The sequence below is a fragment of the Eretmochelys imbricata genome, chromosome 14 (genome assembly GCF_965152235.1).
Source record: "Eretmochelys imbricata isolate rEreImb1 chromosome 14, rEreImb1.hap1, whole genome shotgun sequence".
Classification (NCBI taxonomy): domain Eukaryota; kingdom Metazoa; phylum Chordata; order Testudines; family Cheloniidae; genus Eretmochelys; species Eretmochelys imbricata.
The window spans coordinates 49,800,593-49,870,980 of NC_135585.1; the positions used below are offsets into that span (position 1 = coordinate 49,800,593).

Genomic DNA, 70,388 nt, shown 5'->3' on the forward strand with positions numbered 1-70,388 from the left:
CAATCTAATATTTATTATGATTACATTTCATAGAATCACAGAAGATTAGGAAGAGACCTCAGGAGGGTCATCCAGTCCAATCCCCTGCTCAAAGCAGGACCAACACCAGCTTCATGATTTTGAGGAGCCTGACTTGTGCTTTGTAAATGCCGGGGGTTGGCAATACTGCGCCACACAGGTGCTGACTTCTCGTTTCCCCTGGAGGTGCTCCACTCCTTTGCCCCCCAGGGCACATCACTTAGGGCAGGCCAGGGGGTGGGAGCTGAAGGAGAGGAGGAGGAGCAGGGGTGGGGCCACTGAGATGGATCGGGATTCACTGCCGGTCGGGGGCTAAGGCCACTTCAACTCCCCCACCAGGAAGAAGCTGGCTCTGCTGGCAGGGGCTGCACTTCACATCGAGGGAGCTGATCACCTTCTCAGCTCCCCGACCAGGAAGCGCAGCCCCTGTTGGTGCCATTCCACGTCTGCCCAAGGCTTTCAGTTTGGGGGGTTCACCTGGCCCCTTGCCGCTCAAACCAATGCCCACGTTAAAAAGGGGGGGAGCGTGGCCCCTTGGCCCCAACTGCTTCTGGTGCTCCGGTGGACACTGCATAGCTTCCATCCACTGTTACTGGCTCCCAGGAGCCATTCCATGCTGCCCCACACTCACAGTCCAATCAATACAAGCGCCCCTGGTGAGGACACGCCCCGCCAACACAAGAAGCAAAGTGCAGACAGCACAAGTGATGCAGTTACCATGGCAGCTGCAGGCCGACATAAGTTAGGTTGACTTAATATTTTAGTGTAGACATGCCCTGAGTGATATTCTACTGGGTCTTATTGAAACAGATCTTTAACCACCCACCGCTGGGGAGAATGTTTACCAGAACCAGTGAAAAGTCGGATCCAGTATGGTGAATGCACAGGAGTTTATTTGAGAATGAATCACACAAGCGGTATAAGGTTATCTAATGCACGTCTCCCTAGTGAGCCTCAATTCCCCAAGCACAAACCCTCAGTAGCTATGCTGGCCTTACACTTTCATATTGTTCCTTTTTGACTCACCATTTTTTCTAGCACTCACTTGCAATCCCTGTTTATTTCTGTGTCTCTTCCAGTCTCCTTGGATCACTGTTACAGATCATTCCCCTCATGGTCTCCATTCTTTCCCCTCTCACTGCTTCTGGCTGTTTCACCTCTTCAGAGTGCTTTCCTTTCATTGTTTTCAGATCTAGTTTTCACCCTTCTCCAGGACTCTCTGTTGATTTTGTTTTGCTTTGACATATTTTCCTTCTGTTTCTTCTGTTCCCACCCTGTCCAGTGTTGCCAACCCCAAAAGTTAAAAATCGTGAGACAGAATCAAAAAGCAGGGTTTGACCCCACCCCGCAGAGTTCACGTGGGCGCAGCTTGTGCATGCGGGCACCAGTGGGGGCCCATTGACTGTTCTGCCCTGGGGCCCGGAATTGCTGTTGGCGGGACTGGGCTCATGTCCTGCTTGGGGCCCACAGCCCGGCTCCCTGTGCGTTCCCATAGCTTGCCCTCTCTGTCCATTTCCCTTTCTGTTCACTCTGCTGTGTTAGATCAACGATGACACCCATTTAGGGGGCTTCCCTTGGGTAACTGATAGAGATTTATGGTCTGAATTCTCAGTGGCACAGCACAGCCAACCCCAGTCAGGCAAGCCCCCCCCCAAAAAAAATGAGATTTAATCATAATAAATAATAAATAGAAGCATTCTTTTGTTTGCCTTTTGGTGTCTCAGAGCTTTAGACTGCACTGGGGTGACATTTTTAAGTTTTGCTCTGCACCAAAAGAACGAGTTACTTCCTTTCTTTAGAAGACAAAAGCGGAGAGTCACCTCCTCACCTGCAGGCTGGAATGTTCCCCGTGGGCTGCTCCCCGTCCAGCAGCAGCCAAGTCAGCGCCAGGAAGGGAAACACCCGGTTCCTGCTGCAGGAGCGGCCCAGGCAGAGCCCGGCCTCGCTCGGCTTCTCTCCTGCAGTTCATGTGGCCGGTTCCTTCCCGGGAGGAGCCTGGCACGTGACCTGGGGCGGGCCCCTGGGGGCGGGGCTTCTGCCTTGTTTGGTGGGTTGGGTTTTAATTTCCCTCCCGAGAGCGCGATTGGCTCCCGGTTCCCCAATCGGCTTTAAAAAAAGCTGCAAAGGCTTGTTACTGCGCCTGTGCGATGTTTGGTTTCGGTTTCGGGATCCCCCGGGTGCTGCTGGCCCCGCCCCTCGCTCCTCCTGCAGCGCCACGTGGCTGCGGGCGCCGGGCTCGGGTGCAGGGGTCTTGACTTGTTCGCTTGGTTGGGGGTATGTGGGTGCGGGGGGCTGCCTGCCAGCCCTACTCCGCCTCCCACCACCGAGTGGCTGCTCCTGGCTCGCTGCAGGGGGGTTGTTGGTTTTGGTGGGGGTTGTTGTTGTTTGGGGGGGGAACAGTAGCTGGAGTGGGGCAGCCTCGATTTACCTGCCCTTGCCCTGCTCCCCTGGCAGTTGCAGTGCACCAGTGGGGGGGAGGAGCGGGGGGCGGGAATACACAGGCTGTGTGGGAGCGGGGGCAGCAGAGCTGGGGAAGGCTGCAGCACCGTTTGGGGTGGGGGCGGTTTTCAGAAGTAGCCTGGGGAATGAGAGGGGGCAGCTCCACCGGGCTGGTGGGGGTGTGTGTGGAGTGTCACCCACCATCCTGTGCTAATTATTGGGCATTTGAGGTGCCCAGCTGGGGCGGGGGGGAGTCTATTGGGGGTCAGCTCCAGGCTGCACCTCGGGTTGGCCGGCGCTGCTTGCGTTTTCTTTTTCTTTTTCTTCTTATTTTTTTTTTTAAATAAAAGCTCAGTGCTGTGTGTGTTGGTTTGTCTTGTGTCAAAGTTTGACTCAGACTCACAATTTATCAGACCACTCTGTTTTATTAGCAAAGCTGCTCTGCTAATACATTTAGAAGTGAGCCCCCCGAGTGGGGCCTGTGTCTCTTAATTTATACAGTTTTTTGGAGAACAAGTTACAGAGAAGTTACAGACAAAAGAAGAAAAAGATTTTAGTCACCACCCTTCGAGATCCCTGAGACCAGTCACATATCTTCAATTACCTGCCACCCTTAACAATCTCCTTTAACAGCTTCCAGTTAACTTAACTAATTGCCCTTCACACCTTCCATTCTGATGCCTGCTTCTTAGACGTGCTGGCTCTATCTTAATTGCTTCTCCATTCAAAAGCTAACTGTCCCTACGTGTGCTCCCTCAGATACTTTGTAACATGTTTTGGCATGCCCTCTCATATACAATGTATTCAGCATGTCCCCTTATACAAGGTTATACTTATACAATGTTATACTTCCACACTTGGTTTTGGAGGAAGGGCTGGGAGGAGGATGGGAGGGGCAGGGGGGCATTGAGAGATATTGCCTGAGGGGGACCCCAGAATGTGCGGGGGAAGGAGTTTGAATGCAGAATGAGGAGGGGGCCCTGGCATTGGCAGTGTGGGGGGTGGATGGTGGAGGCCCTGGCATTGGCCCTTAGGGAGTGCACGGGGCCCTGGCTGGGGCCGTGTGGGGTGGAGGCATAGGGGTCTGGCTGCGGCAGTGTGGGGGCAAGGCTTTTGTTTTGGTTTTTATTTGGATTTTTTTTCACCATCAGTGCTGGTACATCATCCTCACCCCCAGCCTGCCCCGACATTCCTGACCTCAGGAAAGGGAAACTACCCCTGTCCCACTGCCCAGAGGGAGCCATGGCTGCAGCGAGCCCCGGGGAAAGTCTCCAGGAGGAAGCGACATGTCCCGTCTGTCTGGAGTATTTCACAGACCCTGTCACTCTGGAGTGTGGGCACAATCTCTGCCGAGCCTGCAGCGCCCAGTGCTGGGAGGGACCCGACACAGCCGCCTCCTGCCCTCAGTGCAGAGAAACTGTGCAACAGAGAAACCTCAGGCCCAACAGGCAGCTGGCAAACATGGTAGTTCCCCCCACTAGCCCTTCTGAGCCCCAGTCTGTGACCCCCCAGCAGCACCATGTGCCCCGCTCTGTCCTAGCCTGGCTCCCTGCTGCTGGATGTTCTGGCACCGCAGTGGCCTCTGGTGGGTGAACGGTGGAACTACATCACATCTCTGGCAGAATGTGGTTTCTGTGGGGAAAAAATTCTGCAGCCGGAAATGAATTCTGTGTTTCCGCAGTAGCTCAGAATTCCCCTGGGAGTATATATTGCAATGATGAATGTCACTGCATCTAAATTTTAGCTGCCGAGAAATTTACTGGAATGACACTATGAGCCACAAGGATAGGTTCTTGGGTTAGTGGTTCTGTTGTATGGTGTGTGGTTGCTGGTGAGTATTTGCTTCAGGTTGGGGGGCTGTCTGTAGGCAAGGACTGGCCTGTCTCCCAAGATTTGTGAGAGACACCATCACAGGGCCTAATAACATCAGCCACACTATCAGAGGCTCGTTCACCTGCACATCCACCAATGTGATATATGCCATCATGTGCCATAGTCAGTGGCAAGTCAGTGCCATAAATCACTGGACTGGGTGCAGGAATCAGTAGGCGACGTTCTCTGGCCTGGGTTATGCCAGGGCTCAGACTCAATTATTGTTCCCAAAACTTTTAAAAGCTGAGCCCCCTCCTCAAGGCAAAGAAACCAATCGTGTCCCTCACCCGTCAGCAATGTGTTAGCGACCCCACCCCCCATTTTCATGGATACATCTTCAAACCCCACCCTTCCCACCACGGCTAGCCCTTCCCCACGCTTCAGGAGACACTGGAGTAGATAATCCTAACCGTCCCCTCTAACCTTAAGAGCTGAGGGACCCCATCCTGGAGCATCTTAAAAATCACAGTTCCCAGACTCTGGAACAGGGGCTGCTTTGCCGGGCTCACCTTTCTCCCTCCATCAGGTTGGTCGATGGGGATAATGAGCCTGGAGATCTCATTCCCGCTGCTCTGAATGCTGCCCATGTGCACACGACCCAACTCAGCTCTTCCTGTATCCCAGGAACGTCTTCATCTTCTGGGATCCTCATGGCAGCAGTGGGATGATATAACTGAGTCCCTTAGTCATGGGGCCTTTCTCTCTCTTTTGTTTCAGAGCCAGCGTCCTGGAATCGTCTCCTGGTGCGTGGAGTGGTGGCAGTGGTGGGGGAGCTAGTCTTACTATACCGATGTGGGTTTTGGAAAGGTAGAGGGAAAGTGTTTGCCTACTCGCGACTCGTCTTCAGGAAGCTGCTGACTCATCCCTCCCAGCAGCCTGGAAGTCGGCAGGATTCCCAGGAATCTGAGCTCCCTGCAGTGTGTGACAGGGACGGGGCCCAGGCCCAGGGAACCAGAAACAGGAATCGAAACCCAGCCCTGGAGAATGGTGAAGGAGACCTGCTCATGGAGGACAGACGCTTCACCCAGGAACCCAGAGGAAGGGATCCATTAGGTGGGGACACGGGTGTGGCCCAGGAAACTGGAGTAGCATTGCCAATCCTCCAGGATGACCGGGAGTCTGCAGGAATTAAAGATTAATTTTTAATTAAAGATTATGGCATGTGATAAAATCTTCAAGAATCCATCCAATTAAAATTGGCAACCCTAAACCGGAGTGTGGGGAGGGACCCATTAAATGGAGACAGACTTGGGCTGGGGAACCAGCTAGAAGAGCTGATCCCTCTTACGGTGCCCCTCAATGGTGGGGACTAGGCTGGGCGAAACTTTTCATCTAAACCAATTTTAGGTGAAAAATGCAGATTCAGCAGTTTGTGAATTCGTATCCGGTCTGCTAAATTTTCACGTCCAGACCCTCCCCCCAGTTCTTAAAAAGTTGAAGCACTTCATTTAGACACTTTCCAAACAAACCATTTTGATTTTTCATCTTGAAACAATTTTTTGTTTAAAAATGTCCTTCAGTTTTATTTTAAAAATTCAAAAAGTTACAACCCTTGAAATGTTCCTGGGTCTTTTTGTTTGTTTTTTTTTAAAGCTTTTTGGTTCATCAAAAATTTGGAAAAATTTTAGTTTTGTTCAACCTGAAACCAGTTTTTTTCCATCTCTTTATTGGAATTGCCAGCAACCAAAAAATTCTGTTTGCCCAGCTCCAGGGGCGGGTGAGGATTTTAGCGGTTATATTGTGGGTCTCTGAGTCTCCTTGTTGCTCAAAGTTTTCTTATTGTAACAAATTAATTTGGGATGAGGGCAGGATGGGCAAAAGCTTCCTAAAAGTGGGAGGCTGCTGGCAGCCAAACTGTGGCCCAACCCCTGTGCCACCCTTTCTCCTCGAGGTCCTGCCCCCTCAAACCGCCCCTTTCCCTGGGGCCCCCCTTCACGCCGCCTTTCTCTCTGAGCTCCCACTTCACGCCGCCCCTTGCCCCCAAAACATGCCTCCCCCCCGCCCCCGCTCCCTTCTCTCCCGCCTCATCTAGACGCTCACGCTTATGGCCAGTAAAAAGTGGTGGGCCCTGGTCTCCCCTGTTCCGGCACCCCTGGATGAGAGTGGGAGAGGATGAAGAACTCCTTTCAAATATAACTCCCCCCCACCTCAAAAAAGCACAATTCACCAGCAACAGCAAAACATGCACCTAACCAACCCGGGCCAGTCACGCTGTGTGGTGTGTGACATTCCCATCCTGGAGCGGTTTGTGTCTTTGAGAATGTGAACCCTGCAGGCCTGGGTGTTTCTCTGCGTAATGTGACCTCAGTGCTCCTGATGAGAGCCATTGTTTGTAAACATTTCAGGAGCAGACATATTTATTGTTCATGGACAGACAGACATTTCTTCATAATTAGAACTGGTCAAAAATAGCGGGGGTGGGGTGGGTCATGAAAATCGAAGAAGAAACCACTTCCCCTCCCCCCCCATATTCTTCAAACTTATTTGCAAATGTTTTTAATGATCAAATTTTTGTTTCGTTTTGGTGGGAAAAACTCCACGTTCTCTCTCAAGTGGGCAGAGAAATCCAAAATGTTTTTTTTAGAAAGGGAACTTTTTTCAAATGATCAATGTAATCCAAAGTGGCATTTTTAGTTAAAAGTTTGCATTGTGAGTGTAAAATCATTTTGAACCAGCTCTATTACTGTATAACAAGATGAGTTTATTTTTCATGCTGCATTGTTTGGGCCAAGTTCCAGTGGTATTTCAGTTTTTGCACAGCTCTTCTCTTCTTGCGTCTGCGCCTCTCATAAGCTGTGGCCTTAATCTTGGCCCTGGAAACACTTGCATGCTGTCATAAATATAAAGGGAAGGGTAAACATCTTTAAAATCCCTCCTGGCCAGAGGAAAAATCCTTTCATCTGTAAAGGGTTAAGTAGCTAGGACAACCTCGCTGGCACCTGACCAAAATGACCAATGAGGAGACAAGATACTTTCAAAAGCTGGGAAGAGGGAGAACATCAAAGGGTCTGTGTCTGCCTGGGGGATGCTTCTGCCAGGGACAGAACAGGAATGGAGTCTTAGAACTTAGTAAGTAATCGAGCTAGATATGTGTTAGATTCTGATTTCTTTAAATGGCTGAGAAAAGAAGTTGTGCTGAATAGAATGAATATTCCTGTCTGTGTGTCTTTTTTGTAACCTAAGGTTTTGCCTAGAGGGATTCTCTATGTTTTGAATCTAATTACCCTGTAAGGAAGTTATTTACCATCCTGATCTTACAGAGGTGATTCTTTTCTTTTTACTGTTTCTTCTATTAAAATGTTTCTTTTCAAGAACTGAATGCTTTTTCATTGTTCTAAGATCCAAGGGTTTGGGTCTGTGGTCACCTATGCAAATTGGTGAGGATTTTTACCAAACCTTCCCCAGGAAGCGGGGTGCAAGGGTTGGGAGGGTTTTTTGGGGGAAAGACGTTTCCAAACAACGTTTTCTCAGGAACCCAGAGAAATGTTTGGTGGTGGCAGTGGAAAACCAAGGGCACGGGGTAAAATAGTTTGTACTTTGGGGAAGTTTTAACCTAAGCTGGTAAAAGTAAGCTTAGGAGGTTTTCATGCAGGTCCCCTCATTTGTACCCTAGAGTTCAAAGTGGGGAAGGAACCTTGACACATGCATGTTTAACTTTAATGACTGCTGTGAATAATTCCATTTCAATGGGACAACTCTGAGGTCGGGTTTATGCTACAGCCCTATATCAGTGTAACTACTTCATTTATTTAATTTTCTTTCTTTTATATGTGAAAATTATTGAGAGCTTAAAGCAGGTAAAATACATGAACAGGTTCAGACAGTCCAAGTTTGTCAGTGCAAAGTGACAGCAGAGATGTGGTATCTGCTAGTTTTCAATAAGTCTCTCAGGGTTACCCAGGATAACTTTGGAGATCTCAGTCTTGCATCTGGAATGTTCCCTGAAAGTGTCCAAACAGCTCAGAGATTCAGAACCATTCCCTGGATCCATTCTTATAGATGTCTTCCCCGGAAAGCAGTTTGGCAAGTGTTCCTGTCAGCTCTTTGCTAAGTTATCTGCCAAAACACTAGAGTTTTCAGGTGCCTAAGTAGCCCCGGAATCATGGTGAAATTATCCTCCCCCTCACCACCAAAATTGGAAATGGTGCCCCTGAGTGCATGGGACCCTACCGTGCTCCCCCCAGAGGAGCTGCATTAGCAGGCAACTCTGCAAGTTATCTGCATGCCTCTGCAAGTGACCCCCATGCCTCTCCATTTCCTTGGCCACATGTATCCTGTCCCCATGCTGGCGGCTAATCCAGAAAAAGAGGGAAAGAGCTCACCACTGCAACCACCTGAGGGAGGTGTTGGGGTGAGATCAGCTGGTCAAAGCAGGCAATAGTGACAGAATCAGAGACTTGAAGCTCCTCGAGTGACCTCTGACCTTTCCAGACGTGCCCTTCAATCAGACACAGCGATTGTAAAGTTGAATGTGATAGTAACTAGATCCATTTTAAACCCTTCACCACACAAGACAAAGCCCTTAGGATTCATCATGAATGATTTATTTCTCCTCCCCTGGATTCCTGCAGCCACCAGCCACCATGGAGCTTTCCCTCGTCTCTCCCAGGCTGGGCTCGCTTGATTGCAGGAGCTCAGCGGAGGGTCCAGCTTTGCTCTTTCGCTTCCATTCTTCACATCTTTGGATGGCTGCATTTGCAACTGAGCAGCCTGATGGAAACACTGAGTCCTCTGTCTCGGCAGGCAGGCCCAGCCGTGAAAGCAAAAGACTCCCTGAGAACAGGGGGAGGTTCGCCTGAACTCTCCGGAATGGAGGCTTGGCCCATAGGCTAGGGTTACCATATTTGAACTTTCAAAAAAGAGGACACTCTGGGGAGCGGGGGGGGGGGGGGCAGGAGTGGTAGCCCTGCCCCCTATCTACTCCCTCCTACTTCCTGCCCCCTGACTGCCCCCCACAGAACTGTCAACCCATCCAACCCCCCTGCTCCTAGTCCCCTGATCGCTCCCTCCCAGGACCCCACCCTCTATCTAAGCCTTCCTTCTCCCTGTCTCCAACTGCCCCCTCCTTAGACCCCCCCACTCTAACTGCCCCCCTAGAACTTCCCCCCACCTGTCCCCTGACTGCCCCACCCCCTATCTGCACCTCTGCCCCCTGACAGACCCCCGGCTCTCCCACACCCATCCAACCACTCCCTGTCCCCTGACTGCCCCCGCAGAACCCCCAACCCATCTAATCCCCCCCTGCTCCCTGCCCCTGACTTCCCCCCTGAACCTCCGCCCCATCCAAGCCCCCCTGCTCCATCTCCCTTGACTCCCCCGACCCCTCTCCATATGCCCACCCCCTGACAGGCTCTCCCCAGAACCCCTGACCTATCCAACCCCTCCTGCTCCCTGTCCCCTGACTGTCCCTTGGGACCCCATGCCCCTTCATCAGCCCCCCGGCCCCTGTACCCTGCTGCTCAGAGCACTTTCTCTCGGGTGCGGAGCCAGACACAGTGCCGCGCTCCCCCGCAGAGCACGCAGCTCCCCCCCCGGCCCCGCCCCCCGCCCCCAGAGTGCTGCATTGGGAGGGAAATCCCGGACCTTTGGAGAGTTTTACACATTCCTCCTGGAGGGCGATTGAAAACCCCAAAAGCCGGACATGTCCGGGAAAATCTGGACGCATGGTAACCCTACCCCAGGGACTCCAGGATCTGCAGCTGCTGCCACCTCTATGGTGAATCCTCCAACTCATCACCAAACAGCTCTTCCCCATTCTGCCACCTGGCCCCACGGTCTGACCGTGCAGGAGAACAGAAACCCTTTGGGACAGGAGGAGAGTCTCCTCAAAGCCACACTCTTTGCATGGCTTCCCGCGGTCACTGGGAAACACGACTACTCTGCCCCCAGTAGTCTCTCAAGGAGCTGCCAGCGCAGTCACTGGGCACCCACTCGTGATGGTCTCGGGCAGTGGCATTGCAGAGGGAGCTGAGCAGACCGTCCCTTCTGTGACTTCCTGAATCGCTGCCAGGACGGATTCTCCTCTGCACTAGGGAGAGTCCCCGAGGAAAAGCAGCCCTGGTGGGGGAGGGGGCAAGACAAGCTCTCCCCCTGAGCCCTTGAATAGCAGGCAAGCAAGACTCTGAGAGCCAGGGATCGGTGTGTCTTGCTGGGAGAGCAGAGCTGGAGAGCAGAAAAGGGCACTGGAGGAATTGTAGAAAAGTCAGTGTCATGGCCGGGTCATGGGCAGCCAGACCTAGTGGTCAGAGGCTGAGTCCACACTCACAAGGCAGGAGTCCAGAGTCAGCTGGGTCAGGACACTGGAAGAGCAGAAGCAAAAGACCAAATTGTGTTCAGCACCTCAAGTCAGATGAGTCACCCCGAGTCCGCATGCCAGGAAATCAAGCCTGGGGAGCGGGAGCAGGAACAGCCAACACACAGTCCAGAGCCGGGGAGGAGCTCGGGTGTTCAGACAGCTCCTTGTTCCTGCTGCTGGTTTAAGGAGGTCCCGGGGGCCGATTAGCTGCTCTGGGACTCTGCCAATGGGCCTCAGGGATGGAGTCTCAAACTGGGTCTGGACTTCGTCAGTTCTAGCAAAGCAGTTTTTTGTAGGCTTCCAGGTGGCGTGCTGGAGTGTGGCTGCTCCCAGGAACCCTGCAGACCCGGGTTAATGACCCAGGGGTCATGACAGTGAGTGATCTCTCCCTGCTCAAACCTCCTGCACAAAACAGTCTCCGGGGTCCCGGACGCATCCTCTGAGAATAAAAATACACAGTCATGAGGACAAATAGGCTATGGAACAGGAGCCCCCTCTTTCTTGCAACAGCCTCAAGTGCCCAGAAGAGTGGACGGTTCTTACCTCCAGGAGATGCCTGGGATCTTCCATCTAAGCCTCAATGGGACCCATGTTGCTTGGTCTGACAGGATGAGATCATCTGTCCCCACTGCTCCCTGCGCTGGGCTGGCTGCAGCATACATCTGTGTAAGAGGCTGGGCCAGAGAGATGTTACAGTCAGGGTCCAGGCACCCCAGAAGGAGAACAGAGGGTCTGAAACCAGAAGACGAAGCAATCAAATCAGCAGATTCGACAAAGAAGTTTTCTACCCTACAAAGAAGGTCTCTTAGGAAAGCTGAGATGTTAGTCTGGAAACTGCTAAGGCAAAGATTGGGACTTGTTAAGATGCCAGAGAGATGTTACAGTCAGGGTCCAGGCACCCCAGAAGGAGAACAGAGGGTCTGAAACGAGAAGACGAAGCAATCAAATCAGCAGATTCGACAAAGAAGTTTTCTACCCTACAAAGAAGGTCTCTTAGGAAAGCTGAGATGTTAGTCTGGAAACTGCTAAGGCAAAGATTGGGACTTGTTAAGATTCAGTTTTAGTCACTACAAAGTATGTTGTGTTTTGTTTGTTTGAAATTTGTCTCTTTTTCTTCCTTAGTGTCACTTAAATCTCTTCTTTGTTACTGTGCTTCCCAAAGCACCTCAGTGTTGTGTGTTCGAGTGAAGTGTGAGTCTCCAGCCTACCCAACAGGCTGAGCTGTGCCCTGTCTCTTTGAAGGTAGCGAATAATTTCTGAGCGGTGCTGGGTCCAGAGTCCAAGGGCAGTTCACCAGGCATCTCGTATGAAGCCCAAAGAGACCAAAGGAGCAGGAGAGATTCAGGCCCCACTAACCCTTGGGAATTTCCCACAGAAGAGGCTACACAGGGCTCCAGACACAGCCAGCAGGATCCCTCCCACAAGCTGGACCATGTCCTTCCCCTCCCAGCCCCACAGCTTCCTCCCCACCCCAGCCTCAGGAACCCCTCCCACCTCCCTGCTCTCCCCACCCACTCTCCAATACCAGGCTGTTTCCAGAATGGAAGCAGGTGTGTACCAGAGTTCACTCACCGCTAGATGCTGGCCAGACCTCGTGTCACCGCTTTCTCGCTGGGCTATCAAACCCGCTGATACTCACTGTTGCAGTTTGTTGGCTGGGAACTCAGCCCTCTAACCAGGTGACTGTCCTTTACTCCACTCCTTCCTGGGTCGTGCTCCTTGCAAACAAAGTCCAAAAATGTCTTGAACAGAAACAAGGCCTTCCACCCTCGTGGGGAGTTCTTCCTCAGCCTGATTTCGGCTCGGCCTGCCCTTCTTGGGTTTCTGTGGTCTTCTATGTCCCCTTCCATACTGACGGTGAGAGAACCCAGTCCTACCTTGGACTCCACGTTTTGGCACAAGGCCATCTATTGAACAGCTCGGTCTGCTTCTGTACTTTTGCTGCTGTTTTCCCTTCTTTCCTCTCAGGTGGGGCTCACTTGGTCATCAATTTGGCCTAGCCCCAGGCTTGGCAGCCACAGGCCACGCCACCCTCTTAGATTCCCTCCTCCTTCAAATCTGACCCAACCTGGCTGACAGGTTTGTTGAGGGAATGGTGAAACCCCATTGCTGATCAGAAGGAGATCAGAGCTGAAGGTTCGTTTGTCCTGCTGCGGGAAGTGGAGCTGAAGAGCGGAGATGTTATGTGAATGAGACTGCACGATGGAGTTGGATACTGAGGGACGGGAGCCTCCTCCCAGAAACGCTCCCAGGAGAACAGGTTTGAGGAGTTCTCTGGGGAAGCTCTTGCTAGGAAAAATCCAAGGGTGGCACATTGATGGAGATGGCTCTGTGCCAGGGATGGGGGAAGCTCCCAGCCAGGCTATGCAGCAGGGATCCCATTTCTCCCCCAAGAAACCCATATGCCCAAAGAAGTCAATGGCTCTTACCTCCAGGAGGGAGCGGGGTCTTCCCTCTCAGCCTCTTTGAGAACTGCCACTGCTTGGTTTCCTAGGACAAGGGACCTGTCCCCACTGCTCCCTGAGGTGGTTCAGCTTCTGACTGCAGCCATCTGGGAGGCTGTCACACACCCCAGGGCCTAGAAGACACGGGGGGAGGAGGCTCCTCTTTATGTCAGACTCTGAGAGCCCAGAGAAGGGCCAAAGGAAGAATAAAGGGCAGGAGATGAAGCTAGCCCTGAGCCTCTGTCCCATCCTCACCTCCTCAAATGTGGAGCTTCCTGAGCTTCAGTTGGGCAGACAGTCCATAGCCCTGACCCAAAGGTCCTTCTGCGCCATATGGGGCAGGAAGATCTCTGCCTGGGAGCACGGGGAATGGGATGGAGGTGAGATCAAGGAAAGAGGGGAGGGGTATGGGTGTGAGGGAAAGAGCTCCTGCCCCAGATGAAGGAATTTGGGGGGCCGAGGGAAGGACCCGGCTCCACAGAGAGGGGAGAGAATTTCTGTGAGTGCCAGGGGCCTCCATTTCCGCTTCCACTAGCCCCCCATTTACAGTGAGACAGAGCAGTACCTGCAGCAGGGAGCGGGACTTGCTGAACAGGAAGGGAAACCTTGAAGAGCATCAGATGAGTGAGAGCCCTTTCAGCACCTCGGGCATCTGGTGCAAGTGCCGGATGATGTGAAGCTGGCCCATGACCTTGGCTGTGACATCCTCGTGCTGCAGGGGAACAAGAACATGTCAGACTGAGACATTCCCCAGGAATCGGGGAGGATGTCACAGGAATGGGGGGCAGTCAGGGGGAGGCAGCTGGAACTCAGAGGAGCTGATTCTTGCGACAGAGCCACTGGGAGGAAGAGAACGTGTGACCCTCTGCCACTCACAAGGACCCTTCAGAGCAGGTACAAGCAGGGACGTGCGCAGGAATTTAAATCAACCCCTTTTGGAGGGGCACATTCTGTTACCCCCTCAGGAGCTTGCTTCCCCCACAGTCCTAGCCACAGAAGGACCTTCCCCTTTCCCGTGTCCCCGCTTGCTATTCCCTCCCCAACAGGAGCTCACTCTTTCCCCCGCCACACCCAGAGCTCACTCTACCGCAGGGCGGGTGCAACCACTCGGCGAACTAGGCGGTCACCTCAGGCTCCAAGCGGTTGGGGGAGGCGGTGGAGCGGAGGTGAGCTGGGGCAGGGGGGCACGGGGAGGGCCTCCTGCAGCAAGTAACGGGGTGGGGGGGCGGCACACAGGGGAACCGCTCCCCTGCCCAGCTCACCTCTGCTCCACCTCCTCCCCTGAGCACCGCCCCGCTCTGCTTCTGTCCCTCCCAGGCTGGCGCGGCAAACAGCTGATTGGCACTGCAAGCCTGGGAGGCAGGAGAAGCGGTGGCGTGCTCGGGGAGGAGGCGGAGCAGAGGTGAGCTGGGCCGGGGAGCTGCAGCACGTGGCTCCCTGGGCCGAGGGGAGGGGGGGTGGTGGAGGGGAGCTGCCTCAGGGGGGGTGCCTCAGGGCGGAGGGGGGCAGTGGGGAGCTGCCGCAGGGTTCCTGGGCGGGCACAAGGTGGAAGTTTCACCTCGGGCGCGAAACATCCTTGCACCGGCCCTGCTCTAACCTTCCCCCGACCCCACCCCGGCGCTGGCAGAAGATCGCTCTTCCCTGCCTCTGCGACCCCCGGGTTGGAGAAGCTCTGTACCCATGATGATTATTGTGGTGGGGGGAGGGCATGCCTCTACTTTCCCCTCCCTTATGCACACCCCTGGGTACAAGCTGACTGCAGCAGGGAGTGGCTGAAGATGAACCCTGCCCTGGGATCTAGTTGTTCTTAAACTGCTGTCATGAATTCACTTGGCTGGTGCTACATCCCCAGCTTCACAACAGTCTCTAGACTCTTTAGTCTGCCAGACTCCCTCGGCCTCTCGCTCTTCCTCCTGGATAAGCCATGTGGTTTCACCCCCTCCTTAGACTGGAGCTCTCAGCCTGCAGCGCTCCGACTTCACACCGTGAGCTCTGTTCAGTGCGGCCAACTGAGACACTCCTGGTAGAGACTCGCAGATGCTTCAGGGACAAACACACCTGAGCAAACGTTTGCAGAGACACTCAAAGAGCGTTGTCAGAACAGTCGGGTGTAGTAGTCAACTGGACACTGCATAGGAAGTTGTTAGGTTATCCGAGAGAAATGAAGGTTAAAGCACAGATCATTCTGGTCAGCCCAGAGCCCAGGCAAGCAGTAGCGAACCTCCATCTTCGAGCTCTGTCTGTCTCTCCATCTGACCTCCTTGGTCAGACTCCAGGTCAGAGCCCTGACTCCTTCCAGCAGCCAGTTCTCATCCCCCGACCTCACACCTCTCCAATTCTTTACTGAGCTGGGGAATGTTGCTCAAGCTTCCCTATTTAGAAGTGGGGAAAGCCCTCTGAGTTGTTAGTTACTAGATGTCAGTGTCCTGGTTTCTGGATTTGCCGTTATCTTCTTAGATGCTCCATCGATATGGGCAGAGGATTAAAGCCCAGACAGCAAATGGCTCAGTGAAAGAGCAATAGTGTGTTGGACGTGAGCAAAGAGTCTCTCTGTGTGTGAAGTGGCCTGTCTACACTGGCAATTCTCAGCGCAGTAACTGGCTGGCTCAGGGGTGTGATAAATCATGCACACACCCCGAGCGCAGCAAGTTTGAGCGCTGTAAAGAACCAGTGTAGACAGGCTCTCAGCATCGCCCTGGTTTGCCAGGAGAGCTGGGAGATCTCTCTCCCCAGCGCTCGCGGGTGGCCCCACAGGCAACTAGTGTAGACAGAGCCAAATGCTTCACAACCACTGCGCGCCTCCGGAGGGAATTCTGCTGAAACCAGCGGGCTCTCACCTTGGCGCGGAGTTCTGGGAGACGGTGCGTTTAAGCATGCGGGAGTCTGGAGGGTCAGCTCTACACCAGGGGGTTAGGCAGCAGGTTTCACACCTCAGATAGGGGGAGAGTCCCCAAAGAATGTGTCTACGGATCCCAAGACTGGAGCAGTGGATGGGCTCTGTTCCGGTCCCAGAGGCTTGAATTATCTGGGGATCCTGGGACTCAGATACTTGGGTTCCCCTCATTGCAGTCCGGTGCCACCTCACCAGGTCTGGGATACAGACACACACACCAGTAAACAGAAACCCTCTCAGTGCCCAGCATCCAAACCCCCTTAACTCTGACCAGGTGAGTTCTGGAGACATGAATGCAGAGGTCTCCCTCACAGGGCTGCCACATCCCTTTGCCTTGGGCTGAGGGGGGCTCTTTCCTGGATGCTTCTCCCTGTTCCTGGATAAGAGTCTCTCCCTCCAGGGCTGCCACCTCCTGCTCCCTTTGCCTTGGGGTGGGAAGGTTTCTATTAATGGTTCTCCCTGGGCTGGGGAGAGGTTGTCTCCTGTTCCATGTCTTCCACCATTCTCTGTGGCCAGGATAGAGCAGCTGGTGGCTTTAACCAGAGACACCTGTGGCCAGGAGCTGCCCCGACTCTGCTGCTGGGAATGTGGCAGCCCCGGCAGGGGGAGCGGGGAGATGCAGCAGGGGAGGAGGCAGAAAAGGAGCAAGATAGACCGGAGAACCCAAGGGGACTGTCTGTGACTCCATGTTCAGGCTGCTATGGTGCTTGAGAGTTTCACATTTGATACCTAGCGTGGGGTTTGTACCCTGGTTTGTAACTATTTGCCCTAAGGTTGGTACTCACATTGGTGAGCTACTCTAGACAGTGGAGTCGAACCTGGGTCTCCCACGTGCCAGCGGAGGGCTCTCACCATGGGCGTAAAAGTTATCAGGCAGGTGACATCACAAAACCCACCTCCACCTTCTCCCCACCCCCACACTCACATTTTGTGTGGAGCGAGGCAGGTGCCTGACTCATTCCAGCAAGAAACACCTCAGGTGCCTGAGCCACCGGACGTCAGGTGCTGGGTTCCCATCTGTGGGCGGTTGAGCAGAGACCGACGCCCCCCTGCAGCCCCAATTTAGGCACCTGTCGGTGAGAGGGGGCAGGGCTTAGGCCACTCCTCCCCCTTTGTCAGCATATCCCCTTGTCTAGCTTAGATGGCTCCCCGCCTAGTGAGCTGGCTTTTGTGAATCGCACTGTAAGGTGCCTCTGATGCCCACGCATTGTCTAGGGGGTTCAGGCACCTGACTCAGCTTTGCAGAATGTGATTTTCTGGTTGCCTACAAACTAGGCCCTGTAACGCTCAGCATTGCAACACCAAGTCCCTTCATGGATTGTCCCCTGTGCAACCAGTCACCTCTCCGCAGAGCACAGCTGAGCAATTCCTCATTGACATGGATGTGCACAGGACAGAGACAGAGCACAGGCTGGTTCATGACACATCACCGTAAACCTCAAACTCTCCTCCTAGAAGCGCGATATTCCCTGTGGGGGCTGGGGAGACACAACCAAGTCAGGCAGCAAATCCCACGGCTCTGCCCCCGACAACTGCAGCTGGGACAGTAAAGTGGAACAAACAAGAAGAATTGTTTGTAATGTTTTATTTTACAGTAAATAACTAAAGGTGGTAAGTAAAGGGAGCTGAGAAGGAGCGTTAATAACCACAGCATAGCAAGGAGATCCCCAGCTACTGAGTACAGTTTTCTTAATGGCACTAAAATAGCACCAGTGGCCAGGAATTAATAGAGGGAATTAATGAGTTACACTCTCACTTTCAGTAACATGTCATAAATCTCTCTGTTCCCTTTCCTTTCATACTCTCCTTTTCTGTTCATTTTTGTAACCCTCCCTTCTGATCCTGTTTATTTTCCTGTGTTTCTCCCACTCTCCTCCCCTCCCTGTTACAGATCAGCCCCCATGGCTGCTCCATTCCTCCCCCCCACCCCCAATTTTATCCCTTCCCCTCTTGCTGCCCCTGGCTGGTTCCCCTGTCAGGGATAGTTTCCTGTCACTCTTCTCATTTATATTTTCCACCATTTCTCCTGGACTCTCCCTTTATTCTTGTTTTATTTTCATTCACATTTTCCTTCTTGCTTCTTCTAATTCCCTCTGGTTAAACCTGCCCTGTCCCTGCCTCCCCCAGTGCTGCCAACCTCAGGAGTTTAAAAAAATTGTAAGACTGACAGAATGATTTTTTTTAAGGTTATATAATAGTTTTTCCTGATTGATTCATGCTGGGTCCCTGCCCAGCCCCCACCTCTGCCCCTCAGGCCCCACTGCCCCTCCTGCAGCCCCAGGGCTTCCTCCCCCTCCTCCTTCCATGCCTGGGGCTGCAGAGAGGAAGGGAGAGGAGCTTCCAGGGGTCATAGAGATGAGGCACCAGGGGCTGGGTAGATGGGAGTCTTCCAAGCTCATAGAGACGGGGGGTCCGTGAGGCTAGAGAGGCTGATTTCCGGTCCCCCCCCCTCCTCTATGTGTGTCAGGGACGCAGGCGGAGCCGGGATCCCGGCCACATCCAGAGCCAGGGGCGGATTCTCTCCCCAGGGACGGAGCCCGGCGGGAAAGTGAAGATCGGGGCCTCGTCACCAGCATCGATAAATGTCACCTGCCCCCGGTCACAGTCCAGACAAACCCGGATCCTGCTGGGGGCCCGGCTCAGGGGCAGGGGGGTCGCAGGGGAGCTGAGAGCCCGGAGCCAACCCTCCCGCCGCTCCACAGCCCAGATCCCCCCCTCAGGGCTACGGCTAATCCGTCCCTTCCTCCCCACAGACTCCCTGGCCACCCCCACGGCCCAGTATCGCCCACCCCCCACCTCCACCTCCCAGCAATGTCTCCCCGCGGTGAATCCCTCACAGCCCAGCACACAGGGCGCAGTGTCAAATCTCTCAGGGGTGTCGGGCAGTCGCTGCCGCGTGTCTCCACATCTCACACTTTTCCGATCCTCAGACAGGACGAGGATGGGATGAGCCGTGTCTGGATCCAGAGTCACATTCGCTGGGGAGAGAGAATTAGAGCGTTAGGGGCAGAGCTCGGCCCTGGGGGAGGCTGGGGCCATTTCTCACTCTCCCCAGCAGCCCTGTTCTGGCTGGGACAGGCCTGGATCCCAGGGAGCTGCCTCTGTCCTGGGCACCTGAGACCGAGGAGGGATGTCACTGCACTTCCTCAGTCTCTGTAAGGAGACCCACTTCATTAATTTCCCATTTGCTTGCATAAGCTTCAGCTCCCACCTACCCCTGTTGATTCTGCTCCATTCCCAGCAGGAGAGACACACCAAGAAAGGTTTTAGTGGGGAGGGAGCCGAGGAAGCAGGTCCAGTTTTGAAGCCCAGAGGAAATCTCCCTCCTCTAATGCAGTCTCCACTCCCAGGGCTGGGAACACAGAGGAAGATGCAGCATTGGGGAAGAGCGATTAACACCAGAGAGAAGGAGGTGGCATTGGGTGAGCTAGCCCCATCCCCAGGCCAGAGAGAAGGGAGGAGCTGGCAGCATCAGAGGGAGAGGATCTCCCCAATCCAGGAAGCAGCTCCAATGGGAGAGCCCAGCCCTGCACAGAGGAAAGGCAGGATGTTGGAGAAGAGCAATGGGGAGACCCCCTGCACCAGGGTAAAGCAGAGGGATGTGTCAGTCCTCAGGGCAGAGAGCTCTGTTCGGGTGCTGCTCAGGGAGAGTGTTTCTGTTCATTAGCATGGGCATGAACTCAGCACTCAGGTTGATGTCAGGATTATTTGTGTGATGTCAGCTTGGGATCTCCCCAGGTGTTCCGGCACCTTGGCAGAAGTTGGGGAGGGGGGTACTAGGTCCCACCACCTGTGGCCCTGCCCTCTCCCTGGCCCTGCCCCACTCTTCATCTTGCCGCTGAGGCCCTGTCTCTGGCCAGGCTGGGAGCCTTGGCCACTATGGAGAGCCCCTGAGCCTCCACCTTCCCATGTCCACTCTCCGGCGTGCAGCACCCAGGGCAGGTGGAGGGTCCGGGGGGAAGAGGAGCAGGGGTGGGGCCACTGAGAGGGAGAAGCACCAGGAAGAAGCTGCACTACACAGGGCGCAGTTGATCAGCCTCCCCTCCATGAAGCACAGCCAATGCTGCGATGCTCCACGCCTGCCCAAGGCTTGCAGTGTGGGGGGCCAACCTGGCCCCCTGCCCCCAAACTATGCCCATGTTAAAAACAGGGTGAGCTTAGCCCCCGGCCCCCCATGTTTCAGTGCCCCTGGATCTCCTCACTGTGAACAGGTTATTTTTAGGGCTGTGTATGCCACAGCCACTGGTGATTTGGTTGGTAACTTTCGTTACAATCTCATGAAGATGTTTTGACTGGAATTTTCTCCTAATTTAAAGACAGTCTCCAGCTGCAAACTCACCCTGTCTGTGTGCTCCTAGGGATTCCCCAATTTGTGTCTCCAGTGCAGACGGCAGAGTGTCTGGCAGGGGAAAGGAGAAAAGAGACGAGATTTCAGACTTTCATATTTATAACAGCGTCCCCACTCTGAACGCATAGAACTGAGTTTTCATCATGACAGAGAAACAGATCGAGAGGCCCAGAGACACACTCAGGCATTTCATAGAAACTAACTGAAACCTTCTATTTCCTCTCTCATTCAGCCATTTCCCAGCAATGGAACCAACGTCCTTTCAGCCTCACAACCATCCCAGGACACACAATCTGTAAGAGAGATTTACTTTTCCCCTCCTCATCCCCTCCCACCCTTCCAACTCCAGTTGGTTTGTTTCATTCACTCAAGGCCTTTTGTCATAACCTAGACCCAGATCATACAAAGACTTTGGCAGAAAAGTAACTTTACCCACTTTGGTCCCTTTGGCCAGGGTCAGGCAGCATCATGTTGTGCGAAGGACACTTGACAAAATTACCGGAGTGGGTGACGGACACTGGCGGGGGGTTATGTCATTCAGTCATCATTCAACCCGTAAAATAACGCACAATTTTCCACACTGAAAAAACCATAACCTAGCTCGTTAATAAATAATAAACAATAATAATAGGAATAAATTCAACTCAAGTGAGTGTTTTTGAATGTCCCTCACTATATTCAGTCAATATTTTTTTTGTGGGATGGGGGCATTGAAATAAATATTTCTCCTAAAACCATATTTCAGTGTATTGTTGTCACTACTTTTTTATTTTTCTTGTTTAAATAATATGTCTGATGGGAGGATGAGTGTCTGTGTGTGTGTGTGTCTGTGTGTCCCACCTCTACACCGCTTACCCCATGTCTCTCCCCTGTCTGTGTCCCTTACATGGGAGATTCCCCATCATGTCACAGGATGTGGGAAGCAGAAGAGGGGGGTCTCTCAGTGGAGCAGGGTTTCCCATCACCACACTGTGACCAGGGCACCCCTCTCCGGGCAGGGGTGATCCCAGGGTCTATGGGAACCTCCTCTGTCTCCTGACCAGGACAAAGGGACAAGCTCTGGCTGTGGTTCTGTTGTAAGCAGGGGCCAGGGTGGAACAAATTGTTCGGGGGGGGACGACTCACCTCTGGTGGCTCCCAGAAGTGGCGTCCCACTGTCCCTCATCCCCACTGCTCCTGGGAAGCTAGGCTGAGAGGGTCTGCGCAGCTGGGGGAGGGGTAGCAATGAGGGGCTGGAGCTTGGCTAAGGGGGCTGTGCAGTGAGGGGTGGCACTGAAGGGCTGGAACTAGGCTGCTGGGGACTGTAGAGTGAGGGGTGGCACTGAGGGGCTGCAGCTAGGTTGAGGGGAGCTTTGCAGTGGGGGGTGTCACTGAAGGGCTGGAGCCAGGCTGAAGGGGGCTGTGCATTGGGGTCAGCACTGAGGGGCTGGTGGGAGCTCAGCTGAGGGGGGCTGTGCACTGGGGTGAGGCAGTGAAGGGCTGTAGCTAGGCTGACGGGGGCTGTGCTGTGGGGGGAGGCATCCAGCCACAGAGAAGTTAGCAAAGTCCAATACCCACTGTGTGGAGACAAGGGGGAAAGTGGCGTGTGCATAATCAGTGGTAATAAACCAATCAGAGAAGAGAACAAGAACATGAAAATAACTTGAACAAAAAAAGCCCTGCCAATGATGTGTTCATGCATGTGTCGTGTATGACCTATATAAGGTACTTAATATTCATACCGCTCAAAGGTGATTGGAGAAGAACTAGTAAATATGCAATTTGGAGGTGTCTAATATTCCAGACATTGTAAGGGGTAATTGCGCTTCCAAGGAGACCCACCTATGGCCCGGGAGAAGGGAACTGACCAGCACTTCTTTCTATATGCGATGGCTAGTAGCAAATATCCCAATGGCTGGTGATGGGGCACGAGTCGGGGAGGGCTCTGAGTTAGTGAGAAATCTTTCGCAGGTGTCTGGCTGTTGGATCTTGCTGAAATGCTCAGTGTCCAACTGACCACCATAATTGGGATAGGGAAGGAATTTTCCACCAAATCAAATTGCCAGAGACTCTGGGGTTTATTTTTGCCTTCCTCTGCCATATGGGAAACATCTCATTTACCAATGTTACAGAGAATCCACCATTTCTTCTAGTTTAACTTGAAGTCTTTAAATCGTTATATGAGGGCTTCAGTAATTCAGCCAGAGTTTACGGGTAAATTGCAGGAGTGGGTGGGGAGGTTCTGTGGCCTGCAATGTGCAGGAGGTCAGAGTAGACGGATCATGATGGTCCCTTCTGACCTTAAAGTCGATGAGTCATTTCTTAATTTGTAACTGTAATTGAAAAGCATGTTTCTGGTGCAAAGAAGGTTTGAATTAATCAACCTGAGTGTCTTGGACCCAAATGTCTGGCCTTCTCACCCAACAATTAAATAGAAGCATCATCTAAGTGTGAACCAATTGACCAGCACCATTCTCTTCCCACAGTCTCAGAGGCTCTTCCCAATTTCCAGTCCTAGATCCCTTCTGGGTACCTTTGAACTTCCTCAGAGTCTCCATTAGCACAATAGTTTTCTGGGAGAAATCGCTGACTCGCTCTTCCAGTTCAGGAGAAATGTCCTCTGGCTGCTGGAACTTCCCCTTCTCACACCTGGAGAGAAACAATTTCACGTGATTATATTTCATTTAGTGACTCATTATAAGTGCTTACTACTGAGTCGCTGCTCTAATGGGCCTGGAGTTCGAATTCCTCGACTTCTCCCAGCCTCAGAGCAGGTGCAACACAGCCCATGGCCGTACAACCTTCCCTTCTAAGGACTCCTTAATATTCTTCAACTCTGGTCTGGTGAGATCAGCTCTGGGGACAAAAGGGGAATTGAGTCTCCATGGCCAATTCACTCCTTGGCTTCCCTGCTCTGAGGGACAGGAGGTTCCGATGTAAAGTGCTGTAGAAATCTGTCCACTAGGAACTAAACTGAGACACCATCTCCCCCCTCCACAGCTCATTCCACACAGGTCTCCAAACAGTCCTCAGGCTGCGAAAGACTCAGGTGGGAAAGACTCTTGACCACTGCTGCCTTGGGCTGAATGGTAACCAGGGCCCCAGTAGTGACAGGCCCATATTCCATCCCCACAATCCTGAGGCAGCCACTCCCCCAGGGATGTGACATCTCGAGGAAACACTTGAGGTCAGTCTTTCCCACTGAATGGACAATTCCAGAGTCTTCTGTACCAGGGTGAGAACCTCAGGATGAAGTTTATCTGAGAGATTTGTATCCAAAATCCCCACACATGTTGCTGTGGAGATGTGGTGCAAACATCATCTCCATGCTCTTCCCCAGCATTGCCAAGTATGTGTGGGAGTGAGAGAGAGCCACGTACCTACTCAAGGTGCTTCTGACATCCTAGAGGGGAGAGAGAGGAGAGAGAGATTAAAAAAAATCTCACTACCATCTGGCACACATTTGGGATTCCAGGAAAGTGATTTTGCAAATACAGGGGAAATCAGCCCTGCCCTGGCCCCGGGGCCATGGTTTCACTGAGCTAATGGGGCTTTTCCAGCTCTAATATCAATGTGTCTGTGAGTCTGCAAAGAACAATAGTCATTCACATTTCAGCAATGCACACATTGAGTTACACTGAGATCTCTGACTGCTGGACCCCGGTGCCCGTACTTCAGAAGCTGTCCTGTCCCTGTGTTGGGATTTGGCATGTTTCTAGCTCAGTCTCACCTGCAGGAATCCACTTGCTGGCTTCTGACACTTCCCCTCCATCTCACTGATCAGCTCACTGAGACGGGAAATCCCCTCTGAGAGTTTGGTGATATTTTCATTCTGTATCTTCACAATCTCCTTGTCCAGCTTTTCCAGCTGGGCCAGCAGGAGTCGCTCTTGTTCCTCCAGGAGCTGCCGCAGTTGCTGAAATTCAGACACAATCTTCTGCCTCTCAGTTTCTGTCTGTTCTATAAGAAATAAGGACAGGGCTGGTCAGGAACATGGATGGAGCCTGATGACCTTTCATACAGTCTTACAAGAGAGAGTTTCTTTACAATCTCTAACACATCTGTTTAGAGACCAGGCCATGAGCCGACAGGCCTAGTGCTCAGAGCTGCAGTCAGAAGGAAGGAACTGCAGCCGAAGTCAGAGCTGGAGTCAAAGTCAGGATCTCACCAAGGGTTGGGGCTACAGTCGAGCTCAGAAGTCATGCCAAAGGCTGAGCCAGAATCAGTGTCTGGAGTCACACGGGGGATCAGGACTGGAGTCAGAGTCAGGCAGCTACGCGAAGGGTCAAGCCAAAGTCAGACAGCAGTACTGCAGGTCAAACCTGAGTCAGGAACAACGTCAGGGCCAAGCCAGAGTCAGGGTCCAGTCCAGCAGCAGATCGGGAGTTCACTCAGTTGTTTGGACAACTTCCCGTGACTCCTGCTGGCGTAATTCATGCAGCCGAACGTCTGCTCCAATCAGGAGCTTCGTAGGCAGATCCGCTGGTGGGCCGGAGTTCCACTAGCCCCTCCCCCCCGGCTCTGGAGAGCGGTCGGGTTGTCATGAGAGTCTCTGTGGGCTGAGGTTCCAAACCCACCATTCTTCACATCCTGACACTTGACTCTACACTGTGATCACAAAGGAGAGGATTTTCTTACAGCTTCGCATTTGGGCCCAATCTCTCTGCAAGGGCTGTCTCCATGTCTACCAGGATATAGTCTGTGCGGTTTGGGAGAAATTTTGTGAATGCCACAACGGGTAGTAATTAACTCATTAACTAAACTGCATCTTAGATCCTGCAGAAGACGCTGTTGTCCTTCTCCAGGGAGAGAACATTTGTGATATGCACATCTGCAGACACACACACACACACAGAGTATCTCATGATCATGGAGAAACACACACAAGGCCACAGAGAAATCTACCAATAAACTTCCCTCCCAGCTCCGTGTCCCAGCAGGTGAAGAACAACAGGCACCGACCAGATACTCCCGGCTTCTCTCCTCTCCAGTCACTTTCAATCCCAGCAGCTTTTCTCTCTCTTCCCTCAGAGTCTTCAAACGGGCTTGTATTTTTTCCTGACAAACAGAAATGATTTGGTGGGTTTATTTTCAGGGTTGTAGGGGGTGGATGAGGTGTTTTCCCACCCAAAATTCTACACAACAGTCAGTCTTCCTAGATTGACTAGGTGGGTAAGGCAATACCTTCTGCTGGCCCAGCTCCTGTTGTAAAAGAGTTACACACAACTCAGCTCTGGGGAACACACTCTTTCCCAGGCCTGAAGAAGGGCTCCGTGTAAGCTTGAAAGCTTCTCGTTCACCACAGAAGCTGCCCATGAGCAGATATTACTTCACCTACCTTGTCTTTCTAATAGCCCGGGACCAACACAGTTACAACAATATTGTGTACAACAGTGGGTCTTTCTCGAGGTAGGACATCAGAGACACGAAGGAAATGAAACCTTATCTATGGAAATCGGGCGGGTTTTGTATTCAGATTGTTTGAAGTTATTACATCCACTTTCTCCATTGAGTCGAACCAGTGGAAAACTGGTGTCCCATGTTGGTGAATCCATAAAGCTGTTTTTGAGAAGATTTAACAAACAGTGATGCCAATCCCAGAAGCCACCGGGGGCAGCCATGTAGGCTGGGATGCTCAAAGGAGTCCAACTCCATTGACTTTCAGCCCTGTACCCCGGGGGATGGGACAGGTTGGATAGCACTGATCTAAGGCCTAGGGCAAACCCCATTAGATGTGTTGACTTGTGTTAGGAACAGCTGGGGTTTGCCCTCGTGCTGTCCTAGCCCCTTTCCCTGCAATGGCCTCTGGGTAGCTTCCCCAAAGTCCCGAGCAAAGACCCCAGAAGCGGTGGATTCTGGCGGATTTCAAAGGGCTGCCTGGTGGGACTAACGGACACACGTTGGCTGGTCCTTGCCCATGAACACACGAGAACAGATCAGAGTGGCACTGGTCCACACGGCCCAGGGGTTAGTTTTGCTGAAGATAAGTCTGATCCCAGTGGCATGTGGCATGAACCTGCGCTGACTGGAGCCCTTGTGAGTGTGGACTGAAGGTGCTCGGGGTCCCATACCATGTTCAGCCCAGTGATCTCCTCTAGTGCAGGCCGGCATCTTCTGAATTTAACCCTCATGTAGCAGGACAGGAGTTCAGAATCCCAGTGGGAAACCTCCTCTCCCTGCCGGGCCTTAGACCTGTATCAAGGAGTCTTTTCCTCCTTCTGTCTGCATTTCATCACTTCTCAGTGCTACTGAAAGGGGCAGAGTAGCTAGTGGTTAGAGCACTGAAGTGGGCCTCGGAAAACCAGGTTTTTATATCCAGCTCTGCCACTGATCTGCTGAGTCACCTTGGACAAGTCACTTCCCCTCACTGTGCCTCAGTTTCCCCTCCCACCCTTTGTCTGTCTTGTCCAGTTAGACTGTAAAAGGCTCGGGACAGGGATTGGCCCTCACTGGGTTTTGTGCAAGGCCCCCACAATCAAGGTCAGATCTCATCTGGGGTCTCTAGGGGATGCAAAGAACAATAAACACTGTGATACAACCAGTAATACCAGCCACAGCTTGTAACTCCCCCAATCAGCTTTCATGCAATGAAGGCTACACACAGCTGAATGACAGGGTTACACCATTAACCTGTACTTAACATCCAAAGTTATTACCCATTAGACTGGACAGCAGCTCTGTACCTTGTACTTCTGGGCAGCTTCCTGTATGGGAACCACCGTGTGAGCACGGTGAGCCCGGGATCTGTCGCACACCACACAGATGGGGGTTTGATCCTCTTCACAGAACAGTTTCAGAGCCTCCTGGTGTTCCCCACACACCCCGCCCGCTCCTGCTCCCTTCGCTGCCTGGAAACTCAGCTGCTTGGTGATTTCTACGACATTTGCCAGCTGCCTGTTGGGCCTGAGGTTTCTCTGTTGCAAAGTTTCTCTGCACTGAGGGCAGGAGGCGGCTGTGTCGGGTCCCTGCCAGCACTGGGCGATGCAGGTGCGGCAGAAATTGTGCCCACACTCCAGAGTGACAGGGTGTGTGAAATACTCCAGACAGATGGGACATGTCGCTTCCTCCTGGAGACTTTCCACGGGGCTCTCTGCAGCCATGGCTCCCTCCGTGCAGTGGGACAGGATAAGTTTCAATTTCCTGAGTTCACACTCTGCCCCACCTGCAGCAGGAACTGGGTGTTTCCTTGCCTGAAAATGACTCAGGCTGTTTGCCGAGCAGGAAGGACCCAACTAATTTCACCCCTGGAGGCTTTAGTGAAAAAATGTATCAATTCTGGGGGGATCAGACCATATTGTGGTCAGACCAGAACTATTTAATGACATGAGACACAAAGATTCAAAAAGTTGAAGCTTTAGAACTGTTAAAATTGTCTGTGAGGAGCTAAATCTCCTCCCTCCCCCAGCAGCTCCCGCAGGGCAATGACCCAGTGCCTCCCCCACCACCACAGGGACCGAGGCTGAGAGTCCATCTGCTGGCGGCTCAGGGGCCTGTGGAATGTGCTGGGATCTCAGCCTGGGCCCTGGGGGCAGGTGACCCTGTCACACAACCACGCCCAGCAAGGCCTGCTCCCATTTTCTCCCAGTTTGTCCGTCCCAGCAGAGAGACCAGGGACTGCAGGGAGACCAAGCTCCCGTCCCCCAGGTGAGGGCTGGGGCCCAATGGCCGAGGGCAGCCGGTGTGAGGGGAGCTCGCACTCGGGGCCTGCAGGGTACGTGGTGTGGGATAAACAGAGACCTCTCAGGCCACTTGCCCATTGCGGCTGCAGCAGGGGATGTGGGGACAGACGGAGGAGGCCTGGGGCAGTCTGGGAAGCCGCCATCGGGGACATGGAGAGGAAATTCAGCTGTGGCAGGGAAGCCGTGCTGCGCAGAGATGCTGCTGAGGATGCAGCTAGTTACCTGGGTCCAGCGTTGCAACAGTTTAACAACGTGGTTACTAGATGTTGCAGCTCAGCGGAGTGAAGTGCTGCCCTTTTGCTGGTCTCCGCGCGGATTGAGATTTGCAGGCATCCCTCAAACACCTTTCCCCAGCTGCTGTCTCAGGTACCTGAGTCTTCGCTCAGCGTTGCAGAGCAGAGCAGATTTAGTGCTTTGATACAGGGTTACGGAAAGGAAAGAGACTGGCATGGTACATATAGTACCTGTAATTTCTCTCCCCTGGCTGTCAGATGTACCGTGTGCAGCTGGTTCCTTAGAGACATTCAGTCAGACAGCTGGGGTGGCCTTTTTATGCTCTGCCCCTTTCTCAGTAAATTGTGACTGTAACTTTACCCACGCCGGTCCCTTTGGCATCACTGGGACGCTTTCACAATCGGGATACTGAATCGAAAGCTTTTTGGGTCTGCTCAGAGCTCAGCACCATGGGGTCCTTGTCCTCCATAGACTATAACGCGAAGAGACACACAGGCATTGTATAGATGGGGAAACTGAGGCAGGGAGTGGGCTGGTTCAATGGACTCCCTATTCAGTGGCTACAGGGGCCAATGCAGACCTTAGGAGCAGCTAGACAAGTCCTGAGCTCCAGCCAGAGCTGCATCCCTGGTTTAATGGTCCTAAGGGGCGTTTCCAGGGTGCAGAGTACAAGAGGTGCAGCTTCACCCTGGCCACACCCCTCTGTCCCTTTCCACCACTTCCTCCTCCAGCCTGTCCATGCCCCAACCCCACTCCCTCCCGCCCCTCCCAGGAGCACTCCCTGTGCTGGCAGCTGCTGGGGAGGAGGCACAAACAGCCACGCTCGCCGGCACAGGAGCCAGAGCACAATGCTGGGCTGTGTCCAAATGTCAAGAATGTCTTTTGATTTAGGGTCCAAATCTGGGGACTGAGCTATGTGCTGAGGGGCTGGTTCTCCAAGGGGCTGGGCACCGGCAGCGCCCACTGACTCTGGCTGCAGCTGTGAATGCGGGTGGAACACGCGCCCTGAAGTCCTGTATTCCGATGGGAGAAACCCAGACACCCAAAATCAGGCCACTGCCGTAAATTTAGGCCTCACCGACTTGCCCATTAACAGCAGGACGTGGGCTAAGTCTCGTTGTAAGTCGCTGTTTATACTAGGTCACTGCTCGGTCCCATGATTGTAAGCAACAGACGTGCTGACCCCATGGGTGCTCCAGAGCTCAAACCCCCACCGAAAAAAAAACAGGGGGAGCTCAGCACCCACCAGTCACAGCTGTTCTGTGGGGCTGCCAATGAGCTCTTCGGTGGCTGGGGAGGTGCCTGGGGGAGGGCGGAGAGCAGCGAGCTGCAGATTGGCTGTGGCTTTTCCGGAGGGGTTGGAGCAGGGGCGGGAAGAGGCAGCCAGAGGGCAAGGCCTTAGGGGAGGAGGCGGAGTGGGTCAGAAGAGGCGGAGCTAGGGCAGGGCCTCAGGGGAGGGGCATGGTGGGGGTATGGCCTCAGGGCAGAGGGGGGTAGAGCACCCCAGGGAAAAATAAAAGTCAGCATCTATGCTCCTACTGCCTGCCAGGGGTGGGGGGCATTATTTGAACCAGAGTCCCCCACTTCTCAGGAGAGTGCGCTAATCACTCAGCCAGTGTTTTGCAAACTGGAGGGTCCTGAACCAAAAGGGGATTGCAAGACTTTTGTAGGGGGGGTCATGAGATCACAGAAAATATTATGATAACCACTGGTACGAGTGGAACACGGAGGTCATGGATTCTGCTATTTTATTTGACCTCTGTGACTTCATCTCCCCACAACAGGACTTCATCTTCAACCCCACAACGTGGCTCCGGCTGTCAGCCCCACATGGCGGGCCTCAGGCTTCAGCTGCTTTGCATATCCAGGATTGGAAGGGCTGCAGGAACAGCAAGTGACGGGAGAATTTCCCACTGAACTGAAGCCACATTCTCAGGAAAGCCCAAGGGCTTCCAATGATATGATCTGTCCTATGGATGCAAGTGTCTATCAATTATCCCTGGAGTCTGTCCATGTCCCTGCCCTGCTCTGCTCTCTCCCTGGTCGTATGTTACAGGCAGAGACAGAAGCTGAAAGGCAGAAACTTGTGTCTTATTTTCAGCAACTGCACCATGTCCTGGAGGAACAAGAGCGACTCCTACTGGCCCAGCTGGAAGAGCTGGATCCAGCGACTGCAGAAAGAATTGAAAAGACAAAGCAAATTTTGCAGGAAATACCCTGTGCCTGTGAGCTGCTCATGAACGGGTGTGTGTGTGTGTATGATCACAAACTGGAGAACTTGGAGGACGCTGAGGTGGCTAGTAAGTTGGTGAAACTAGCCGAATAACATTTCTCTTTTGACATAGGAATAAAAACCCTGAATATTGTTCCCTTTGTCCTTTTGAGCCATCTTTATCTTACGTAAGTATGTGTCTGTAAAAGAGTTTGGTTGTCTGTAATTTTTTTTCTATACTGTCCATAAAAATTATTTTCAGCACTTGGCAACCCTGGTCCCAGACACTCTCTGAGGGTAACCCTCCAGTGAGTGAGACGTTGAAGCAAAACACTCCACTCTGGGCTTTTCTCTATCAGTGAACACAAATGGTGGTGAAAACCATGCACTTTTAGAGAAGCTGTTTTACCAGGGAGACGTATCTTGGGAGACGTATCTTGGGAACTCTTCATCAACTGGCCTGCAATTTCACCCTCCACCTGCCCAAGATGGAGGGGCCCGAGAGCAGCCCCCTGCCTGTGTCCCCACCCCATGGGATCTATCCCATATGATTGAAAAGAAAATGTTGAAAATGTGGCCCAAGCAAAACTGATACAGTGATGTGTTCCTGAGTTTGCAGAGAGCCTGATCTAATAGGTCAGAGAGGAGGAAACTTCCCCTTGCATCTCTATAGGGTGTTCCCTCCAAGAACTACTGCTCTGGGGTCCTCAGCCACCTCTCCCCAGTTGGGGGTCTGTGCATGGCATGAATGGAAAAGGGCAATGGGCCCAGCTCACCATATCAAGAAAATAAACTAGCGGCTTACATGTACCAAGGTCCCTGCCCCAAAGAGCTTGCAGTCTATAAAGAAGAGAAGAGACAAATTCCCCCTATGCAGGGCCCTGGTTGAACTCAGTGTTTGTGTATTACTCAGATTCAGTGGCTGCAGAATTGTCCCTTGAACCTCTCAAGTCTGTGAGTCATTGCTAGGGGTATATCTACACTATGAAATTAGGTCAAATTTATTTAAGTCGACCTTTAGCATCCAATTTTATAAAGTTGAAGGCGCGTGTCCCCACTAGGCACATTAGGTCAGCGGAATGCGTCCTCGCTACCATGGCTAGCATCAACTCACAGAGCGATGCACTGTGGGTAGCCATCCCACAGTTCCTGCTTCCCATTTGAATTCTGGGTTAGGCTCCCAATGCCTGATGGGAATAAAAACATTGTTGCAGGTGGTTTTGGGTACATGTCGTCAGCCTCCCCTCCTCCCTCCTTCCATCCTTGAAAGCAATGGCAAACAATCGTTTCACACCTTTTTGCCTGGGTTATCCATGCAGACGTTATACCACTGCAAGCATGGAGCCCGTACAGCTGTACACTGCTGTTGTGAGCATTGCAAACACCTCACACATTATCCTGCAGTATGTGCAGAACCTAGCTAGGAGCCACCGGCGTGAGGAAGAATGTGAGGAGGCCATGCACACAGACGTGCTGGAAGCCATGTGTAATGATGCTGGCTTTGGTGGGACACCACTGAGAGTATTAATTCAGGGCAAGTTGCTTAGAGCAGGGCAGTTACAGCCCAAGGCTGGGGGGTTTTTTGCACAGCAAGGCAAAACAAACCAGCCAAACAGAGAAGACTTTGATTCCACCCCACTGGCTAACCACAAGTCACACAAGGCGCAATTCCCTTAGACACTCCCGTTTCCCAGTATCACCACCAGTGCCACTCGTTATGGGGAGGAATGGTTATGAAAAGCAATAGCCCAGTAAAAGAAAAAAGGTTCTCTCGATCCCAGAGGACCAAGCCCCAGACCCAGGAACATATACCAGTCAGATCTTACCCACAAATCACGCTGTTGCCAATTCTTTAGAATCTAAAATCTAAAGGTTTATTCATAAAAGGAAAAAGATATAGCTGACAGCTAGAATTGGTTAAATGGAATCATTTACACACAGTGATGGCAAAGTTCTTGGTTCAGGCTTGTAGCAGTTGTAGAATAAACTGCTGGTTCAAATCAAGTCTCTGGAGTTTGTCCACAGCTGGGATGAGTCATTCAGTCCTTTGTTCAGAGCTTCAGTTTGTAACAAAGTTCCTCCAGAGCTCAGAAGAAGGATTGAAGACAAGATGGAGGAGATGCAGAAGCCTTTTATAGGCTCTTGCCATGTGGAAGGACATCCCTCTGTTCCTACTGTGGAAATCAGAGCAGCAAGATGGAGTCTGGAGTCACATGGGCAAGCCACATGTCCATGCATGACTCTGTTCTTTACAGGCCAATGCCATTGTTTACATGTTAGTTTGAATGTTCCCAGGAAAGCTCAGATGTGGACTGGTGTCTCCCAAAGTCCATTGTCAGTTAAGTGTTTCTTGACTGGGCACTTACTGAGAATAGTCCTTTCTCAAGAAACTGACCAAATGCTTTACTGAGGCTACTTAGAATCAAAACACACTGAGATACAAGTACATAGCCAATATCCATGACTTCAACTACAAAAATGATACACACATACAGACAGCATAATCATAATCAGCAAATCATAACCTCACACGACAACCTTTGTACAATATTTGCTGCAAATATATAACAGTGGTTGCAACAATGATCTATATGGTCCCAGTTTATGTCAATAGCTTCACACCATGGAATGTAGCAATTGGCATATGCTAGCGGCATTTGGGCATGTTGACACAGTGGAATGCCGATTCTGGTCCTGGGAAACAAGCACAGACTGGTGGGACCACATAGTTATGCAGGTATGGGATGATGACCAGTGGATTCAAAACTTTCACATGCGTAAGTTCCACTTTCATGGAACTTTGCAAATTGCTTTCACCCACCCTGAAGTGCAGCAATACCAAAATGAGACCTGCTTTGACAGTAAAGAAGCGAGTGGCGATAGCCCTTTGGAAGCTTGCAAGACCAGACAGTCAGGAATCAATTTGGAGTGGGTAAATCTACCGTGGGGGCTGCTGTGATCCAAGTAGCCAGGGCAATCAATACCCTTCTGCTAAGAAGCGTAGTGACTCTGGGAAACGTGCAGGACATAGTGGATGGCTTTGACGCAGTTGGGTTCCCTAACTGTGGTGGGACGATAGATGGAATGCATATCCCTATCTTGGCACCAGACCAACTTGCCAAAGAGTCCATAAACCACAAGGGGTACTTCTCAATGGTGTTGCAGGCAGTGGTGGATCACAAGGGCCGTTTCACCAATATAAACGTGGGATGGTCAGGAAAGGTGCATGACACCCGCATCTTTAGGAACTCCAGTCTCTTCGGATAGCTGGAAGAAGGAACTTTCTTCCCAGACTGGAAAATTACCATTGGTGACGTTGACATGCCAAGAGTTATCCTTGGAGGCCCAGCCTACCCCTTGCTCCCATCACTCATGAAGCCATACACAGGCAGGCTGGACAGCAGTAAGCAGCAGTTCAACTATAGGCTGAGCAAGTGCAGAATGGTGATAGAATGTGCCTTTGCACGTTTGAAAGCTCGCTGGCGCTGTTTGCTGACTAGGTTAGACCTCAGCACAACCAACAGTCTCATTGTTATTGCTACTTGCTGTGTGGTCCATAATATCTGTGAGAGTAAGGGGGAGACGTTTATGGTGGGTTGGGAGGTTCAGGAAAATAACCTGATGTCCGATTTTGAGCAGCCAGACACCAGGGCGGTTAGAAGAGCACAGCCGGGCGTGCTGCACATCAGAGAGGCTTTGAAAAACAGTTTCATGACTGTCCAGGCTACGGTGTGACAGTTGTGTGTGTTTCTCCTTGATGCAAACCCACCTGCTTTGTTGATTTTAATTCCCTGTAAGCCAACCATCCTCCCCACTTTAAAATAAAGTAACTATTGTTTTGTAACCATGTTGTCTTTCTTTATTAATTAAAAAAAAGTGAGATAACGGACAAGGTAGCCTGGGTGGGTGGGGTGGGATGCGGGCCATCCTCTGGAGTGCAGTTCCCAGAGCCTCCCCCCCGCCCACATTCTTGGGAGTCTGTGTGAGGAGGATATGGAACTTGGGCAGGAGGGCATGCCATTCTACAATGCATTTAGCGGAAGTCTGTGCTCTTGTTGGCTTTCCTGCACCTCCAACAGATGCTTCATCATGTTCGTTTGCTCTCCCAAAAGATGCTTTATCATGTCTGTTTGCTCCCCCGTTAGTCTCAGCATCACATCCTGCCTCCGCTCTTCATGCCCACTTAATGCTTTCCTGGCCTCTGCCACTGAATGCCTCCATGCATTAAGCTGTGCCCTATCAGTGTGGGAGGACTGCATGAGCTCGGAAAACATGTCATCGCGAGTAGGGTTTTTTGGCGTTCTAATCTGCGATAACCTCAGGGACGGAGATGATAGGGGGAGCATAGAAATATTTGCACATGGGGGGAGATAAAATGGGAGAGTAAAATTGAAGATGATACATTTCTGAAAACAAAAGGGAGACTCTTACACAGTGAATCAAGCAATTCACAGCAGACAGCACATGTGCTTTAGGTACTAGGTCACATTTTGCCTTTTATATTGAGTACCTACCGTATGGTGACACATCACAAACAGCTGGGCAACAGAATTCGGTTTCCAGACAGTCATGGTAAGCCTTTTGGTATGCGGGGTTGGCTTCTTACGCCTTCATAATAAGTGGGAATGGTTTCAAACTCCAGCGCACTCCTTTCCCAGAGCAAGCAATGGGTTGGGTTTCACATTTAAAAGGAGGGGCTGCGGTATTTGGGTGGCTGTGCAGTATACACCTTCCCCCACCCCACCACATGGCTATTCTCCGGGATGATCCCTTTTAGCCAAGTGCAAACAGCCCAGCATGAATGGGGTCCTTTTACTGTTTCCTTACAAAAATTCCCCTATTTCAACCAGGTGACCAGGAATGATATCACTCTCCTGAGGCTAACACAGAAAGATATAGACTGAATGTTGCTTGAAGGCGACCAAAACCCAGGACCATTTGCTGCCATGCTTTGTGCTGCAATGATTCCAGACTACTTGCTACTGGCTTGGCATGGTAAAGTGTCCTACCGTGGAGGACGAAATAAGGCAGCCCTCCCCAGAAACCTTCTGCAAAGGCTTTCAGAGTACCTCCAGGAGAGCTTCATGGAGATGTCCCTGGAGGATTCCTGCTCCATCCGCAGACACGTGAACAGACTTTTCCAGTAGCTGTTGTTAGGATATAGATATTCAGGCCTGTCTGCAAAGGCCTGTACTTTAAGAATTTAGGTGTATTCTTATCACTTGGCTAGTTATAGAGGTATAAAAGAAAGAATCAAAATCACTGTCTGCTGATGTAAGGGCCTTCTCTCACTGTGACAGTCTGAGGCCCTGTTCTTAGGCTAAGGCCTTTGGCTAAGCAGCAGAGGCAGCCATAAGCTAGGAAGCGAACGGTCACATCCTCACATTCCAGTTTAGTCACATTGAAATAAGGTGCTATTGGGCTGTTAGGAATACAATCCTGTCCTGATAGTGCCTCCAGAGAAAGGGAAGTGCCTAGAAAATGTAAAAGGAAACTTAGTCTGATAGCATCCTGTCTGGCAAGAACTCACTTATCAATAGCTGGGATGTGAAATCCTCACTTCTGTATTGTCTTGTCATTATAGTTCCCACTTTGCTATTGTTTGTCTGTATAATCTCTGTCTGGTTCTGTGATTGTTCCTGTCTGCTGTATAATTAATTTTTCTGGGTGTAAACTAATTAAGGTGGTGGGATATAATTGGTTACATAATCATGTTACAATATGTTAGGATTGGTTAGTTAAATTTTGGGAAAATGATTGGTTAAGGTATAGCAAAGCAGAACTCAAGTTTTACTATATAGCCTTCAGTCAATCAGGAAGTGGGTGTGTGTGGGTGTGTGTGTGTGTGGGGAAAATGGGAACAGGGAATGTGGGTAAGGAAATTGGAATCATGTTTTGATAAAGGGGGAGATGGGAACAAGGAATGTGGGTAAGGAAATTGGAATCATGTTTTGCTAAAGGGGGAAATAGGAACAGGGAATGGGGATAAGGAAATTGGAATCATGTTTGGCTAAGGGCAGGAATGGGAACAAGGACACAGGTGTAAGGCTCTGTGGTGTCAGAGCTGGGAAGGGGGATATTAAGGAAGGAAACTGGAATCATGCTTGCTGGAAGTTCACCCCAATAAACATCGAATTGTTTGCACCTTTGGACTTCGGGTCTTGTTGCTCTCTGTTCATGCGAGAAGGACCAGGGAAGGAAGCGGGTGAAGGAATGAGCCTCTTAACAGCTGTACTGGCCGCAAATGCATCCCAATTCTTCAGGGCAAATCAAACATTAAACACTATTGTTTTTAAACCCTGTACTGTCGTTACAAATGTGCACTCACAAGAGCTGCCTTCTCCAGCTTCAGGGTCGGGGATCCCGCCTTGGGAGGGTATTGGCTCCAGAATGATGAAAAGGTCCTGGCTGCCGGGGAGAATGGATTCACCGCTTGCCTGCTGTGCATTCTCCTCCTCCTCCTCCTTCTCCTCATCCACAACATCCTCCTCCCTGTTGCGTGAGACTCCCCCCTTGCAGGGGTCCACTGACAGTGGTGGGATAGTGGTAGGGTCTCCCCCTAGAATGTCATGCAGCTGATCATAGAAGCAGCATGTATGGGGCTCTGACCTGGACCGACTGTTTGCCTCCCTTCTCTTTTGGTCGGCTTGCCTGAGCTCCTTAACTTTCACACGGCACTGCTGTGTGTCCCTCTCTCCATCATGCCCTGTGAGATTTTGGCAAATATATTAGCATTTCTTCTTTTCCATCGGAGTTTGGCCTGCACAGATTCTTCTCCCCATACAGCAATCAGATCCAGTGTCTCCCGTTCGGTCCATGCTGGAGCTCGTTTGCGATTCTGGGGGGAGTGCATGGCCACCTGTGCTGCTGAGTGCTGCTGAGTTGGCCACGCTGACCAAACAGGACATGAAATTCCAAAGTTCCCGGGGCTTCTCCTGTCTGCCTGGCTAGTGCATCGGAGTTCAAAGTGCTGTCCAGAGCCGTCACACTGGAGCGCTCTGGGATAGCTCCCAGAGGCCAATACTGTCGATTTGTGTCTGCACTACCCCAAATTCGACCCAGCAAGGTCAATTTTAGCGCTACTCCCCTTGCTGAGGAGGAGAACAGAAGTCGATTTTAAGAGCCCTTTAGGTCGACAGAACAGGGTTGGTTGTGTAGACACAGCCATTTTAAAATCGACCTAACGCAGCTAACTTCAACCTAACCCCGTAGTGTAGACCAGGCCTCAGAGTCTCTCTGGGTCTGGTTCCCTCCCTGACGGCAACCTGAGTTCTCCGGCTGCTTCCACAACATTCCTGAGCTGCCTGTTCGGCCGGAGGTTCCTCTGGGGAAAGGTCTCTCTGCGCTGAGGGCAGGAGACGTGTAGCGAACTATTATTTACACAGCTTCCTAACAAGGCTTTAAAGGTCAACCATGGGTCATAATAGGATGGGGATCAATAGGAAAATTGAAAGGTGGATAAGGAATTGGTTAAAGGGGAGACTACAATGGGTCCTACTGAAAGGTGAACTGTCAGGCTGGAGGGAGGTTACCAGTGGAGTTCCTCAAGGATTGGTTTTGGGACCAATCCTATTTAATCTTTTTATTACTGACCTTGGCACAAAAAGTGGGAGCATGCTAATAAAGTTTGCGGATGATACAAAGCTGGGAGGTATTGTCAATTTAGAGAAGGATAGGGATACCCTACAGGAGGATCTGGATGACCTTGTAAACTGGAGTAATAGTAATAAGATGAAATTTAATAGTGAGAAGTGTAAGGTCATGCATTTAGGGATTAATAACAAGAATTTTAGTTATAAGCTAGGGACACATCAATTAGAAGTAACAGTTGAGGAAAAGGACCTTGGAATATTGATTGATCACAGGATGACTATGAGCCACCAATGTGATATGGCCGTGAAAAAAGCTAATGCAGTCTTGGGATGCATCAGGAGAGGTATTTCCAGTAGAGATAAGGAGGTTTTAGTACTGTTATACAAGGCACTGATGAGACCTCACCTGGAATACTGTGTGCAGTTCTGGTCTCCCATGTTTAAGAAGGATGAATTCAAACTGGAACAGGTACAGAGAAGGGACACTAGGATGATCCGAGGAATGGAAAACTTGTCTTATGAAAGAAGACTCAAGGAGCTTGGCTTGTTTAGCCTAACTAAAAGAAGGTTGAGGGGAGATATGATTGCTCTCTGTAAATATATCAGAGAGATAAATACTGGAGAGGGAGAGGAATTATTTAAGCTCAGTACCAATGTGGACACAAGAACAAATGGATATAAACTGGTCACCAGGAAATTTAGACTAGAAATTAGACAAAGGTTTCTAACCATCAGAGGAGTGAAGTTTTGGAATAGCCTTCCAAGGGAAGCAGTGGGGGCAAAAGATCTATCTGGCTTTAAGATTAAATTCGATAAGTTTATGGAGGAGATGGTACGATGGGATAACATGGTTTTGGTAATTAAATATTCATGGTAAATAGGCCCAATGGCCTGTGATGGGATATTAGATGGGGTGGGATCCGAGTTACCCAGGAAAGAATTTTCTGTAGTATTTGGCTGATGAATCTTGCCCATATGCTCAGGGTTTAGCTGATCGCCATATTTGGGGTCGGGAAGGAATTTTCCCCCAGGGCAGATTGGAAGAGGCCCTGGAGGTTTTTCGCCTTCCTCTGTAGCATGGGGCACGGGTCACTTGCTGGAGGATTCTCTGCTCCTTGAAGTCTTTAAACTACGATTTGAGGACTTCAATAGCACAGATATAGGTGTGAGGTTTTTTGCAGGAGCGAGTGGGTGAAATTCTGTGGCCTGCGTTGTGCAGGAGGTCCGACTAGATGATCATAATGGTCCCTTCTGACCTAAATATCTATGAATCTATGAAATACATCCTGCATGTTCTTCTCTCCAGACAGCCAGTGTAACCCGTTGCTCAGCCCCTCCAGCTGAGCCCAGCCGCAGAGTACTGAAGAGTATTACAGGTAGTGACCCATAAGCCTGACTCTAGCTCAAGGAGCGGTGGGTCATACCTTTTAGCTCTGGAAGTACCCAGTTCAGTCCCCGGCATGTCAGCCAATCTGGGGCGGTCACACCTGTTTGCAGCACTGGGGAATGCCGTCCCTCAGAGCCAGGGCAGGCAAAGGGGCCAGTAACCCACCTCCTGTGTCAGTCTACACATGTACATGGCTCGCTCCTGCTGGGAACGGATGGTTTGGTGGTCAACGCACAGGACTGGCCTGTGGGAAACCCAGATTCAATCCCCAGCTCTGCCACAGATTCCCTGGGCGACCGTGGGCCAGTCACTGCCTCTCTTTGGGCCTCAACTATCCGTCTGTTAGGGATAATAATCCTTCCTGTTCGTTAGCTCTTCGGGGCAGGGACTGTCACTCGCTGTGTGTCTGTGCAGCGCCCGGCACAACGGGGGCCTCTGGGTGCTAAAGGAACACACACAAACACCGAGCCTGGTTTCCACACAAACAACCCGAATGATGTCGAGGAAGCGAGGGCCTGTACTTCGCAACATGTGACCGACCGTGGTGTGTGCGCTGAATGAACCCAGCCCTGCCAGGCCTCACGGTTTGCTGCACAGCTGTAAGCTCCAAGCTGGCAGCCAGGCCCGGAGAATCGGGCGATTCCGACGTCAGAAACTTTCCAATCAAATCGGTCTGACTCACATCTGGTATTTCTGCTGAGCGATGAGCAGTGGCCATGTGGAAGCTCAGTCTTGCTGCTTTACAGCCATGGATCCTAATGCTGCAGCCCGTGGGAACCTGGGAACCCAGCCCGTGCAGTGATGGTCCTCCCAGCCCCCCATAACTAAGCAGACACCAGAAAGTAACAATCACTTTATTCTGGTTAGGCTTTCGCACCCCCTCATGGGCTACCTCTGGGTCCAGTGTTGGTTTGGGTGCACTGCACGGACTCACCTTGGGCCCAGCACAGGGACGGAGGGGTTGGAGGAGGGTAGGCACTGGACCCCACCCTGATGCAATACCTCTCTGGACTTCCCTTCACTTCCCTCTGTGGGAGCAAAATCTTAACGCCCCACCCCCCCTCACTACCACCCCACCCCTGCCATTGTGCAGAAGACCCAGGTCTCACCCCGTGCAGAGGGAGATGTTGGGGTGCAGCAGGGAATTCCAGGGGCTGCTGCATTCAAAGAGAACTGCCCACCAATGCATGCAGCCCGGTAGAGCCTGCACTGAGGGCTCCTTGTCCAGGACATGCTGGGACAGCTGCCCTGGAGGGAACAGGTTCAGCTTCCTCCCAATGCTGGGCGCTGGGTTGGACCTCGCCAATGAAACTCAATTTGGAGTAGCTGAGGAGAGAGCAAAGACCCCCTGCAGTGACTGCCCGCCTCCCTAGGCTGAATCAGTGCGTCCCTCCTGCTCCCATCCCACCCAGCATCAGTGTGCAGCTGGCGAGAGAGCTCCTTCCCCTTCCCCAGCCCCACTCCCTGCTGCCCTGCACACCCCGGATTGGGAGGCAGCGCCAATCAAACGCACCGAATTAACTCTGACCCTGGGGAGCGAAGGAGCAGATGGGGGGAGATGGGGGAGCAGCCTGGGAAATTCAGAAAGAAAGCAAAGAGCGAGGGAGGAGCCGTCCCCAGAGCGAGGGCAGAGAGGGAGGAGAGCCAGGCGCTGGCAACGGGGGACTCGTGTCAACTCTCCACCTGCTGCTGAGAGGAGCTGAGACCACATACCTGACCCACCGCCGGGGGCTCCCAACGCACGCAGCACCAGAGCAGAGCACGGACAGGCTGGACTGACCCAAGCAGGGCTGGGGATGGTGCTGGCGCGGGGCAGAGGCTCTGTGTGTGTCTAGCCAGGCGGGGCGAGGGAAGGGCAGTTTTGCTCTATGCTCTTCCAGGGGGAGGGAGCGTGCCACCCCCGGCCAGAGATCCTGACCTGGGTCTGCTCCTGGCTTGCCTGGCTTAGAGAAAAGCCTTGTGTGATTGTTGAGTGTGGTGCTTGTTCCAGGGTTACTCTGAGCCCCCTGCCCAGGAGGGCGGGCGGGTGGTAGGGCCGAGGGGCAGGGCTGGAAGCCGGGACCCCTTCCCTGACGCTGGCTACCCCCGCCTGACATCGATTAGGGCTGAGTCTTAACAAATAACCCCTCCCGCCGGGTATGGAGCAATCAGACTTCCCTCTCCCCTGGTGCCGGCTGCTCTGCTCAACCGTCAGCCAAGTCAGATGGCATGTGTCTGTCCCCACTCTGCCTCCAGGCTCACACCCCAGAGGCCGCCTCTGACTGCACCCAGATGCCGGGAGCGCCGCCCTCAGGAAGCAAGCTCTGAAGTTGGTCAAGGGGCTCTGGTACAAGAAGGCTCCCCTCTGAGCTCTGTTTAACAGCTGTACAATCATTCACTCGGCAGAAGGCCTGGAAAGGCCCGCGTGGGAAGAAGGAAAGAGCAGAAAGAGCTTGGGGTTTGCTCTTCACGGTCCCTGAAGGGCTAGTTTGAGACCATGACTTACTAGAGAACTCTGCATGGGTGCAACAGGCCAGGTTGCAGGAATCGAGGGCCTTAAGTGCCCTATGACACAAGGCCCCTTGTGAATCCTCACTGTCTCCCCGCCCCAGAGTTTCACCCACCATTTGGAGGAGCACTAGCAGGGGGCCCTCCCACAGAGGCAGAGCAGGGGACCCTCCCGTAGCTACCCCAGAGGCTTGAGAGGGGTGGCTGAGCCTTCTGTATTCTCCCCCTCCTGGCACAGACACAATCGCTGCTGGGGTGGGCTTGGTGAGGGCCCCCAAGCAGTGGGTTCTGGAGTTGACACCCCTTTGAAGCCCATGGGGCAGCACAGAATTCCCCAGCTGCCTAAGGTGACTACATCCTGCTACAACCATGTCCCACACTCTGTGCAAACCACGAGTGTGGAGTTAACCTGGGGTAAGGGTTAAAAGTTCAGTCTTCGCAATCTGTTAATTCAGTTTGGAATCACTTTGGTACCTTTGAAGTATTTTAAGCTCTGGGGTGGGGCCCCAGTGAAGATTCCACTGCCCCTCCCTTGCACCACAGCTCATTGCAAAATCCCTTCCTTCCCTCCCTCTCTAGCTTCTCAGATTCGGGCTTGTCGCCACAGTCAGATCAATTGCCCGCTAGTGCCGTGCCGAGAGAGCGGGGCGCTGTCACTGCCGGATGCACTTACTTCATGCATCCGGGAAGCCGGGAATCTTGTCGCCAGGTGAACTTCCCGGACGTGGGGCGACGCTGCAGTGCAGGAGGTAGCAATGGGGGAGTTGTGGTTTGTTTCCTTCAGTCAGCCGTGGTGATCTCACACTCCTCGTACTGCCCCAGGCGTCGGGAGGGAAACACGCTGCCCTGGTGGGATATTTCCCAGCATCTTGGTCCGGGAGGCTGCTAACAGAGGCTGCCTCTTGTGTGCGAGCCTTTAGCCAGAGCCGGGGTAGAGGCCTCCTGAGGGGGTAGAGGGTTGAGCCGAGCAGCCGGCACCAGGGGAGAGGGAAGTTTGAAGGCTCCATACAGAGGGAGGGGTAATTGCTAAGATTCGGCCTTAACCGATGTCAGGTAGGGGTTACCCAGCGTTTGGGATGGGCTCCCAGCTCCCAGCCTTGCGCCTCGGCACAAACGCCAGCCCTGACTCTAGTGGGGGTGAGAGTAACCTGGAAACAGCCCCACACGTCACAATGACACAATGCTTTTCTTTAACCCAGGCAAGCCGGGAGCAGACCCACTTTCGCAGGGCTCTCTAGGAGGGTGCACACATATTCCCTCCCCCGGCACAGCAGACAGAAAACCAGCTCTCCGCACGCCCCTCCTGGCTAGACACACACGGGCTGTCTGCCCCGTGCCAATGCAATCCCTACAGGGACGTGCACACGCACTAAGCCTGGCTTTCACACAAACAACCCGACTGCTACTTAGGAAGCGAGCACCTGCACCATGTGACTTACAGTAGCCTGTCCGCGGAGTGAACCCAGCCCTGCCAAGAATCACAGCGAGTTCTTCACTGCACGGCTCGAAGCTGGAAGCTGGCAGCCAGCCCCGGAAAAACAGGCAATTCTGACACTGGAAACGCTCCAGTCGGTCTGATTCATGGCTGGTGGTTCTGCTGGGTGAAGGAGCAGTGGCCATGTGGAAGGTCAGTCTCCCAGGTTTGCTGCCCTGAGACTTAATGCGGCAGCCCACGGGGAACCTGGGAATCCAGCCTGTGCCCACTAGTGGCTTGCATAGGTTGTGCAGCGTGGTTATGGCAAGATGCAGTCACCCTGGGCAGCCGTAGGAATTGTGTGCTGCCCCATGCACCTCAATGGGGAGTTAGCTCCAGGATCCATAACTTGGGGGGGCCTCACCAAGCCCATCCCAGGATTGATTCAGGCTAGTGGAAGGTGGCAGTCACTGCAGGGGGCCTTCACTCCCTCCCCGGCTTTTGAAAATTGAGGTCATTGGCAAGGACCAACCCATCTCCCAACAAGCTGTCATTTGGAAGAGCCCATCACCTGTTCACTCAGAGCAACTGTCCCTGCATGTCCTGAACAAGGAGCCCTCAGTGCAGGCTCTACCGGGCCGCATGCATCGGTGGGCGGTTCTCTCTGAATGCAGCAGCCACGGAAATTCCCTGCTGCCCCCCAACATCTCCCTCTGCACGGGGTGAGACCTGGGTCTTCTGCACACTGGCAGGGGTTGGGGGGGGCGTGTTAAGATTTTACTTCAAGGGAAGTGAAGTGAAGTCCAGAGAGGTATTGAATCGGGGTGGGGTCCAGTGTCCACCCTTCTCCAACCCCTCTGTCCCTGCGCTGGTCCCAGGGGGAGTCATCCCCACGAGTGCCGGTCCCAGGAGGTAGCCTATGGAGGAAGAAGGGGTGCAGAAGACTAACCAGAATAATGTGATTGTTAAGGTCTGGTGTCTGCTTAGCCATGGTGGCTGGGAGCAACATCACTGCACGGGCTGGGTTCTCACGTTTCCCAAGGGCTGCAGCATTAGGGTCCAAGGGGAGAGGCTGAGTTTCCACATGGCCACTGCTCCCTTGCTCATCAGAAGCAGGGATAAAAGTAACTTACAACTCTTACCGGTATGGGGGCCCGGCTCCAGGAACTCTAGAAGGGGGCGGGGCTTGGGGTGGAAGGAGCAGGGCTGGGGTCAGCCTCCCCCAGCCAGCTCTTCAGTGCTGCCCAGGCCACACACCGCCTGGCTCTCCGGCAGCGCCTTAACCTCAGCTGTGTACGGGCCTGTACCGGCAGCCACTTCTCACCGGTACCGGCCATACCGGCCGGTACCGGCCCACTTTCCCCAAACAGCTCAGAGATACAGAACCACTCTCTGGATCCATTCCTATAGCTGTCTTCCCCGGAAAGCAGTGTGGCAAAGCTGTAGCTCACGAAAGCTTATGCTCTCATAAATTTCTAAGTCTCTAAGGGGCCACAAGTACTCCTTTTCTTTTTGCGAATACAGATTAACACGGCTGCTACTCTGAAATCTGGCAGGTGTTCCTGTCAGCTCATTGCTAAGTTATCTGCCAAAACAGGAGAGTTTTCAGGTGCCTAAGTAGCCCCTGGAATCACGGTGAAATTATCCTCTCCGCCACCACCAAAATTTGATATGGTGCCCCTGAGTGCACGGCACCCGACCGTGCTCCACCCAGAGGAGCTGCATTAACAGGCAACTCTGCAAGTTCTCTGCATGCCTCTGCCAGTGACCCCCATGCCTCTTGATTTTCTTGGCCACTTGTATCCTGTCCCCATGCTGGCGGCTAATCCAGAAAAAGAGGGCAAGAGCTCACCACTGCGACCACCTGAGGGAGGTGTTGGGGTGAGATCAGCTGGTCAAAGCAGGCAATAGGGACAGAATCGGAGACTTGAAGCTCCTCGAGTGACCTCTGCCCTTTCCAGACCTGCCCTTCAATCAGACACAGCGATTGTAAAGTTGAATGTGATAGTAACTAGACCCATTTTAAACCCTTCACCACACAAGACAAAGCCCTTAGGATTCATCATGTATGATTTATTTCTCCTCCCCTGGATTCCTGCAGCCACCAGCCACCTTGGAACTTTCCCTCGTCTCTCCCAGGCTGTGCTCACTTGATTGCAGGAGCTCAGCGGAGGGTCCAGCTTTGCTCTTTCGCTTCCAGTCTTCACGTCTTTGGGTGGCTGCATTGGCAACTGAGCAGCCTGATGGAAACACTGAGTCCTCTGTCTCGGCAGGCAGGCCCAGCCGCGAAAGCCAAAGACTCCCTGAGAACAGGGGGAGGTTCGCCTGAACTCTCAGGAGTGGAGGCTGGGCCCATAGGGTAGGGTTACCATATTTGAACTTTCAAAAAAGAGGACACTCCGGAGGCGGGGGGTGGGGGGGAGTTGTAGCCCTGCCCCCTATCTACTCTCTCCCACTTCCTGCCCCCTGACTGCCCCCCACAGAACTGTCAACCCATCCAACCCCCCCCGCTCCTAGTCCCCTGATTGCCCCCCTCCCAGGACCCCACCCTCTATCTAAGCCTTCCTTCTCCCTGTCTCCAACTTTCCCCTCCTTAGACCCCCCCACCCTAACTGCCCCCCTAGAACTCCACTCCCTACCTGTCCCCTCACTGCCCTGCCCCCTATCCGCACCCCCGCCCCCTGACAGACCCCCGGGTCTCCCACACCTATCCAACGACTCACTATCCCCTGACTGCCCCCGCAGAACCCCCGACCCATCTAACCTCCCCCCTGCTCCCTGCCCCTGACTTCCCCCCTGAACCTCCGCCCCATCCAAACCCCCTGCTCCATCTCCCTTGACTCCCCCGACCCCTCTCCATATGCCCACCCCCTGACAGGCTCCCCCCAGAACCCCTGACCCATCCAACCCCTCCTGCTCCCTGTTCCCTGACTGTCCCTTGGGACCCCATGCCCCTTCTCCAGCCCCCCGACTCCCGTACCCTGCTGTTCAGAGCACTGTGTCTGGGGTGCGGAGCCAAACACAGTGCCGCGCTCCCCCGCAGAGCGTGCAGCTCCCGCCCCCGGCCTCCAGAGTGCTCCATTGGGAGGGAAATCCCGGACCTTTGGAGAGTTTGACAAATTCCTCCGGAGGGCAATTTAAAAACCAAAAAGCCGGACATGTCCGGGAAAATCCGGACGCATGGTAACCCTACCCCAGGGACTCCAGGATCTGCAGCTGCTGCCACCTGTATGGTGAATCCTCCGACTCATCACCAACCAGCTCTTCCCCATTCTGCCAGCCGGCCCCACGCTCTGACCATGCAGAAGAACAGAAACCCTTTGGGACAGCAGGAGAGTCTCCTCAATGCCGCACTCTTCGCATGGCTTCCCGCGGTCACCGGGAAACACGACTGCCCTGCCCCAGGAGTCTCTCAAGGAGCTGCCGGCGCAGTCACTGGGCACCCACTCGTGATGGTCTCGGGCAGTGGCATTGCAGAGGGAGCTGAGCAGACCGTCCCTTCTGTGACTTCCTGAATTGCTGCCAGGACGGATTCTCCTCTGCGCTAGGGAGAGTCCCCGAGGAAAAGCAGCTGTGGTAGGGGAGAGGGCAAGACAAGCTCGCCCCTTGAGCCCTTGAATAGTGGGCAAGCAGGACTCTGAGAGCCAGGGATCGGTGTGTCTTGCTGGGAGAGCAGAGCTGGAGAGCAGAAAAGGGCATTGGAGGAATTGTAGAAAAGTCAGTGTCGTGGCCGGGTCATGGGCAGCCAGACCTAGTGGTCAGAGGCAGAGTCCACACTCACAAGACAGGAGTTGAGAGTCAGCTGGGTCAGGACACTGGAAGAGCAGAAGTAAAAGACCAAATTGTGTTCAGAACCTCAAGTCAGATGAGTCACCCCAAGTCCGCATGCCAGGAAATCAAGCCTGGGGAGCGGGAGCAGGAACAGCCAACACACGGTGCAGAGCCGGGGAGGAGCTCGGGTGTTCAGACAGCTCCTTGTTCCTGCTGCTGGTTTAAGGAGGTCCCGGGGGCCGATTAGCTGCTCTGGGACTCTGCCAATAGGTCCTCAGGGATGGAGCCTCAAACTGGGTCTTGACTTCGCAAGTCCTAGGTAAGCAGTTTTTCGTAGGCTTCCAGGTGGTGTGCTGGAGGGTGGCTGCTCCCAGGAACCCTGGAGACCCGGGTTAATGACCCATGGGTCAGGACAGTGAGTGATCTCTCCCCGCTCAAACCTCCTGCACGAAACAGTCTCCAGGGTCCCGGACGCAACCTCTGAGAATAAAAATACACAGTCATGAGGACAAATAGGCTATGGAACAGGAGCCCCCTCTTTCTTGCAACAGCCCCAAGTGCCTAGAAGAGTGGACGGTTCTTACCTCCAGGAGATGCCTGGGATCTTCCATCTAAGCCTCATTGGGACCCCTGTTGCTTGGTCTGACAGGAGGAGATCATCTGTCTCCACTGCTCCCTGCACTGGGCTGGCTGCAGCACACATCTGTGTAAGAGGCTGGGGCAGAGAGATGTTACAGTCAGGGTCCAGGCAGCCCAGAAGGAGAACAGAGGGTCTGAAACCAGAAGACGAAGCAATCAAATCAGCGGATTCGACAGAGAAGTTTTCTACCCTACAAAGAAGGTCTGTTAGGAAAGCTGAGATTTTAGTCTGGAAACTGCTAAGGCAAAGATTGGAACTTGTTAAGATTCAGTTTTAGTCACTACAAAGTGTGTTGTGTTTTGTTTCTCTCTTTGAAATTTGTCTCTTTCTCTTGCTTAGTGTCACTTAAATCTCTTCTTTGTGACTGTGCTTCCCAAAGCACCTCAGTGTTGTGTGTTCGAGTGAAGTGTGAGTCTCCAGCCTACCCAACAGGCTGAGCTGTGCCCTGTCTCTCTGAAGGTAGCGAATAATTTCTGAGCGGTGCTGGGCCCAGAGTCCAAGGGCAGTTTACCAGACCTCTCGTGTGAAGCCCAAAGAGACCAAAGGAGCAGGAGAGATTCAGGCCCCACTGACCCATGGGAACTTCCCACAGAAGAGGCTACACGGGACTCCAGACACAGCCAGCAGGATCCCTCCCACAAGCTGAACCCTGTCCTTCCCCTCCCAGCCCCACAGCTTCCTCCCCACCCCAGCCTCAGGAACCCCTCCCACCTCCCTGCTCTCCCCACCCACTCTCCAATACCAGGCTGTTTCCAGAATGGAAGCAGGTGTGTACCAGAGTTCACTCACCGCTAGATGCTGGCCAGGCCTCGTGTCACTGCTTTCTCGCTGGGCTAGCAGCCCTGCTGATACTCACTCTTGCAGTTTGTTGGCTGGGAACTCAGCCCTCTAAGCAGGTGACCGTCCTTAAGTCCACTCCTTCGTGGGTCGTGCTGTCTGTCTTGAACAGAAGCAAGGCCTTCCACCCTCATGGGGAGTTCTTCCTCAGCCTGATTTTGGCTGGCCTGCCCTTCTTGGGTTTCCATGGTCTTCTATGTCCCCTTCCTTAGGGACGGTGAGAGAACCCAGTCCTACCGTGGACGCCAGGTTCTGGCCCAAGGCCATGTACTGAAGAGCTCGGTCTGCTTCTGTACTTTTGCTGCTGTTTGCCCTTGTTTCCTCTCAGGTGGGGCTCACATGGTCATCAATTTGGCCTAGCCCCAGGCTTGGCAGCCACAGGCCAAGCCTTAGATACCCTCCTCCTTCAAATCTGGTCCAGCCCGGCTAACAGGTTTGCTGAGGGGATGGTGAAACCCCATTGCTGATCAGAAGGAGGTCAGAGTCTGTTTTCTAGGAGCTGAAGGTCCATTTGTCCTGCTGCGGGAAGTGGAGCTGGAGAGCGGAGATGTTATGTAAAAGAGACTGCATGATGGAGTTGGAGACTGAGGGATGGGAGCCTCCTCCCAGAAACGCTCCCAGGAGAACAGGTTTGAGGAGATCTCTGGGGAGCCTCTTGCTAGGAAAAAACCAAGGGTGGCACATTGATGGAGATGTCTCTGTCCCAGGGATGGGGGAAGCTCCCAGCCAGGCTATGCAGCAGGGATCCCATTTCTCCCCCAGGAAACCCAAATGCCCAAAGAAGTCAGTGGCTCTTACCTCCCTGAGGGAGCGGGGTCTTCCCTCTCAGCCTCTTTGAGAACTGCCATTGCTTGGTTTCCTAGGACAAGGGACCTGTCCCCACTGCTCCCTGAGGTGGCTCAGCTTCTGACTGCAGCCATCTGGGAGGCTGTCACATACCCCAGGGCCTAGAAGACACGGGGGGAGGAGGCTCCTCTTCATGTCAGACTCTGAGAGCCCAGAGAAGGGCCAAAAGAAGAAGAAAGGGCAGGAGATGAAGCTAGCCCTGAGCCTCTGTCCCATCCTCACCTCCTCAAATGTGGAGCTTCCTGAGCTTCAGTTGGGCAGACAGTCTGTAGCCCTGACCCAAAGGTCCTTCTGCGCCATATGGGGCAGGAAGATCTCTGCCTGGGAGCACGGGGAATGGCCTGGGGGTGAGATCAAGGAAAGAGGGGAGGGATATGGGTGTGAGAGAAAGAGCTTCTGCCCCAGATGAAGGAATTTGGGGGGCCGAGGGAAGGACCCGGCTCCACAGAGAGGGGAGAGAGTTTCTGTGAGTGCCAGGGGCCTCCATTTCCGCTTCCACTAGCCCCGCATTTACAGTGAGACAGCAGTACCTGCAGCAGGGAGCGGGACTTGCTGAACAGGGAGGGGAACCTTGAAGAGCATCAGACGAGCCACAGCCCTTGCAGCGCCTCGGGCATCTGGTGCAAGTGCCGGATGATGTGAAGCTGGCCCATGACCTTGGCTGTGACATCCTCGTGCTGCAGGGGAACGAGAACATGTCAGAGACTGAGACACTCCCCAGGAATCAGGGAGGATTAAGGGCACCTGGAACCAGCACCACCATTTCCACCCAGCAGCTGCTCATGTCTGAGTGGTGGATTCACCCTCCCGACCCCCAGGATGGAGGCTTGCTGTCCTCTCTAGTGACCTCCAGTGCCAACCCCCCTCCTTGTATGGTGAGCTCCTGCCACCTCCCCATCCATGCTCCCTGACAGCTGTTCCACCTCCAACCCACCTGGGGACACCGCTCAAGTTAGTAGAACCCTCTCCTCCATCGCTACCTCCATCCCCACCCAGGTAGAGCAGGGAGGGGCCTGTAGCAGGGTGGCGGGGGGCAGGAGGGATTCTGGCAGCAGTGAAGTGGGATGGGGAGAGGTTGAGACCCTTCCCCAAGTCACCCCAGTGACAAAAGCTGAAGCCACAGGATGGCAGCCCTGGTAAAGGGGGCAGGTCAGCAGCCCCTGCTAACTGAATCCTCCCAATCGCTCGAGAGCGGGTCCAGCCCTACCAGCAGCAAGACCCAGCTTCCCACGCCCATGTGCCTCAGCCCTTCCTGGTCAGTCGCCATCTCCAGTCAGTCCTTGGCCTCCCAGGCTGCCAGGGATGGGAGCAACTCTCAATGGTGGCTCGGGTGACATGGACACTAGGCCATGGGGAAATGTGTGCAGCTCTGTGGGGTAGGAAAGGTTCCCAGAGGGCACTTAGGGGACTCTTCTGTCCTTTCCAGGAGTGAGAGCAGAGCACCACATCCTAAGAAGAGAAGTCCATGAAGTCCAGAAGTCCCCACTAGGCTCCTTGCTACCAGGCCAGCGAATGGCGATAGGATGGGAATGAGGCCCTGGCCCCCACCCCAAGCTCCTGAGTCGATTGCAGCTGCTTACCGTGACCCCCATCAGTTGCTGGGCTTCCCCCAGAAGGGAGTAGACGAGCACCAGCCCAGCCTGGCTGACACGCAGCAGGGGGTCGTGGATGGCCAGCACTGCTGTCTGCAGAAAGGATCTTTTCTGCCCGTCGCAGAAGAATTTTCCAAAGACCTAGAAGCAAGAGGACACGAGGCTCCAGCAGATTGCCCAGAGCCAGCCTCCAAGTCCTGGCCGTACAATGGCATCACCGTCTAGTGCCCCAAAGGGCGGGGAAGAGAGCTGCTGTGGCCAAGGCAGTTCATTCTCCAGGAGGCTTTCAGGATCCCAGGGCTCAGGGAAGCCCCTTTATGAAAAGGTCGCAGATGCTTAGGGACCAAAGCCTCCAGTGGCTCTTTCGGGAGGGCAATTTATGGCAGGGGCCAGGATGGGCTGGAAATGGATCTCTAATGTGTGTGAGCAGGCCCACTCTGCTGTGCAGGGCACAGAGACGACAGGGGACCTGTGTTGCTTCCAGGAGAGAGATCTCCTGCACCTCAGCGCCTAGAGGAGTTTCGTGTGTTGTGAGGGGCGAGGGGGTTGGAGCTGACAGACCAAAGGTCTCTTCCCCGCCAGCTTAGTGATTTCTCTTGTCACTGGGTATGGCCTCTGCAGCTCCTTGGTTTCTTCAAGGGGAATCCAATCTGCAGCCTGACAAGGACAAGGAGACCCATGGCCCAGTCCCCATCACAGACACTCCTCGGAGACTTTTCTTCTGCTGCAGCAATTCAGCTTGTGGGAGGAGGGACAAGCTCACACAGTCTCTCTCACAGGGCGTCTGTGGAGCAGCGTTCTGTCGATGCCCTTGTCGATCCAGGAGCCATTCCAAGGCCTCCTCTGTGATGTTGTGGAAATCACCCATTTCACCTTTGACTCCAGTCTGGGGGCACTGTGTTACGGTGTGTTCGAAGGTTTGGATATTCTCACCACAGTTGTGAGACGGGGGCAGGGGAGGGGGGGTGGTGTCTTTGATTTTCCACTTGTGCAGCAAGTAGCCGCAACTTGGGTCAGTGACAATGTGCTTCTTTGGAACAGTGGCTAAGGTCCAGACACTCTGCCATTCCTGGCCAGGTCTGAAGATATGAGGGGGGCGCATGTGGTCCATATTGGCTCTGGAGCTCACTGTGTCCCCTACCCAGTTCCCAGGTTGGGGCATTCTGCTTCCTGACTGGCAATGGAATTGGGCAAAGCCCACCTCCTTTCTCTGCTTCTACAGGGTGCAGGGAATTAAACTAGGGTCTGATCAAGCAATTGTGTCTGACTGTCCCAGGGCTCTCCTCTCAGACACTTGGCGATCAGCCAGGGGGACAAGGAGCAGAAAGACACCCAGAGCCATAATCCTATATTAACTCACCCACGCGGGGATCCTCCTTATGCCACGTAGCAATGCATCCATGTAAGACACTCAAATCACGGCAACTAGTGAGGTTCCAATGTGGGACCTTTAGCACCAGCCTGTCCCACTGGTTGCTGGATGAGGAGCTCTGAGCTGGAAATAAGGAGTGGGCTCTTTTCCTGTCTCCAGGAGGCATCCACTGCAGGGAACCCAGCCAGCCCCACTCCCCGGGCTGTGTCATGCCCTGGCACAGTGCCCTTACCTCCCCCACTCTGGCTGTGTTCTTGTAGCCCAAGAGCCTGCTGTCCTGGTGCCAGTCATAGCACCAGAGATCCTCCACGTCATGTATGGTCAGACCTGGAAGAGAGAGAGAGAGAGAGAGAGACACTTTTTTCCTCCTTCTGGTTGCAGTTTCTGTGTCCTTCCAATCCCATTGGTGGCTGCACAGTGGAGTGGAGAAGAACAGAGGCAGAGAGAGACTTGTCCTCCAGCTGGGGTCAGTCTGAGAGAAATGGTCTGGGGTCCCATTATCAACCTGTGGTCACTCTCAGTCCCCTATTGGGTTCCGTGTCCCAGCTGGGTTCCTTACCCCTCTGTCGGAGCAGCAGCTGGTAGAGCCGGTAAGTCCCCTCCCTGGCCTGCCGGCTGATGTCCTTGTCTGGATCGCTGACAAATAGAGCCAGCTGGGCCACATGGCGACCCATATGAGGGAACTCGGCTGAGATCTAATGGAAGGGAGAGGAGAGGGGACTCTATCAGCATTTTCCTGTCAGCTCCCTTCCCCCCTGGGCCAGAGGGCTCCTTTCCGTTAGCCCTTCTGCAGGAGATGCTGGGGGAGAGGAGCTTGAGATCGACACTTCATTTGTTCTGCTGCCAAGGGAGCCTGGAGCTGCTTTGGGATGCCAAGCAGGGGCTGGAGCATGGTCCTCTTAGAGGCACAGGGACAACACTGAACCAGGACAAGAAGAACTTGACTCAAGCCGAGCTCAGTCCCTGCTCTGACTCTGCCTCCCCTTGAAGAACCGTCCTAACCCACAGCCCCGTCAGCAGCAGCAGACCCTGCAGCCCGCCGGAGCCAGCCCGCCTCCGCCTGGAGCCAGCAAGCTGGGCTCGGAGCTCACTTACGTCAAACTCAGGGAGGGTGACTGTGTATCTCAGCAGGGCTGTGCTGCTCCTGATAGCCCTGGCTCGCTCCTGGGACACCCTGGACACGACCCAGAGGTTGACATGCTGTGGGGAAAGGAGGCAGGTCAGACTCAATGGCCAGGTGCACCTGCTTTGCAAATGAGCCCCATGCCCCCACCCCAAGGGACTTGAGACATTCTGCGCAGGGGGGAATATCTGAGGCCTTGCTGGCAGAGCTTTAGAAGGGGATTCTTTCCCCCAGGAAGCAGCTTGTACCCTGCAGGTCACAACTTGTCAGCGTCTCTCTAGATTGGGACAATGTTCGGGGTCGGGGTTGGTCCCATCCTCCCAGAACTCCTGATTCCTGAACAGTTCACCAGAAAGGAGACGGAACCCTCGCCCTTCCCTGCTACTAAAATCCTTGGGGGGATGTAGGGAGTGACTGAGAGCACAATCCCCCCAGGAATTTCAGAGCAGATCAGAGGGAAGGGCTGATTCCCTGGGCTCCTCCCGTTTCTCTCAGAAGGAGCGTGTGCCTCTTCTCTGAGAACCATCTCCCGAATCTCATGGGGTGTGTGTGTTGGAGGGGTGGGGGAATGGTGGGTTTTCAGACTCTCACTCCCCAAGACAGCCAGCAGCCCTGTGCTTAGTGCTCAGCAGAACCAGGCAGAGCTCTGGCTTGAAGTCCCAGCTCCTTCCTCCATCCCTCAAGAAGGAAGGACATGACAGTGCGTTGCACTGACCTCCCCAACCAAGGATGGCCCACGGGGGACCCAGCTAGGAGGACAGAGTAGAAAATGGATCTTCCAGTCTCTCCTTAAGAGTTAAGATAAAATGGGGCTCACCTCCAAGATGAAGTGGAGCCTGTCTGTGTCTGGGGACTCTGCCAGCAGGTTCCCCAGCATGGCATCCAGGACCTCTGGGATGACTTTGTGCAGAGCCTGCAAAGCATGGGTCAGAGTTAGGGAACCTGGGCCTACACCTGCCACAGGATGGGAAGAAGGGGTCTCTGGGAAGCACTGGGGAGATTCCCAAACACATCTCCCAGCCCCTCTCCTTCACATCGCACTGCAGGCAATTTGCAAGAATTGATGACCCCTGGACCTTTGTTCCATGAGCTTAGCAGGTCTCTGCAGAAGGCCTTGTAGGCAGAAGAGTATGAAACAGCCAAGTTGCTATGGATGGAAGCTGGGCTTCTGGGCAAAACACGGCTTATGGAAGGAAAGAAAGAAAGAAAGAAGGAAAGAAAGAAGGAAAGAAAGAAGGAAAGAAAGAAGGAAAGAAAGAAGGAAAGAAAGAAGGAAATCCCCCAGGGTGGGGTCATCTCTTCCCTGCTGGAGGGAAGGATCCAACCCTGCAGCTTGTTCCATCTCCACTACCCCACCCCTAAATCTGGAGCTCCAGCGAATCAAGGGAGCAGGGACCAAGGACCACTCTGGAAGAGGAGAGGGATGGAGGAGGAGGATGTACCTGGTTGCTGGTGGTGTCCTTCTCCGTGCCCAGGGTGAAGACGGAGTGAAGGGCAGCTCGCAAGAGGTGGGTCTCTAGGGCTGGCTCCAGGGCAGGTTTCATGGTGCTGGCAAGAGAGAGGAGCTGGTATTAGACTGTGCAGTACGGGGGTGGGACAGTCGCCAACACGGACACCAACCCACAGGGATAGAGGCATAGGCTGGCGAGAATGGAAACTGAGGCACTTAGCTAGGGAATGACAAGGCCAAGGCATCCCAGACAGACAGTGGCAGGACAGGAATAGCTCCTGTTCCCTGGAGCCTGCTGCCCCTCCTGTATCTGAGCCCGGGAGTGAGCCCCTCCCCAAGGCCCCTGTCATGTTATGGGAGTGAAAAGAAGAGCCCTGCCAGGAGAGAGTGACCCTTCCCACCCCACCATCTCTGCCAGAGGCGCCACTCTTGGGAGGTGACCTGGGCGGGACAGTGACGGTGACTCCCAGCCTTGGGCCTGAGCAGCACTGGGGTGAGGGGAGCCGGCGGGGTGCGGGGGTGGAGCTGTCTCGGTACCAGAGGTAGCCCACTGCAGCCAGGGAGTGGGCGAGGACGGCGCTGGGTGACGAGTCATCGGGAAGCTGCTCGATGAGCTCCTGTGAGACGCGAAGGAGACAAAGGAGCGTGTGAGATTCAGGCCCAACTGACACCTCCCAGTGAGGAGATGACACAGCCAGTGCCCCACATGGCCAGCAGGATCTCCCACCACCTCCCACTCCCCCGATTCCTTCCTGCCCATCCGACTTGTCCCCCTTCCCGGATTCCTGCCCAGCTCACTCCCAATCCCCTTCTCTCCTCCTCCCTGTCAAAACTGCCCCCATTCAGCCCCATCCCGACGACCGAGCCGGGACCATGTGATTCCTTGGCCCCCACTCTCAGCTGCCCTCCAGCCCCACAATTCCCCCCCTGCCCACTACCCACCAATCTCACAATTTCTCCCTTCTCTTCTCCCCAGTCTTCAGCCCCAGCAAACTCTGCCCTCTGCTGCCCCCTCCAACACCACCCAGCCTCCACCCATTAGCCCGGCCATACCCCTGCCAATCCCATATCTCTCTCCTCCCTCCAGCTGCCGTATGTCATGTCTCACTCACCACGATCCTCTTCACAACAGCCGCCTTGCAGCAGCGCAGCTCCAGCGTGTCCTCCCCTCTCTCCCGTGCAGCCAGACATGCGGGGTAGATGGCCTGAAGGAACAGGAGCTGCTGCCCCTCATCCTGTACCCACCAGGAGTGGGGTATAGCGAGAGACAACCTGTTACCTAGGGACCTTCCTGCCCCACCCACACCAGCTCCAGGGCTCAGGCCTCAATGGGGGATTGTGGGGACCCGCCTATTCTCCAAATCCCCCACCACTCCTACGCAAGCAGGATCAGGAACTGGGACAGTGCCTGTGGGGGGAGACGACTTCGGCTGTTGTGGGAGAAACACCCCCATCTTGGGAGTCCCACATCATGGATGTAAAAGGGCCCCATTGGGGTGGTGGATCAGGAGGGACAAGACCCTCGGCAGGGGTGGGGATGCTGGGAAGGGACAGGGCAATCTTGGTTCCAGCCCAGGTGGGGAACATTTGTACCTTATCTCTGCACTGGAGCTGCTCTCGGATGACCTTGAGAGCAGCTTCATCTTTGGCCATGTCCACCCCTTCCTCCTGCTCCGAATCCAGGGGGGTCCCTGCACCAGGGAGGGAAGGACAGGGGCATGGTGGGCAGAGCAGGATTCAAGACCCCCCTTCCCACCTCAGGCACCCAGGGCAGATGGGGCCCCAAACCTCCCTCTCAGGGATGCCTTCAGCCCCCAACAGCTTCAGAAGCCCAGAGCAGAGCCCCCCTCCCCTGCCCAGGACTCCAGGGGAGGTGCCGATTCCCCCGGCCCCGGAGCAGCAAGGACCAAAGTGGCAGCAGCTCTTCGTGCCCCACCCCCAGGTCCCAGTGCGGAAGGGGCAGCTGTGTGACGGCTGCTGCTGTCAGTGGGGTTCCCGTGGCTCAGGCCAGACACCTAGGATGGGGACTCCCCCAATATCACTGGGAGAGCGTCTGGGCCCAGGGTGTTCACATCCCGTCCTCAGCCCTCCCGGAGCCCAGCCTGGCTCCTCACCTGGAACAAAGCAGTGGCCTCCATCGGCCTGGCTGCTGCTAGAGGCCCAGGTGCTGCCGCTGTCCCCTGCTGAGCTGCCGGTGCTGGGACAGGGACCTTCCACCTCCTGGCCGGCGGGGGCTGGAAGGGCCTCAGAGACCGGGCAGGGTGATGCCTCCTGATGGGAACGGGGGCTGGGCTCCTGGGGCCGCTGCTGCCCACACAAGAAGCCCCAGAGCCACCCTGCCCGGCGCCCCTCCTGGGCTGGGCCCTGTCTGCAAAACCGCAGCCTGGGCCAGCTCCACTGGGGCCTGGTCGGGGCCTCTCCCAGCTCGGCGCCTGCGCCGGGAGCCGGGGTCCTTTTCCAGAAGGCCGGGCACTTCCGCCGTCTGGCCTGGACGGGACCTGCTTCCCCGCCAGCGGGGACGCAGGGCTTGCTCTGCCCCTTGGAAACATGGCAGCTGCTTCCCTCAGGCTCTGGGGCCACCTGCAGAGCCTTCCTCCTGAACATCCGCAGGAGCCTGGCCATCCTGGAACCGAGCGGGGAGCAGGGGTGAGTCTGGGCTCAAGGCAGCCTTTCACTCCTGGCCCTTTTCCGGCCCTCCTCCTCCCTGCTCCAACCACAGCCGCCCCCTCTGCCCCCACAGGAGTGCAGGGAGTGCCATCTGCACACACGGGCAGGAGTTCATTGCATGATCTGCTCCCAATGTTCCCCCTCGTAATCCCTGCTGCTACAATATCCAGGAAGTCTCATCGTTTTCCAGCAATGGGGTCAGTCCCAAAGACCATCGGTTACTCTGGACAAGCAGCCCCCTCCTGTCGTCCTAGGCCACACTCCCACCCAGGCTAGAGAAGGAACAGAACCCAGGAGTCCGGACTTCTCCTGGGAAACCATTCCCCACGTCAAAGTCACAAAGACCCTAGGCACAGGAAGACCAGAGCCCTCCTCGTTCCCCATTGATTTCCATGCTCAGCAGCTCACAGGCTCTGGCCCAGCTCAGAGACTCTCAGCCTGGGGAACAGTGTCCCACAAGGGAAGGGCTGGGAGCCCCATTGCTGGAACCTTTCCAAACACACTGGAGACGGCTCTGGAGAAGCTCCTGCCCGGTCTGAGAGTGAGGGGCTCTTGGGGCCTGTTTGCAAATGAAATCCCCCTTTGGAGATAGTCGCTCCCCTTTTCTGCCTCTCCCAAGACAGACAGGGGAAGCCACCGAGGAACCCAAATGCCACTCACTTGCTGTCAGTGATGGTACGATGGATGGCGGATGTTCAGGGTCAGCAGACGTCCCTCGCCCTCCTCCTCACTCTCCAAGCCCAAGGCAGGCTGGAGAGGGTGGTGACCTCAGGAGTTACCCTGCCCAGCCAGCAGGCAGGGTGATGACACGAGGGCGATCGACTGGCTGTGAAAAGAAGAGTCTGTCTTATTACCAAGGGACGGAGAAACTCAGCCAGCAGCAGAGGGGTGCAGAACACAGCCCTAGGGTGGAGGTGACAGCGCCTCCAGGATCCTGACATCCCAGCACTTTACACACCTTCCTGGAGCCTCCCAACCCCGCTGGGCTGTAGCGATGGGACCCCAACCCTACTGACGGCAAACGGGCCTCAGCTACCGGCTCAGGGTCACACTGAGTGTCAGAGCCATGGATGGACCCCTTCACTAACCACTGCCGTACACTCCCTCCCACAGCTGGCAATTGCAACCAGGCCCTAATGTTTGGTCCCCCTGCCTTTGAGAGAGAGTGTCACTCCTGCTTCCATTGCTGCCTATTGATCTGTGGGACTTTGGGCAAGTTGCTCCCCCTCTCTATGGCTCTCTGGGACTCACATCCCTGAATGGGCTTTAAAGAAGACAATGGTTGAAGTTTGGCCCCAACTAGTTCTTGTTTCTCTAGACTAGCCATTTTAGCAAAGTTTAGAGTTCTTGACATTCAGCACCTGGAAACATCCCTTTCTCCTTCGCAGACGGCCTTAACATCCCTTATCTCACCCAGGCCCCCTGCTGCCTGGAGTTAGAGAATTGACCCTTTTCCCATTTGACCTACCCAAGGTGTCACACAGCAAAGCGGTGACGGAGTCAGAAAGAGAAGACAACAGTCCTGATTCCTGTTCTAACTAACAAACAACAATCGCCCGGAGGCAGGGATAGAGCCCAGGAAATCAGGTGTAAATATTTTCATGGAAACCGTTTTCTGTCAGAAAATCCATTCAGACGAAACCACTTTGTTCCTTGAAATGGTAACAAGTAGGATGAAAATTCTTTGCAAAAATATAGTTTGCAAATTAGAGCATCTCCTGTTTGTCACAGTGCATTCAGCTGTCTCGTCGTACACAAAGGGGAGACTCTATGATCTAGAAAGTTAGATGAGATGCTTCAGTCTGAGCTAAGTAGTTGCTGCTCTTCACAATTTCAAAAGAATAAAATGCAAATAAAATAGAATATTAGGTCATAATCTGCTATGGCTCAGTGTGATCGGACACCCCCTAGTCTGCACTGCTCCGAGTGACACTCTTCAGTGGATCCCCAGCATCCACCCATGGCGAGGTAGGTGGGAGAGGATTGCTATTCGTACTTGACAGAAGGAGAAACGAAGGCTGAGAAAGGAGCAGGGACTTGTCTTAGCTGATGCAGTTGCTCTCAAATGAGCTACACACCAACAATTGTTCATAGTAATTATTCAGCAAGTATTTCAGAAGAATTGGAATGTTCGAGAGGATCATGAACTGCTCCGAGACAATGAATGGAGAGCAGCATCCACATTGGACAAACATATAACTGGTTGTGACTTATTTGCTTGGTCATAAAAGAGAACGAAAAAGACCAGAGGTTTTCTCCCTGTCAATAGCCCCCTCCTCAGCCAATCAAGGTTGAGACTTTGAGGGGTGGGAGGCTAAGGGGTCTCACCAAATAGCCCAAAGAATGGCCCAGGTCACCACCGAGGGGATCACTCTCGGAGCACTATTCCAGTTTACCTCTCTGTGAGGGCCTCCCACAACCACCCTCCCTCGGCCCCCCGCTCCACACACAGAGCCCCTTGTGGTGGGAGGAGAGCAGAGGAAAAGGACAAAGGAAGCAAGAAGAGAAAGGAGGCAGAGACAGGAAAAGGGAAAACAAAAAGGAGAAACCCCAATGTCCCCAGTGATTCTAAGGGACAAAGTCCTAGGTCAGAAATAAAATGCTGCCCCCACAATGTAGTGTTTTCCTTTCCTAAAAATCAGCCAGCACCTGATGGATCAGACTGAACAGGTTCCAAACCTCTCCGAGGCTCTTACCTTCTCTACAGGGACGTCTGTTTTCGAGCAAAACCACTAAAAGAAAAGGAGAAAACTCCAAAGAGGGTCCTCCTTGCGCTCACGAACGTGAAAGGGAATGCTCTCTCAGTCCTCCAGGAGAGACCTCGAGAAGGAGACGTGCTGAAGCAAAGCCACAGGGATCTCCGAGGTGGCCCCTGTCCTGCACCCCTGTCCTGCCTGGCTGATGTCAAGATCTCTCTGTGAGGTCATCGCCTCCCCACCACCTTTGTCCAATAGGCTGAGGTCCTGCCAAAGGCCCTTGTGATGTCACTGCCACACCCACCCCTCCCCGGCAGTGCTGATGTCCTGCCCCTGTCCAGCCACACTGGATGTTTGAGCTGCTTCCCCTGGATCACCCCACTCAATGAGCGTTCATTGTGGGGATGACACCGACCACACAGTGGAACACAGAGGTTCTTCCCCAGGCCACAATTAGGTTTTCACAAGTTAGTCGACTTTTTGGCCAGAAGGAACCGTTAGACCATTTAATCTGATCCCCTGCGTATCCTAAGGCCTCCTGTATGTCAGAAGAGCTGGGCTTTTCTTTTACTCCAACTTTTTCCAGAAAGGCATCTAGTCTTTATTCGAAGAGATCAAGAGATGGAGAAGCCATCAGTTCTCTTGGTAGTTTGTGCCAATGACGAACCACCCTCTTACAAATCTGGGACGAAAGCTCATGCTCAAATAAATTTGTTAGTCTCTAAGGTGCCACAAGTACTCCTTTTCTTTTTGCGAATACAGACTAACACGGCTGTTACTCTGAAACCGGTCTTATTGTCATTATGCTTTTTCTGATTTCTGCTTCCATCCATGGGGTCTTGTCATGCCTTTCTCTGTGACATAAAAGAGCTCTTTTATACTCAACATTTTCTCTCCATGAAGTCAAGCAACTCACTTCTCATTTGTCTTTTGTATATACTAAACAGATTGAGCTTTTTCAATGTCTCATTAGAAGGCATCATCCCCATCACTCAGTTATGAATCTTTTCTGCACCCTCTCCAATTGTTTTAACATAATATTCAAACTGTGGACACAAGAACTGGATTCAACATTCCAACATCAGTCTCACCAATGCTGTTTCACTTCCCTTTCCATCCTCACTACTCTATCCATCCAAGAATGGCTTTAACCTTTTTTACCACAGCTTCACATTAACAGATCATGCTGAGCAGCTCGTCCACTATGAACCCGAAATCCTTTTCAGGGTCACTGCTTTCCAGCGGATTGTCCCCCATTCTATAGGGTGCCGCCTGACTCCTTTGTTACTGGAGGTATGGGGTTGCATTTGGCTTTATTAAAACCTAATTATTTAGTAAGTATTTTAGAAGAACTAGCCCATTAGAGAGAGAATCATGAATTATTCAAAGACATTGAATGGAGAAAAGCAGCAAGAGCAATCAAATACATGTTTGGTTGCGGCCTATTTCCTTGGTCTTAAAAGAGGGTAACAAGGACCTGAGTCTCCTCCCTCACAATAGTCTGAAGCTCCCCCAATCAGCATTGAGACTCTGAGAAGCAGAAAGCTGAGAGTTCTCACCAGATGTCCTGGGTCACCACCGGAGGGAGTCACTCTTAGAGCACTATTCCAGCCACATGTCTTTGGGAGGGCCTCCCGCAATGAGAGTTGGAGTGCAACCCCCCATCCCCTCCGGCCCCCGCTCCACACACAGAGCTCCTGGTGGTGGGAGGAGAGCAGAGGAAAAGGACAAAGGAAGCAAGAAAAGAAAGGAGGCAGAGACAGGAAAAGGGAAAACAAAAAGGAGAAACCCCAATGTCCCCAGTGATTCTAAGGGACAAAGTCCTAGGTCAGAAATAAAATGCTGCCCCCACAATCTAGTGTTTTCCTTTCCTAAAAATCAGCCGGCACCTGATGGATCAGACTGAACAGGTTCCAAACCTCTCCGAGGCTCTTACCTTCTATACAGGGACGTCTGTTTTCGAGCAAAACCACTAAAAGAAAAGGAGAAAACTCCGAAGAGGGTCCTCCTTGCACTCACGAACGTGAAAGGGAATGCTCTCTCAGTCCTCCAGGAGAGACCTCGAGAAGGAGACGTGCTGAAGCAAAGCCACAGGGATCTCCGAGGTGGCCCCTGTCCTGCACCCCTGTCCTGCCTGGCTGATGTCAAGATCTCTCTGTGAGGTCATCGCCTCCCCACCACCTTTGTCCAATAGGCTGATGTCCTGCCAAAGGCCCTTGTGATGTCACTGCCACCCCCACCCCTCCCGTGCAGTGCTGATGTCCTGCCCCTGTCCAGCCACACTGGATGCTTGAGCTGCTTCCCCTGGATCACCCCACTCAATGAGCGTTCATTGTGGGCTCAAGCCGACTACACAGTAAAACATCAGAGGCTTCTCCCCATGCTACGCTCAGTTTTTCATAAATTAGCAGACTTTATGGACAGAAGAGACAATTAGGGTGTCTTCTGACCCCCTGCATATCACATGCTTTCTGTAGAGCATAGGAGCTAGCTTTTGACTACACACGTTCCAGAAAGCCATCTAGTTTTCATTAGAAGACATCAAGAGGTGGGGAATTCCCACCACTTCCCTTTCTAGTTTGTTCCTTTGGTGATTCATCCTCACGGTTGAATATGTGTGCCCTCTTTCTCATATGAATTGGTCTCTTTTGAGTTTCCATCCACTGCGTCTTGTTATGCTTTTCTCTGCTAGATCAATGAGCCCTTTAATACCCGATAGTTTCTCTCCATGAAGTCACTTCAACACTTCAATGACGTCACCTCCCGATCTTTTTTATCATCTAAACAGGCTGAGCTCTTTCAATAGCTCACTCGCAGGCATTTTTCTGCAGCCCTCAAAACATTCCATTGCTTTTTGCTGCCCCATCTCCAATATTTCAAAATCTTTTTCAAAGGTGGACGCCAAAACTGGATGCAGGATTCCATGATCAGTCTTCCTCATGGTGTGTCACCGCCCTCTGCGCCTCACTGCTCTTTTCATACATCTAATGATGGCTTTAGCCCCCTTCACCACAGCATCACCCTGGGTGCTCATGTTGAATGGCTTGCCGAGCACGGCCCCGAAATCCTCTTCACAGTCAGTGCTTTCCTGGATACACTGCCCCATTCTGTAGGTGTGGCCTGCATGCTTTGTCGCTAGCTATAGGACCCTTCCTTTGGTTCTTTTCCAACTGGTTTTCTTTGAATGGGTCCAGCTTCTCAAGGGATCCGATTACTCTGTGTCACTGCCCTCTCCTCATCACAAATTACCACTCTACTACTATTTTATCACCCACCAATGTTAGCAGCAGTGATTTTTAATTTGGGTTGCAATTCATTGATATTTATTTTCAAGAATTAGTCCCTGAGTGCCTCTTCATATCCCTAGTGCCCAGAACCTGCTCCTCACAGCACAGCGAGAAAAGGCCGCCCAGCCCAGCTGTGCCATAGGGGCTAAGCACAGAACAAACTTGGGAGCTTGTGTCATCCATAGCTTCTGAACAACATGTGGGGGTCATCAGCTTAGAAATACACTCTAGACCAGTAGCGTAGACAGGCCCCAAATGTATCTAAGTGTTCCGCCTTGGAAAACAGGAGAGAAAAAAACATAACCTTGATTAGCTGTATCTTATAGTCGTGGAAACTGAGGCACACAGAAGCAAAGAGATTCGCTCATGGTCAAAAAGCCAGGAATAGAAAACGGCAGATCTGCTGATAGTCAGTCCTGGTCCCTAGCCATGTTTTTCCTGGCCTCTCTGCTTCAGCTCCAGCAACAACGCGAGTCGAGGTTTTCTTCTTCTCCGTGTCCTTTAACTTCACGTCACTGCAGAAGAAAGATTGTTTCTGACCAGCTGGCTCTAATGCATGGAGATGTCTTTCCAGAAGATGTGCTCTGGCTCAGTTCCATGTCGTACGTTTTCTGGAGGAAGCGCTTGGTGACGTTCTAGGGCCTGTGTTACACAGAAGATGGACAGAATGGTCCTTTCTGACCTTCATTTTTTTCTTTCGCTCAGAGGATAACGCTGGACATTTTCTCTCATTCACTTTCCTTTGGAATTATTTCAATCCAGTCCAAAGGATTTCCTCTTCTGTTGCATCTTCAGCACCTTTCCTAGCAAACAGTTACTGTTCGAGCCCAGGTTTCCAGTTTCAGGCTGTCCCAGGGTGAGATGGCCATGAAAGGGGTAGTCGCTCAACTGAACCTATCCCCAGGTGAAGGGAATAAGTGCAGCGGTCACGTGAGAAGGAGCAGCATATAACTAGCATGCAGGCCTGTTGGGTGATATAAGAACAGCCTGTGCTCAGCCAAAAGAGAGATTCGCAATGGGAGCAGGCCTGCGGGGGGCTTGGATAGTCCTTTCAAGGCAGTTTGGGTTCACAGTAGGGGATGGAACAGCCAAGCTGCTAGGGTTGGGAGCTGGGCCTCCTGGCAGTGTCCAGGAACAAAAGCACAGCATCTGCCAGGAAGGGAGTCCCCACAGAGGGACACCGTAATCTCCCAGGGTGGGAAAAGGCTCTCACTGCCATTTCTTAACCTCATGGGGTGTTCTCCTGCTCTGCCAACCCCAGCCCTATTTCAGCATCTCCAGGTGCCTGAGGGAGCAGGAACCAGAGGCCATCCTGCAGCTGGGACAGACATGGAGGTTGATGACCTACCTTCCCGTGGTGACCATGGTGCAGGACAGCCCTCAGGACATGCGAATGCAGCTCCAGATCTGGGAGCAGCTTCCCTTTGCTGGCACGAGACCTTGTATGTTGCGGGGGGTGAGACAGGCACCAACTTTTGGTAACCCTCAGTGGGATCAGAGGGTAATGGTTTGTAGAAAATAGTGCTGGAGAGCTTTACAAGAACTAGGCAAGCCATTTACAACACACACTTTGCTTCTCTACAAAAGAAAAAGGACACTAAATTATCTAAACTACTACATGCCACAAAGGGCCACAACAGTGGTTCCTTTTACCCAGCCAGCAATATTGTTAATCTATCCAACTATAGTCTTAGCCCAGCAGAAGAATCTGTCCTATCTTGGGGCCTCTCCTTCTGCCCCTCCACCCCCACGAACATGATACAGTTCTGTGGTGACCTAGAATCCTATTTTCGACGTCTCCAACTCAAGGAACATTTCCAACACACCTCTGAACAACATACTAACCCACAGAGAGCTTCCTACCAAGACTACAAAAAGAAGGATTCTGGGTGGACTCCTCCTGAAGGTCAAAACAACAGTCTGGACTTTTACATAGAGTGCTTCCGCCGACGTTCACGGGCTGAAATTGTGGAAAAGCAACATCACTTGCCCCATAACCTCAGCCGTGCAGAACACAACACCATCCACAGCCTCAGAACCAGCTCAGACATCATAATCAAAAAGGCTGCCAAAGGAGGTGCTGTCGTCATCATGAATAGGTCGGAATATGAACAAGAGGCTGCTCGGCAGCTCTCCAACACCACTTTCTACAAGTCATTACCCTCTGATCCCACTGAGAGTTACCAAAAGAAACTACACCTTCTGCTCAGGAAACTCCCTGAAAAAGCACAAGAACAAATCTGCACAGACACACCCCTGGAACTCCAACCAGGGGTCTTCTATCTGCAACCCAAGATCCATAAACCTGGAAATCCTGGACGCCCCTTCATCTCAGGCATTGGCACCCTGACACCAGGATTGTCTGGTTATGTAGACTCTCTCCTCAGGCCCTACGCTACCAGCACTCCCAGCTATCACTTCAATCTCTCTGGTCACTCTCCAAGGAACTTCCCACTCTGAGACCCTGGACACTGTGGCCTGTAAATGCAAGTGGGGAATTAATTACTGACCTCGGTGGCGTTCAGACTATGTCCTGAAGCATGGGATTGGACCAGAGGGACAGCTAGCGCTGGCCACAGTGTCTAGGGTTTCGGAGTGGGAAGTTCCTTGGAGAATTCCACTGGGTGGGAGACTCAGCTGTGAAGGGAGGGGGCGGGCAGGAGCATCTCATCAACCCAAGATTGGAATAACTGAAGTAATGTTCCTTTTACACGGAGCCTCAGCTCTTTGGAACCTCTGCAAACGCTTTAGCCACGTGTTTAACTCCATCTGCAGAAGTAGCCTTGGATGGCAGTGGGAGGGCTCAGGTGTGTAAATGTTTGCAGGATGGGCGCTCAGGGCCGTCCCTGACGCCAGGGCAAAGTGGATGTGAAGTGCCACTGTCTGGATTTGGGAGCCTGCCTGCACACCGAACTCACTCGGTGCTGGGTGCATGACTGCAAGGCGCTGGGCTGGGGAAAATCAGCCCCGGGTGGTTATTTCAAGTAGAAAACCAGAGCCACTTCTGGGGTCTTTCAGCTTCTAATGCCTTTTCCCTTCTGCAGCTGGATTTCAGCGTACGATAAAATCCCTCTCAATGCCAAGTCAGTGTCATAAATCACTGGACTGGGTGCAGGAATCAGTAGGTGATGTTCTCTGGCCTGGGTTATGCCAGGGCTCAGACTAAATTATTGTTCCCAAAACTTTTAAAAGCTGAGCCCCCTCCTCAAGGCAAAGAAACCAATCGTGCCCCTCACCCGTCAGCAATGTGTTAGCGACCCCACCCCCCATTTTCATGGATACATCTTCAAACCCCACCCTTCCCACCACGGCTAGCCCTTCCCCACGCTTCAGAAGACGCTGGGGTAGATGATCCTAACCGTCCCCTCTAACCTTAAGAGCTGAGAGACCCCATCCTGGAGCATCTTAAAAATCACAGTTCCCAGACTCTGGAACAGGGGCTGCTTTGCCGGGCTCACCTTTCTCCCTCCGTCAGGTTGGCCGATGGGGATAATGAGCCTGGAGATCTCATTCCCACTGCTCTGAGTGCTGCCCATGTGCACATGACCCAGCTCAGCTCTTCCTGTATCCCAGGAACGTCTTCATCTTCTGGGATCCTCATGGCAGCAGTGGGATGATTTAACGGAGTCCCTTAGTCATGGGGCCTTTCTCTCTCTTTGGTTTCAGAGCCAGCGTCCTGGAATCGTCTCCTGGTGCGTGGAGTGGTGGCAGTGGTGGGGGAGCTAATCTCACTATACCGATGTGGGTTTTGGAAAGGTAGAGGGAAAGTGTTTGCCTACTCGCAACTCGTCTTCAGGAAGCTGCTGTCTCATCCCTCCCAGCAGCCTGGAAGTCGGCAGGATTCCCAGGAATCTGAGCTCCCCGCAGTGTGTGACAGGGACGGGGACCAGGCCCAGGGAACCAGAAACAGGAATCGAGACCCAGCTCTGGAGAATGGTGAAGGAGACCTGCTAATGGAGGACAGACGCTTCCCCCAGCCCTCAGCGGCTGGAGTAATGTGTGTGGGGGAGAAGTAGGGAGGGGGTTGGAGCTGACAGACCAAAGGTCTCTTCCCCGCCAGCTTAGTGATTTTTCTCATCGCTGGGAATGGCCTCTGCAGCTCCTTGGTTTCTTCAAGGGGAATCCAACCTGCAGCATGACAAGGACAAGGAGACTTATGGCCCAGTCCCCTTCCTGTGACAACCTCTCCCCTTCAAGATCGTTTCCTCCAAGTGGAGCAGGCCCTGCAGGAATAAGGCCATGAGAATGGAATGAAACCCCATTTTACTGAAATCTATCTGACCAATCCTAACATATTGTAATATAATTCTCTAACCAATGCATAGAATCATAGAATCTCAGGGTTGGAAGGGACCCCTGAAGGTCATCTAGTCCAACCCCCTGCTCAAAGTAGGACCAATCCCCAACTAAATCACCCCAACCAGGACTTTGTCAAGCCTGACCTTAAAAACCTCTAAGGAAGGAGATTCCACCACCTCCCCAGGTAAACCATTCCAGTGCTTCCCCACCCTCCTCGTGAAAAAGTTTTTCCTAATTTCCAACCTAAACCTCCCCCACTGCAACTTGAGACCATTACTCCTTGTTCTGTCATCTGCTACCACTGAGAACAATCTAGATCCATCCTCCTTGGAACCCCCTTTCAGTTCATTGAAAGCAGCTATCAAATCCCCCCTCATTCTTCTCTTCTGCAGACTAAACAATCCCAGTTCCCTCAGCCTCTCCTCATAAGTCGTGTGCTCCATCCTTCTTGTAGTGTGGGGCCCAAAACTGGACACACTACTCCAGATGAGGCCTCACCAGTGCTGAATAGAGGGGAATTATTTCCCACTACCCTCATTAACTTACACCTAGCAAAATTAATTATACAGCAGACAGAAACAATTAGAGAACCAGACGGATTCACAATAGAAAAAGTGGGGGCCATAAAGATAAAAACGTACAGAAATGGGGGTTTCACAACCACAACTATTGAGAAGTGATTTCTTGCCAGACAGGATGCTATCAAACTAAGTTTTCTTTAACCGTCTTTCTCTGGAGGCAATGGGCATTATCAGGACAGGATTGTATTCCGAACAGCCCAATAGCACCTGATTTCAGTGTGACTAGTTTGGAATGTGAGGAGGTGACCATTCGCGTCCCAGCTTATGGATGCCTCTGCTGCTTAGCCAAAGGCCTTAGCTTAAGAACAGGGCCTCAAACTGTCACAGTGAGAGAAGGCCCTTACACCCGCAGACAGTGATTTTGATTCTTTCTTTTGTACCTCTATAACTAGCTAAATGATAAACATATACCTGAATTCTTAAAGCATCGGCCTTTACAGACAGGCCTGAAAAGCCCCAGCTCCTGGAAGCGTGGGATGAGGTGAGACTCTCGGCTTTCATTTTCTATGCAACGGAAGATTCTCACCCTCTCGGTTGCAGAGAAAATCTAGAAAAAGTGACCCAAGTGCTGCCTACAGGTCTGAGCAACCAAAACCCAAATAGAAACAATCTAATGTTTATTATGATTACATTTCATAGAATCACAGAAGATTAGGAAGAGACCTCAGGAGGTCATCCAGTCCAATCCCCTGCTCAAAGCAGGACCAACACCAACTTCATGATTTTGAGGAGCCTGACTTGTGCTTTGTAAATGCCGGGGGTTGGCAATGCTGTGCCACACAGGTGCTGACTTCTCGTTTCCCCTGGAGGTGCTCCACTCCTTTGCCCCCCAGGGCACATCACTTAGGGCAGGCCAGGGGGTGGGAGCTGAAGGAGAGGAGGAGGAGGAGGGGTGGGGCCACTGAGAGGGATCGGGATTCACTGTCGGTCTGGGGCTAAGGCCACTTCAACTCCCCCACCAGGAAGAAGCTGGCTCTGCTGGCAGGGGCTGCACTTCACATCGAGGGAGCTGATCACCTTCTCAGCTCCCCAACTAGGAAGCGCAGCCCCTGTTGGTGCCATTCCACGTCTGCCCAAGGCTTTCAGTTTTGGGGGGTTCACCTGGCCCCTTGCCGCTCAAACAATGCCCATGTTAAAAAAGGGGGGGAGCATGGCCCCTTGGCCCCAACTGCTTCTGGTGCTCCAGTGGACATTGCATAGCTTCCATCCACTGTTACTGGCTCCCAGGAGCCATTCCATGCTGCCCCACACTCACAGTCCAATCAATACGAGCGCTCCTGGTGAGGACATGCCCCACCAACACAAGAAGCAAAGTGCAGACAGCAGAAGAGATGCAGTTACCATGGCAGCTGCAGGCCGACATAAGTTAGGTTGACTTAATGTTTTAGTGTAGACATGCCCTGAGTGATATTCTACTGGGTCTTATTGAAACAGATCTTTAACCACCCACCGCTGGGGAGAATGTTTACCAGAACCAGTGAAAAGTCAGATCCAGTATGGTGAATGCACAGGAGTTTATTTGAGAATGAATCACACAAGCAGTATAAGGTTATCACATGCACGTCTCCCTGGTGAGCCTCAATTCCCCGAGCACAAACCCTCAGTAGCTATGCTGGCCTTAGACTTTCATACTGTTCCTTTTTGACTCACCATTTTTTCTAGCACTCACTTTCAATCCCTGTTTATTTCTGCGTCTCTTCCACTCTCCTTGGATCACTGTCACAGATCATTCCCCCTCATGGTCTCCATTCTTTCCACTGGGGGGGACTGCGGTCATGTCCTGCTTGGGGTCCACAGCCCGGCTCCCTGTGCGTTCCCATAGCTTGCCCTCTCTGTCCATTTCCCTTTCTGTTCACTCTGCTGTGTTAGATCAATGATGACACCCGTTTAGGGGGCTTCCCTTGGGTAACTGATAGAGATTTATGGTCTGAATT

At 53.0% G+C, this 70,388-nt stretch overlaps 1 protein-coding gene across 1 annotated transcript; it reads right to left on the reverse strand.

Moving 5' to 3' along the window:
• Nucleotides 1–18,300: 18,300 nt before the first annotated feature.
• Nucleotides 18,301–27,403, reverse strand: LOC144274537 (zinc finger protein RFP-like). Its single transcript, XM_077833415.1, has 7 exons — nt 26,972–27,403; nt 25,247–25,346; nt 24,019–24,248; nt 23,669–23,691; nt 22,822–22,937; nt 20,301–20,360; nt 18,301–18,939 (listed from the first exon to the last, which is right to left on the reverse strand). Exons 1-7 carry the CDS (start codon nt 27,386–27,388, stop codon nt 18,425–18,427), a joined length of 1,461 nt encoding a protein of 486 aa, XP_077689541.1. The 5' UTR covers nt 27,389–27,403; the 3' UTR covers nt 18,301–18,424.
• Nucleotides 27,404–70,388: the final 42,985 nt, after the last annotated feature.

Bases quoted from the DNA above. Each gene is read 5' to 3' on its own strand.
- LOC144274537 (XM_077833415.1), bottom strand. From the start codon at position 27,388: ATGGCTGCAGAGAGCCCCGTGGAAAGTCTCCAGGAGGAAGCGACATGT. The intron at 24,249-25,246 runs GTGCCTGTTGTT...TATTTCTTATAG, and splicing joins AAGCCGGGAGTATCTGGTCG to AACAGACAGAAACTGAGAGG. The intron at 20,361-22,821 runs GTACCCAGAAGG...TTCCCCTGCCAG, and splicing joins GACTCTGAGGAAGTTCAAAG to ACACTCTGCCGTCTGCACTG.